Source organism: Bos grunniens, chromosome 18 (genome assembly GCF_055505025.1).
Source record: "Bos grunniens cultivar Pamir isolate PY7600 chromosome 18, Bosgru_T2T1.0, whole genome shotgun sequence".
Lineage (NCBI taxonomy): Eukaryota > Metazoa > Chordata > Mammalia > Artiodactyla > Bovidae > Bos > Bos grunniens.
Genome location: NC_141182.1, coordinates 61710954 through 61781691, shown reverse-complemented (window position 1 = coordinate 61781691; position 70738 = coordinate 61710954). Strand labels below are relative to the sequence as shown.

Sequence of the window (70738 nt, the reverse complement as noted above, 5' to 3'; positions counted from 1 at the left end):
CTCAGGTGTTTTCTGCGATGTCCTGCAGAACTAGGGTAGCTGAGCACTCACTCATCACTCCCCTTTTCTGTGTGGGGATGTTTCCTTGTGTGGGGGAGGGGAAAGATTCTCTCACCTCCAACTTTGCTTTGACCAGAATTGTTTTTATTTTTTTTGGAGTGCCAGAACCTCTCTGCAGGAAAGCTGACCTTCTGCAAGTGCTTTCACACATGAGAATCTGCCCGTGTCAGAACCCATGTCTCCTGCCTTGGCAGGCAGATTTACCACTGAGCCACCAAAGAAGCCCCGAATGAAATATTTTTTGACCTCTAGCTATTCTGGGGATTTTTCAGAAAGCTCCTAAAACATCTCAAGGAATGATAGCTACCTCATTACAATTAGGCATACTGGCACATATAATTACATGGGTACCATCAGCAGGTCCCCTGGAAGAGTGCAGGGCAACCCACTCCAGTATCCTTGCCAGGAGAATCCCATGGACAGAGGAGACTATCAGGCTATAGTCTGTTGGGTCTCAAAGAGTCAGACACGACTGAAGTGCCTAAGCACACATGCATTCTCAAATAAGGATGATAAACCTTCTTAGGTTATATTGGAAGGATAAGTGTTATTAATATGTGTTCTAAAAATTATATGAAATTCCTAAAAATCTGATATGTCCTGGTAGATTATCAATCACAATTCAGGATATTATCTTAAAAATCTGGATGTTACAAAAATAACCAAAATTCTCTTTTCTTTTTTCTTACTTTGATTGTTATTTAATTTTCCATCAACTGAGCCAAGAACCTCAACTCTGAAATTCCCATCTTACATAGGTTACACAGGTTATGTAAGGACTCATCCTGTGTCTTATTTCTCCACTTCTTTGCCAAGCTTTTAGACAGTTAGAAGGAAGGTTAGGTGACGTTTCCAGGTTCACATGGCCAGTAGAGTGGGTAGGCATGGCGTGGGGGGAGAGGAATCTGTGACTTCCGGAGGGTGTCCATGTTGTATCCTTATCCCTGGAAAGACAGCAGACCCTCAGTCATCTCCCAAACCCCTTCCTCACCTTCTTGCCCTGCTCCCAACCACTCACTGACTTCCTGCGATCTGTGGGAACCACCTACTTAAATAACACATTCATGGAATAACACACTAATGATTTGCTCTTTCTCCTTCTTCTGCCAGCTGTTTTTCCCCCTCATCAATCTACACCAAGAATAATCATTTAAAAAATCTTTCTTTCTGTGAGATGCCTACCTACATCAATCACTTCATGATTTTCATATGAAAGTGAGATCAGACCAAGGGAAGAGGTTCTCATCTCACAGAACCCTTCACCACCTTCTCACCCCTCTCTTCTCTCTCCTCTTCCCAATTTCTCTCTGCATTTTTTCTCTCCTGTGAAATTATCTAGCCAGCACCAGCTAAGAATTGTTGTTGTTTAGTCTCTAAATCTGGAGAAGGCAATGGCACCCCACTCCAGTACTCTTGCCTGGAAAATCCCATGGACGGAGGAGCCTGGTAGGCTGCAGTACATGGGGTCGCACAGGGTCGGACATGACTGAGCGACTTCACTTTCACTTTTCACTTTTCACTTTCATGCACTGGAGAAGGAAATGGCAACCCACTCCAGTGTTCCTGTCTGGAAAATCCCAGGGACAGGGAAGCCTGATGTGCTGTCGTCTATGGGGCCACACAGAGTTGGACATGACTGAAGCAACTTAGCAGCAGCAGCAGCAGCAGCAGCAACAGCAGTCTCTAAGTCATGTCTGTCTCTTTTTTCAATCCCCTGGACTGTATCCCCCCAGGCTCCTCTGTCCATGGGATTTTCCAGGCAAGAACACTGGAAACAGTTGCTATCTCCTCCTCCAGGCGATCTTCCCAATCGAGGGACTGAACATGTCTCCTGCATTGGCAGGATTCTTTACCATGGGGCCACCAGGGAAGACCAGTCATAGATTAGACATGACCTTAAAGTCTCATTTTCTGTTCCAAGTCGTTTAATAAAATATCATTTTTCCCAAACAAATACTGTGGTCTCCCTTTGATAATTACTGGTAAATAAAAAGTTCCCCATCTTGGGTCATGGAAAATATTACATGTACATACGATTCTTTCATTAAATATCTCATCAAATATAACTGAGCACTTATTGTATTCCAGACACTGTTTTAGCCACTGGGAAGCAAATGGTGGTCAAAAGTGTGAAGAGGCGAATGCATGTCCCTTCTTTCAAATCTGTATGTTGAATTCCTGATCCCCAGGACTTCAGAATGTGACTGTATTTTGTTTGGGGGCCTTAAAGAGGTAATTAAGATAAATGAGGTCATGAGGATGGGCCCTAACGAAGTTTGACTAATCCCAAATGTCAAGAGGTTATTATGATGTGGAGACCATACAGAGATACCAAGAGGTGACAGATTTAGCAAATAGTATTACAGGACATCTAGATGCATTGATTTTAGATCAACAATGAACCTTGGCACCTATACTTTAATACATATATATCTTTTGTGCTTAATAACTATACATCTTTCAATATATACATACACATGTACAAGCAGATATCATTTTATTGTGCTTTGCAGATGCTGCAGTTTCTGCAAACTGAGGTTTTGTGGCAACTCTGGGTTGTCAGATGACAGCTAGCATTTTTCAGCAATAAAGTACTTTTAAGTTAAAGTATGTACATTTTTTAGAGAGAATATATAGCACACTGAATAGACTACAGTGTAGTGTAAACATAAGTTTATATGCAGTCAGTTCAGTTCAGTCACTCAGTTGTGTCCAACTCTTTGCCATCCCATGAACTGCAGCAAGCCAGGCCTCCTTGTCCATCACCAACTCCCGGAGTCCACCCAAACCAAGGTCCATTGAGTCGGTTAAATAAAAAAATTTGTGTGATTCTCTTTATTGCCAGTTCTCTTCACTATAGTAGTCTGGAATCAAACCAGGAATATCTCAGAGGCATGCCTGCAGGGTCCTGTTGTGGTTGTTCAGTTGCTAAGTCATGTACAAGTCTTTGTGACCACGTGGAATGCAGCACACCAGGCTCCTCTATCCTCCACTATCTCCTGGAGGTGTCCATTGAGTCAGTGATGCTATCTAAACATCTCATTGCCTGTTCCCTCTTCTCCTCCTGCCCTCAGCTTTCCCAGAATCAGGGTCTTTTCCATTGAATCAGCTCTGCACATCATGTGGCCAAAGTATTGGAGCTTCAACTTCAGCATCAATCCTTCCAATGGATATTCAGGGTTGATTTCCTTTAGAGTTTTCTGGTTTGATCGCCTTGCAGTACAAAGGACTCTCGAGAGTCTTACCCAGCACCACAGTTTTCAAAAGCATCAATTCTGCAGTGTTCAGCCTTCTTTATGGCCGAACTCTCACATCCATACACGACTACTGGAAAAACTGCAGCTTTGACTAGACAAACCTTTGTCGACAAAGTAATCTCTCTGCTTTTTAATATGCTGTCTAGGTCTGTCATAGGTTTCTTTTCAAGGATCAAGTGTTTTTTAATTTCATGGCTACAGTCATTGTCTGCAGTGATTTTGGAGTCAAAGGAAAGAAAATCTGTCACTGCTTCCACTTTTTCCTCTTCTATTTGCCAGGAAGTAACAGGACCAGATGCTATGATCTTAGTATTTTTGAATACTAAGTGTTAAGCCAGGCTTTTCGCTCTCCTCTTTCATCTTTATCAAGAGGCTCTTTATTTCCTCTTCACTTTCTGTCATTAGGATGGTATCATCTGAGGTTGTTGATACTTCTCCTGGCAATCTTGATTCCAGCTTGTGATTCATCCAGCCCAGCATTTTGCATCATGTACTCTGCATATAATTTAAATAAGAGGGGAACAATATATAGCCTTATCATACTCCCTTGCCAGTTGTGAACCAGTCCACCATTCCATGTCTGATTCTAACTGTTGCTTTTTGACCTGCATACAGGTTTCTCAGGAGACAGGTAAGATGGTCTGGTATTCCCATCTCTTTAAGGATATTCCACAGTTAGTTGTGGTCCACACAGTCAAAGGGTTTGGCATAGTTAATGAAGCAGAAGTTGATGTTTTTCTGGAATTGCCTCGCTTTCTTTGTGATCCAACAATTGTAGGCAATTTGATCTCTAGTTCATCTACCTTTTCTAAACCTAGCTTGAATCTGGAAGTTGTCAGTTCATGTACTGCTGAAGTCTAGCTTAGGATTTTGAGCATTTTCTTGCTAGGCTGTGAAATGAGCACAGTTGTTTGGTAGTTTGAACATTCTTTGGCATTACCTTTCTTGGGATTGGAATGAAAACTGACCTTTTACTTCAAACTTATTGATGACTGAATATTTAAGGTGTAACTCTTACACAATACATGATTACCTATGTTTCCTCCTCAAGTGGCCAGCTCTGTGCTCAGGCTGGAGATGGGAACAAGGAGTTGTTTCTCAGGTGCCAGGTTAACATTGTCTTTCTCCCACTGTTATGTTGTTGTACTTTCTTTGTGAAAATCGGTATTGCTGCAAACTTCAGAAGCATGTGTTTTTCTGTATGTACATCATGCTTTGAAAAGCTTACTTAAAAATTAGAAAACATTAAAGTCACTTTGTCCACTGGCAATAAAGACAGGGCTGTAGATGCATACACCTTCACACTCCATAGAGGCTGAAAGTGTTCATGTAGCAGAAGACACCTCCTATGTATATAGGGATTCTACACAGCATCTATGACTTGTGGTTAAGATGACTCAGGACTAGGGGTGTTTTTGTCAAGAGTCTGGGAGGTGGAAGCTGGTGGTTGTTGCTCATCGTTCTCCTCCAGGCTGTGTCGGATCCCGTATCCAAAGTATATGAGAAATCCTAGTAAGGAAATGAGAAAATGAGAAGGATAAGCAGGCACTCTTCCTGGTTACAAACATCCAATAGGTCTCCTATGGTGGTCAAGAAGTTTAGGGGAGCTCAGTTTGGGATCTGTCACTCAAGGGGTCTCTTTATGCCAGAAAGCCACTTACCGATCACATTCCAGATGCCAAATATGGCCCTGGTCCCAGAAGTTATCTGCATCATCAAGTAAATGTTCACAAGGATGCTCACCAGTGGGAGGACAGGCAGAGCAGGGACCTGTGGGGCAGAGTCAGTTCATCCCTGAACACACCCCAGATGCCTGAATGAGAGTCTCTACCCCAAGTGGGCAAGAAGACCAGCCTTCAGTCTGTGTATTCAGTGCCTACTCAGACCATGTATGTAAAGTACTGAGGGGGATCAGGAAGAGTCTGTTGGTTTTAGCAGTTCCCCTCACTCCCTGGATGTTTAGACCATGAAGCATGTTCACTCCAGGTGGACAGTTTGGGCACATAAGGTCACTTACCTTAAAATAAAGAGGAATGGGGTTCTGGGGCTGCCTCCAGATGATGACCATGACTCCAATGGTGAGCAGCAGCAGCAGCACAGCCACTGGTGTGTACTTGGAGTCTCCAGAAAACCCCTGACTGGACCACTGGACCAGGATCAGGCTCAAGATTATCATCAGGAGAACTACAGGGGTCAAGGTGGAGGAGAACAGGTTCAACTTCAGAAGCTGAAGATGTCAAGACCTTGGGCCACCCCTCTCCCCAGGCTGCCCACCTCAGCAAGGGCCCTCATATCACCAGGACTCCTCAGTTGACAAAATACACACTCCAACACCATACTGTCAATTTCAGCAAACGACCAAAGAGAAATCCCACTGCTCACCGAGTAGTGAGGCACATCCATAGACAATCTGGCCAGATTTCCTAGTGGGGATGGTGCTGATAGGGAACCACAGACTCTTTAGAATGTTTGAGTTTCTTGCTTCAGGTTCAGAGTCCAGCGGATGTTCATCAGGGACAGGCATCTCAATTTCCTCCTCTGTGTTCTCATTCTTGCTTAAATTCTGGTCTGGCTGGTACCTGAATTAGAGGTTTTAAGGCAATATTAGCAGCAGCCCCTACTCATCCAACATCACACAGCCTATTTCACATGTGTCCTGTCTTAAGCAGAGCAGGACTTTTAGAAGATAGCATGAAGGCAGAAGACGTTTACCTCCCAACTAATCTCCAAGACTCCCTACCGAGGTGTAGTGGGGTCTCACCTGAGGACAAGAATAGAAAATGCCACCAGGGAGTAGATGAGCAGGGTCCCGACTGACACGAGATCCACAAGATCTGTGAATCTGAAGAGTAACGCCATGATCCCTAGAATGAGGGCGCAAACAAGGTGGAGAAGGGAGTGAGAAACAGCTAAAAATATGTAAGTTAAAGCATGGGTTTCAAAAAATGTTTTTTAACCTGCAAGATTTGCAGCAGACATCATGGCCAGGACATGGATGCCTGTGCAGACGTGGATCCGGGTAAGCACCCGGAAAAGGAGCCCGTCCTCTGCCATTGTGTAGATCAAAGTAGGCATTTTGAACACGGCAGTATGGAGTCTGGAAGAGAAGATGGAAGCATGTAAGGATGTGGAGAAGGACAGAGCAGGGCTTCTGCTCTCTTGTCGGCTTGGGGTAAGGTGTCTCTCTGTCTTCTTTACCAATCCTAAGGGTTTGGAGATCTGAGCATTGACAGTAGACAGGGAGGAAACCATGGCACTGACCTGAATATAAGAGCACAGAGGGTACCAACTGTCATGATGTATGTGGCGGGGAGCCACAAACTATGGAGAATGGCTTGTGGCAAAGGGTTGTGAGGCTGAATCAGGTAGTAGGGCACCATGAGGGTGAGTGCCACTGAGACACCAGAGTAAGCCAAAAAGCAGATAAAGATGGTGATCAAGATGCTCCAGGGGATGGAACGATGAGGATTTATAGCTTCTGCCCCTGCAGAAAGGGAAGAAGTGTTGAGTCAGGAAAACACACTGGGAAAAATCCCCTTCCTTATTGTACTCCTCATTCAGGTTTCCTCAAAGCCAGAGGCAGCCAGTCTGTTCCCAAACCTCAGATGGGACACACAGTGACCATGTTACCTTTAGTGGCAAGAACATCAGCACCAAAAAAATAGTAGAAACATGTAGCTGTTCCCTGGAGAATCCCTTCAAAGCCGAAAGGTGCAAACCCTCCAGAACCCAAAGGGCCCAAGCTACGGTGAGAGAAGGAAAGAGAAAGAAAGTGGGTGAGGTGTGTTCTTCCATCTCTTGAGCTTCTCCCTTCATACCTCAAGTCCTGGGCTCCAGGACTTGCTTCATCTGGACCCAACAGCCCAGATATCTTTAGTCCACACCATACCAGCTCTGCATGCCCGTCAACCGTATATTATGGCCAATATTACCGTCCTAACCATAGATGTCTCTGGATCCAGATGTGTTCAGTTTGTAGTCCTGTTCTGTGAGCTTCCAGTTATGCAGATCTCCCTTAATGAAGCCAGTGATGGTAATGAAAATGAGAACCAAAATGTTTATTCCTATGGATATTTTTGTAACCAGGATTGACTCACGAGCTCCCAGAAGCCGTAGTCCTGTGGGAAAGATGTAATATGAAACACTCAAATTATTGATACATTTATAGATATACTAGTCATAGAAACACCCTTTTTCAACAACACAAAAGATGACTCTTCACTTGGACATCACCAAAAGTTCAATACTGAAATCAGATTTATTATATTTTTTGTAGCTGAAGGTGGAGAGGCTCTATACAGTCAGTAAAAGAAAGACCTGGAGCTGATTGTAGCTCAGATCATCAGTTCCTTATTGCAAAATTCAGGCTTAAATTGAAGAAAGTAGGGAAAACTACCAGACCATTCAGGTATGACCTAAATAAAATCCATTATAATTAAACAGTGGAGGTGACAAATAGATTCAAGGAATTAGATCTGGTAGGCAGACTGCCTGAAGAACTAGGGCCAGAGATTCCTAACACTGTACATGAGGCAGTGACCAAAACCATCCCCAAGGAAAAGAAATGCAGAAAGGCAAAATGGGTGTCTGAGGAGGCTTTACAAATAGGTGAGGGAAGATGAGAAGTGAAAGACAAAGGAGAAAGGGAAAGATATAACCAACTGGATGCAGAATTCCAGAGAATAGCAGGGAGAGACAAGAAAGCCATCTTAAATGAACAATGCAAAGAAATAGAGGAAAACAGCAGAGTGGGAAAGACTAGAGATCTCTTCAAGAAAACCTGGGATATTAAGGGAACATTTCATGGAAGGATGGGGATGATAAAGGACAGAAATGGTAAGGGACTAACAGAAGCAGAAGAGATTTAGAAGAGGTGGCACGAATACCCAGAACTATACAAAAAAAAATGTCTCAGTGGTCTGGATAACCAAGATGGTGTGGTCATTCACCTAGAACCAGACATCCTGGAGTGTGAAGTCAAGTGGGTCTTAGGAAGCAATAGTACAAACAAAGCTAGTGAAGGTGATGGAATTCCAGCTGAGCGATTTCAAATCCTAAAAGATGATGCTGTGAAAGTGCTGTAGTTGATACGTGAGCAAACTTGGGAAACTCAACAGTAGCTTCAGGACTTCTAGATCAGTTTTCATTCTAATCCCAAAGAAGGGCAATGCCAAAGAATGCTCAAACTACTGTACAATTGCACTCATTTCACATGCTTCAAGGTTATGCTCAAAATCCTTCAAAGCTATGCTTCAGCAATATGGGAATCAAGAACTTTCAGATGTACAACAGAGTTAAGAAAATGCAAAGGATCAGAGATCAAATTGCCAACATTCATTGGATCACAGGGAACGCGGGGGGAAATACCAATGAATCATATACTTCTGCTTCATTTGACTACACTAAAGATTTTGGCTGTGTGGATCACACAAACTGTGAAAATTCTTAAAGAGATAGGAATTCCAGACCACTTTACCTGTATCCTGAGAAATCTATGCAGGTCAAGAAGAAACACCTAGAACTGGACATAGAATAATGGACTGGTTCCAAATTGGGAAAGGACTATATCAAGGCTGTATATTGTCACCCTGCTTATTTAACTTACATGCAGAGTACATCATGCAAAATGCCAAGCTGGATGAAGCACAAGCTGGAATCAAGATTGCCAGGAAAAATAGCAACAATCTCAGATATGTAGATGATACCACCCTAATGGCAGAAAATGAACATGAACTAAAGAGCTTCTTCTTCTTTTTTTTTTTTTTTGTATCTAGTCATCAAGCAAAGACTTTATTGCTATGACACTAGAGGGATGGAGAAAACCCATAATCAGGTTACAACTGAAATCACAGCTTAAAGAGCTTTGTGATGAAAGTGAAATAGGAGAGTGAAAAAGCTGGCTTAAAACTCAACATTAATAAAGCTAAGACCATAGCATCTGGTCCCATCACTTCCTGGCAAATAGAAGAGGAAAAAGTGGCAGCAGTGACAGATTTTCTTTTCTTGGGCTCCGAAATCACTGCAGACAGTGACTGCTATGCTAAGTCACTTAAGTCGTGTCCGACTCTGTGTGACCCCATAGATGGCAGCCCACCAGGCTCCCCTGTCCCTGGGATTCTCCAGGCAAGAACACTGGAGTGGGCTGCCATTTCCTTCTCCAATGCATGAAAGTGAAAAGTGAAAGTGAAGTTGCTCAGTCGTGTCCAACTCTTAGCGACCCCATGGATTGCAGCCTAACAGGCTCCTCCGACCATGGGATTTTCCAAGCAAGAGTACTGGAGTGGGGTGCCATTGCCTTCTCCGGCAGACAGTGACTGCAGCCATGAAATTAAAAGATATTTGCTTCTTGGAAGGAAAGCTATGGCAAACATAGACAGCATATTAAAAAGCAGGGCCATCACTTTGCCTACAAAGGTCCATATAGTCAAAGCTATGGTTTTTCCAATAGTCATGTACAGATGTGAGAGTTGGACCATAAGAAGGCTGAGCACCAAAGAACTGATGCTTTTGAACTGTGGTGTTGGAGAAGACTCTTGAGAGTCCCTTTGACAGCAAGGGGAACAAACGAATCAATCCTAAAGGAAATCAACCCTGAATATTCATTGGAAGGACTGATGCTGAAGCTCCAAAATTTTGGCCACCTGATGGGCAGAACTGACTCATTGGAAAAGATTCTGATGCTGGGTAAGATTGAGGGCAGAAGGAGAAGAGGGTGACAGTGAATGAAATGTTGGATAGTATCACTGACTCAATGGACATAAATTTGAGCAAACTCCAGAAGATAGTGGAGGACAGAGGAGCTTGGCATACATAATCCATGGGGTTGCAAAGAGTTGGATATGACTTAGTGACTGAACAACAACAGGAAGCAGAGAAATAGTTGCTCAGGGCTGGCAGTTGGTGGTGGTGGACAAACAGACAGTGACTGCTTAGTGGGCACAGAGGTGTTGAACGTGTTTGGAACTAGATGGAGGTGATGGTTGCCCAACATTACAGATGTGCCTAACGCTACTGAATTGTACACTTTAAGATGTTAATTATTGTGGCAATCTTCTCAGAATACATGTCTAACAAAGCAAGATGTACACCTTAATCTTACACAATGTTGTATGTCAGTTATTTATGACTGAAGCTGGGAAGAGGTACAAAGTGGTTAATTTTATGCTATGTGAACTTCCTGTCAATTAAAAAAAAAAAAATCTTTGGCCTCAGTACAAAGGAAGACTTGTTGGTCTAAGTAAATGATTCTCAGCTTGGGGTAATTTTATTCCCCAAGGGACGTTGGCACTGTCTGGAGACACCCTGATTGCCACAGTTGGGGGTGGGTGGATGTCACTGGTATCTAGTGAGCAAAGGCCAAGATGACACTCAACACTCAATAATGATTAAGAAAAGAAATTAAAATTCACAGGACAGTCCCTTCACACCAAAGAATGATAAGCCCAAATTGTCAGTAGTGCCAAGGGTGGAAAACAATGGTCTATGTCTTAGCTTCTATTTCAAGACCATTCTTTCTATTTCTAATCCCCCACCATTCTGCCACACCAAGCCTTTCCTACACCAGCTCCCATTCCACACCCTGCTCTTTCCATCCTGTTGTTGAGCCCTGTCTCACCTGTCATCAGCAGTACCAGGCCCAGGGCAAAAAAGTCTGCATATGTGGCCAGGGAGTAAGGCAGCTGCAGAGAGAAAGTTTCCTGTAATGCCTGAGAGATGTGATTTCCAATCAGGCTGTCAAAGATGTAACTCGAGGCCCTGGCCAAGGCGGCAGTGCCTGCAGAGGCAGAAGAGGAGCGTTCATTGACAAACAAAAATTGATGTGCCATAGTATCTAAAAACACAGATAAAATACCTGTATATACAAAAAGCCTATATATACAAATACCTGCTACAAAATACAAAATATCAAAGAATTTTTTTCATGAGTTGGGGAGAGTAGACCCAAATGATTCACCAAAATGTCAGGTGTTTTAATATGTTAGGAGGAGATCAATGTTATACAAGAAAAGAAAACACATAAGTGGGAATGGGAGGGCTGGTATAGGCATGAAATTTGAAATAAAGTGGTAAAGGAAAATCCCAGGAAGGCAACAACTGAGCAAAGACTTCACTATGATGAGGGGATCAACCTGTGGGACATGCCTCCCTCTCACCCATTCCCTACAGTTCCTTTTTCTCCTGGGTTCATGGTCCATCATTTAAGGACACAGGATAGAACCGAGTTGAATGTAGTTGTGGGGTCTTCCTGACACTATTATCAACTTCCCTTCACGAGGCCAAGAATAAAGTGCTCATGAATGACTGAGAACCCAATCCTCCAACATAGTTTCCCAGGCTTAAGCCCCACACCATTTGCTGGCCCATCGTCTCACCCGTAACTAAGAGAAGTATGGAGTTCCAACCAATGATGAAGGCATAGACTTGACCCATTGTGACATAGCTGTAGAAATATGTAGAACCAGAGCGTGGTACCCAGGCCCCAAATTCAGCATAGCAGAGCCCAGATAATACAGAAAACATGGCAGCCACCAAGAACGAGATGATGGTTGCTGGTCCAGCTATGAACTTGGCCAGTGCACCAGCCAGAATGTATATGCCAACTATCAACATCCTGCCCACACCCACGTTCACCAGGTTTAGGGTGTTCAGATGAGCCACGGGTCTCTCAGACTCATCTATGGGTTCCAGTAGCTGCTTGCGGGTGAGCTTTTGACCAAATTGATGAACAAACTGAAGCAACATCCTAGACGTAGTTGAGGAGGCTACAGTCTGCTGAGGAAAGAAGACATAAAGCCGTTAAGAATGTCCATCCGCCCTTGGCACTGGGGTCCAGTTCTATGGAGTAAGGAAGTGATGGAGCAGGTGGTAAAAGGACACACTGGGCAAGCTCTCCATCTCTGAGATTTGGTTTCTACAATCATAGAGAAGACTTCTAATTTGTCTCAAAGTTACTGGAAAGTTTGCTTGAAAAGAAGTGAGACGGAGTGTATTATGTCTCCCCAAATGTGCCCCTTTGACCAGTAAATTGTTTTGAGCTAAAGTTAATTAAGACCCATTAGATTCAGGAGAAGCTCTTTACCTCTCCCTCAATTGTTCAAAACAATGTAGATTCGGAGACCTATGCCTGGAAGAGAGCTATTACCACAGAGAACTTTTTAATCTCAGAAAGACTTACCTGCTTGGAGTGGGCAAACATTTGTTCACCAGGCACTTGCTCTTCTCATCCTTCTGTGCATGGTCTTCCTCCCATTTGAAGGCCCAGATCCCCACCCCTTTCTCCTTAACTCAGGGGGTCATATAAGCTTCAATTTTCTGACAGTCTTTGAGCCTCAAAAAATTTTATGGGGCTCCTGTACATATTAAACTAACTGTGTCCAACTGTCTTATGTCAATTGAATTGTTATCTCAGCTGAAGAATCTAGAAAGCCAAGTCTTCTGCCCCTATAGAAGCAAAAGTTTCCATCACGGAGCCTGGCACATCATAGGTGCTTAGTTGGCATTAGTTGGATAGGTGAGAATGGTGATTTTTGAATCGAAATCAACCAGCCAAGCTTGTCTGATTTTGCTGAAACTACATTTCATCTTTTTTCTCCTTTCCCCTGCACAATAGAACAAATTATCATTATTCCCTCCCCTCTTTGATAGGGGTGAAGTGAGTCTTTTAGGGGCTTGCTGAGCAGAGCGCTCAAACTCTGCACTTTTTTTCACCAAGGACCCTGAAACCTGGACACTTTCTGTTTCATTGTTTGCAGAGTGACATGGAATAGTAACTGTCCTGGGGAAGAATAAGATGATATTTGAGGGGAGGCACAGAAGGACTGATGCTGAGGCTGAAACTCCAATACTTTGGCCACCTCATGTGAAGATTGACTCATTGGAAAAGACTCTGATGCTGGGAGGGATTGGGGGAAGGAGGAGAAGGGGATGGCGGAGGATGAGATGGCTGGATGGCATCACTGACTCGATGGACCTGAGTTTGAGTGAACTCTGGGAGTTGGTGATGGACAGGGAGGCCTGGCATGCTGCGAATCATGGGGTCACAAAGAATCGGACACGACTGTGCTACTGAACTGAACTGAACAGACTCTAGCCCAGCTGAGTCAAAGCATCAAACTACAGTGGTCTCCCAAGTGCCTGGAGGGAGGGGGGACTAGTGTTCATTGTGAATCAGAAATGACAGGACTGTGTTTCCTGTTGCTTTGGGACATGAAATGTGTTCTGCCTACACAGCTCTGCAGGGCTAGGCTGATCTTGTGACCACCAGTTACTGTGAGGGGGGCTTCCACCCCTCATACTCCAAAGTCCAAATTTAACATTTTGATTAAGAGCAAGCATTCAAAGAGCCAGGAAACTATGGATAGAATCTTGGTTCTACAAACACTGTGGCACTCTTGAACAAGTCATATCCTTCTCTGGACTGTTTTGATCTTGCTCAAATGCTGCTGCTGAACCTTTCTGCACTGTGAGGAGCAATGTAACATGGGACAGCAGCTATGGATGCAGTATGGTGCTTCCTCAAAAATGAAAAATACATTTACCACATGACCCAGTCATGCCACATTGGGTATATGCCCCAACGAATTGACAATAGGGTTCAAAGACATATTTGTACACCTGTGTTCCTTAGCAGCATTATTCACAGTAGCTGAAAGTTGGAAGCAACCCAGATGTCCATCAATGAAGGAATGGATTAACACAATGTGGCTGTACATACAGTGGAATATTATTCAGCCTTAAACAGATAGGAATTTTTTTTTCACATATATTTTTAAAATTTATTTTTAATTGGAGGATGATTGCTTTGCACTGTTGTGTTTGTTTCTGCCATACATCAACATGAATCAGCCATAGGTATGCATATGTCCCCTCCCTCCCATCCCCCTACTCCATCCCACCCCTCTAGGTTGTCACAGAGCACCAGGTTGAGCTCCCTGCATTACATAGCAAATTCCTACTGGTGATCTCTTTTACATATGGTAGTATATATGTTTCAATGCTACTCTCTCAATTCATCCCACCTTATCCCTCCCACTCTGTGTCCAAAAGTCTGTTCTCCAAAAGAGACAGGAAATTCTGATGCATGCTATAGTGTGGAGGAACACTGAGGACATTATGGTCAGTGACATAATCCAGTCACAAAAAAACATGCTATGATTCCATGTCCATGAAGTACTGAGAGGAGTCAACTTCTTAGAGACAAAGTAGAATGGTGGTTTGTCAGGGGCTCGAATGAAGGGTGAAACTGGGAGTTACTGTTAAATGGAGACACGGTTTTAGTTTTCTTCTTAGGAAAGAAGAGAAAAAAGAGGTGAAAAGAGTTCTTAAGGTTGGTTGTACGACAATATAAATATACCTAACATCACTGAACTGTAGACTTAAAAATGGTTAAGATGGCAAATTTTAAGCTATATATAATTTACCACCATATTTAAAATTTACTGCCCATAAGAAGAAATAGAGCCAAATCACAGTTTCTGGGTTAGCAAATCAATGGTGAGTTAATATAAATCAGCACACAGCCCTCCTCTGAGGACACCAAAATCCATGGATGCTCAAGATCCTTACAGTCACTGGGGCATCCACAGAGGAGGAACCTGCAGAATCCGAGGGTCGACACTACAGAGGAGACTGGCATCAGTGGTCCTCACAGCATAAACCCTGATCCAAGGGGAACTTTGATGTTGTTTGAGCGCCAGTCAAAAAAAAAATGAGTCAGAATCTCCATGGTCTGATCCAACCCCCTGCACCACCAATTCCCACATAAACCTGACAACTCCCACTCCTGTTTTCATCTGGAAAATGAGTCTCTCCACCCTCAGTCAGGAGCCGGGCTGACCCCCTCCACTCTGGGATTGCAGAGGTCTCTTTGGGAGGATGTGAATTCAGCACCCAGTCTCCTACAGAAGAGGGTGACCCAAGACTTACTGGATCCTTGGGGCAGAGCCTGGAGCACTGGATCAGTCAGGGAGGCTGAGGTTAAGTCATACAGGACTGGAGCTGAGACATCTCTAAGGATCAAAGCAGAGAGCCTTGAGCACAGAAGACTGCCCTTACCCTCTGCATTGGTAGGGTGGAGATGAGGCTGGGTGGGCGGGGTACATCTGCCATGTCGCTATCAGCCTTGACCCTTCTGTGGTTACTCTCAGGGAGTGGTTCTGAGAGGGTTTTTTTTTCCTTCTTTTTTTTTAAATTTTATGTTATTACTCATAACATGAAATTGACCATTTTAACCATCTTTAAGTGTCCAAGAGGACTTCCCTGGTGGCTCAGATGGTAAAATGTTTTCCTACAATGGGGGAGACCCAGGTTCAGTTTCTGGGTTGGAAAAATCCCCTGGAGAAGAAAATGGCAACCTACTCCAGTACTCTTCCCTGGATGGAGGAGCCTGGTAGGCTACAGTCCATGGGGTCGCAAAGAGTTGGACATAACTGAACGACTTCACTTTCATTTTCAAGTGTCCATTTCAGTAGAAATAAGTACGTTTCCTTTGCTTTCTAAATAAAACTGAGCTGTAACACTGAGCTGTAACACGGAGCTGTAATACTGATCTGCCGGAAGAAATTACATGGTGCTGTAACGCTGGTCTGTCTGAGGAAATTTACACGGGGCTGTAACACTGGTCTGTCAGTTGTTTCAAATTTTTGTCCACGACGAGACAGAACTGAGGAAATTACAAACTCCCCCGACATTACCATCTGAGCCATCAGGGAAGCCCATACTTCTTATACCAAGAGAATCTTAGATTAAATTATAAGACAATTAGATACACTATATTTAGATCAACAATGAGCCTTAACACATATTATAATACATATATCATATGTACATATTTTATGCATATTAATTATAAACATACACATTTAAATATATATACATATATACACATGTACAAGCATATGTTATTTTATTGTGCTTCACAGATGTTGCACTTTTTTCCAGTTGAAGATTCATGGCAATCCTTGGTTATCAGATAATTCACATTTTTTAGCAATAAAGTTCTTTTAAATTAAAGTATATACATTTATTTATGACAGAATGCTATAGAGCACACTGAATACATTGCAGTGTAGTGTGAACATAAGTTTTACATGCACTGGGAGACCAAAAAATTGCATGTCTCTCCTTAGTGCCAATTCTCTTTACTGTGGTGGTCTGAAATCAAACCAGTAATATCTCTGAGGCCTGCCTGTAGGGTCGTATCATTTAATTATTACAGAAAGTGCACAATTTTTTTCCCCTGGAGAATGGCCCACATTCTGGGTTTGGCTGATTGTGTTTTCAGTTGAAATTGGAAGCTATCCCTCATGTCTGATATGATCTGGTATTTGATCTGGAGATTGATTATATTCTGATACAACTTTTCATCAAGACTATGGGTGGTGTTCTGTTTTGCCATTACAGCACAGTGGGAAGCACATTATATCTGGTTGTTCCACAGTAAGGGAAGAACAAGAGTCAGATGATGTCAACCTCTTCCATCAAAGTTTCACCTGACAGTTTCAGCCTCCATTGTTTCCCAAACTGATAATTTCAGTAGAACTTGCAAGATAGTGATTTTTTTCCAGTTCTGTTAGTCCTCCTCCATCTACTTTTTAATTCACCTAATAATTTTGCTATACATTTTCTTGACCACCATACCCCCTTCACTCAACTGCAGTTGTTCATTCTCACAAACAATACTTCATTATTACCAACATCTTCAGTGTCCATAATCTCCATTTCAATCATTCTGTTCTGCATCAATAACTTTTTAAAAAATTTATTTACTTTAATTGGAGGCTAATTACTTTACAATATTGTAGTGGTTTTTGCCATACATTGACATGAATCAGCCATGGGTGTATATGTGTTCCCCATCCTGAACCCCCCTCCCACCTCCCTCCCCATCCCATCCCTCTGGATCATCCCAGTGCACCATCCCTGAGCACCCTGTGTCATGCAATAACTTTTAAATCTTGTCTCTGCAATTTAACTTTGTTTTAGTTCCACTCAACTCTAACCATTTATCAATCAACCATTACTTCCCATCTTATTGCCCTTCCTCTAGCAATGCAGGAGAAGACAATGGCAACCCACTCCAGTACTCTTGCCTTGCAAATCCCATGGACGGAGCAGCCAGGTAGGCTGCAGCCCATGAGGTCGCTAGGAGTCGGACACGACTGAGTGACTTCACTTTCACTTTTCACTTTCATGCATTGGAGAAGGAAATGGCAACCCACTCCAGTGTTCTTGCCTGGAGAATCCCAGGGATGGGGGAGCCTGGTGGGCTGCGGTCTCTGGGGTCGCACAGTCAGATACAACTGAAGCGACTTAGCAGCAGCAGCAGCAAGGGTCTTTGACAGAAAAGTAATCATTTATACCTTCTTACATGATATCTCAATAAAGTTGGAAAAAAGAATTAAAATGATCATTTCTCTTTACCATTATGAATGATCCACTTCATCTGTTATTATTTCTCTTTTTCTCAAAATCTATTTTGATATTACCATATCTCCCCTAGCTTTCTTGTGTTACTGTTTGCACAATTTATCTGTTTCCTTCCTTTTATGTCCAACATTGCTATGTCCTAATATTTAAAGTGCAACTCTCAACACAATATACAGTTACCTGTATTTTCTTCCAGAAGTGGCAAATTCCTGGCACAAGAACTTGTTTCTCATGTGCCAGGTTAATATTTTATTTCTTCCTCTGGTTGCTGGTAATATTTTTGTACTTTGTGAAAATTCACCTTGGTGCACACTTATGAAGCATGTGCTTTTCTGTATGTATATCATGCTTTGAAAAGTTTACTTAAGAATTTTACAACATAAAAGTCATTTTGTCTGCTGGCAATAAATTCAGGCTTTCAATGCCTATCACCTTTAAATTCCATAGAGACTCACAGTGTCCCTTGAACCAGCAGATCCTCCAGTGCCTGGAAGGATTTCACACAGCATTTACTTCCTCTGGTTAAGATGACTCAGTACCAGGGATGTTTTCATCAAGAGTCTGGAAAGTGGAGGCTGGTGGCTGTTGCCCATTGTTCTCCAGGCTGTGTTGGATTCCATATCCAAAGTATATGGCAAAGCCTAGGGGGGAAATGAGACAGTGAGAAGGGAAAGTAGGCTCTCTCCTCACTTACAAATGCCCAATGTGGGGCGAGGGATAGTAGGAAGAGGACTGGGTTCAGTCACTCAACAGTGCTCTTTAGGGCACTTCCCTGGTGGTTCCATGGTTAAGAATCTGCCCACCAATACAGAAGCTTCGAGTCCAATTCCTGGCCTGGGAACTAAGATCCCACCTGCCTTGGAGCAACTAAGCTTGCACTGAGACCACATGCCAAAACTCAGCAGTTACCTGTGACTACGGAGCCCACATGCTCTGGAGTCTGTGCGTCACAACTAGAGAGAAGCCCATCGGCCACAACGAAGAGCCTTCGAGCTGCAACTAAGACCCAATGTGACCAAATAAATAAATATTAACAAAGAACCCTCTTTTTAGTAGAAAACCACTCACCAATCACATTCCAGATGCCAAGTTGGACCCAGATCCCAGAGGTCATCTGCATCATCAAGTAAACATTCACAAAGATGCTCACCAGTGGGAGGACAGGCAGAATAGGGACCTGTGGACCAAGTCAGTTCATCCCTGAGCACACCCCAGACGTCTGAAAGGGAAACCCTACTGGGGTGGGAAGACTCCAGTCCAATTGCATCTGAGTGTTCGGTGTCTACTTAGGTTGGGTGTATAAAGGACTAAGTGTGGATCAGGGAAAGATCCATTGGTTTTAGCAACTCCCTTTCTTCCCTGGTCCAGCAAAGGATATTTAGACCTAAAGCACACAGATCTCCTTCACTCAAGGTGGACACTTTGGGCACATAAGATTACCTACCCTGAATGTAAGAGGAGAGGGGTTCTGGGGCTGCCTCCAGATGATGACCGTGACCCCAATGATGAGCAGCAGCAGCAGCACAGCCACTGTTGTGTACATGGGGTCTCCAGAGAACACATATCTGGACCCCTGAGCCAGTATTATAGTCAGGATCATCAGCAGGAGAACTGCAAGGGTCAAGGAGGAGGAGAACAGGCTGGACTCCAGAAGACCAAGATGTCAGGACCTTGGGCCACACCCCTCCCCAGGCTGCCCATATCAGGAAGGGCCATCATATCTCCAAGACACCTCAACAGCCAAAGACACAGGCTCTCACTCTATCTTGCCAATTTCAGAATATGATCAAAGAGAAATTCCACTGCTCACCAAGCAGTAAGGCACATCCGTAGACAATTTGGCCAGATTTCCGGGTGGGGTTGGTGCTAATAGGGTCACACAGACTCTTTAGAATCCTTGAGATTCCTGCTTCAGGTACAGATTCCAAAGGACTTGCTTCATGTTCAGAAATCTCAATTTCATTTTCTGTTTTCTCCTTCTTGCTTAAATTCTGGTCTGGTTGGTACCTGAATTAGAGGTATTAAAGCTATATTATTAGATTGGAACAAAAGTAATTGTGGTTTTTACATTGTTGAAATTTACCATTTGATATTAGAATACATTCTAAATAAATGTGGCTATATTATACAACATTTTAATGTGCATTATGTTTTTTTTTATTTGCTGTTTATTTTATATTTATTTTAGACTATGGCATTGATGTTAGACAAAAAGCAAATTTGAGTGATTTTTCTATTTGGGTTCAAAATAGGTCATAAAGCAGCAGAGACAACTTGCAACATTAACAATACATTTGGCCCAGGAACTGCTATTGAATGTACAGTGCAGTGGTGGTTCAAGAAATTTTGCAAAGGAGATAAGAGACCTGAAGAAGAGGAGCACAGTGGCTGGCCATTGGAAATTGACAACGACCAATTGAGAGCCCCTTGGACTGCAAGGAGATCCAACCAGTCCATCCTAAAGGAAATCAGTCTTGGGTGTTCATTGGAAGGACTGATGTTGAAGCTGAAAGTCCAATACTTTGACCACCTGATGCAAAGAGCTGACTCATTTGAAAAGACCCTGATGCTGGGAAAGATTGAGGGCAGGAGGAGTAGGGGATGACAGAGGATGAGATAGTTGGATGGCATCACCGACTCGATGGACATGGGTTTGGGTGAACTCCGGGAGTTGGTGATGGACAGGGAGGCCTGATGTGCTGCAGTTCATGCAGTCGGTAAGAGTCGGTGACAACTGAGCGACTGAACTGAACTGAATTGAGCTGAGAGCCATCATCAAAGCTGATCCTCTTCCAACTACATGAGAAGTTTCTGAAGAACTCAACACTGACTCTTCTATAGTCATTCAGCATTTGAAGAAAATTGGAAAGTTGAAAAAGCTTGATAAGTGGGTGCCTCATGAGCTGACTGAAAAGTTTTTTTTTAATTGTCATTTTGAAGTTTCACCTTCTCTATCTATGCAACAACAACAATGAACCATTTCTTGATCGGATTGTGACATGTGATGAAAAGTGGATTTTATACGACAACTGGTGATGACCACCTCAGTGGTTGGACTGAGAAGAAGTTCTAAAGCACTTGCATCAAAAGAAAGATCATGGTCACTGTTTGGTGGTCTGATGCTGGTCTGATCCACTACAGCTTTCTGAATCCTGGTGAAACCATTATATCTGAGAAGTGTGCTCAGCAAATCAATGAGATGCACTGAAATCTACAATGCCTGCAGCCGGCATTGGTTAACAGAAAGGGCCCAATTCTTCTCCATGACAATTTTAAATTCCATTTAAAATTCATGGTCCAAAACTGTAATTACATTTGCACCAACCTAAAAACATCAGCCCATAGTCTCCCAACATAGGTGTCCCCATCAACCTTTTTCCTGCCTTAAGCCTAGTGGGGCACTTAGAAAGTGACATGGATATAGAAGACGATCACCTCCCCTATCAATCCCTACCAGGTCAAGACCCCCAGTCAAGGTGTAGCCGAGTCTCACCTGAGGACGAGAACAGAAATCACCACGAAGGAGTAAGCAAGCAGGGTCCCAATTGCCATGAGGTCCACAAGGTTACTGAATTCTAAGAATAATGCTGTGACCCCTAGGATGAGGGTACAAACAAGGTGTGGGGAGAGAATGAGAAACCACTGGAAACATACAAATTAAGGACATTGATCAAAGAAGGAATGAGTTTTGTTCACTCACCTGCAAGAGTTCCAGAAGCCAAGATGGCCATGATGGGAGTGCGTGTGCGAGGATGGATCTGGGCAAGTCCTTGGAAAAGGAGCCTGTCATCTGCCATTGCATACGTCACTCGAGACATGGAGAACATGGTACCTAGGAGGCTGGAAGAGAAGATGGAAGCATAGGTGAGAACATGAGAAGTAGGACAGGCCGAAGGTTCTCCTCCCTAGTCTACATGAAGTGGAGTAAGATGTCTCTTCATCTTATCTCTCAAATAACAAGAGAGATAACCCATGAACAAGATGTTCATGGGTTACCTGAACATCTGATGGTAAATGGAGAGAAAACTTTGACACTCACCTGGATGAAAGAGCACAGAAGGTGCCAACAACCACGACATATCTGGCAGGGCCCCACCCAATATGGAGAAAAGCCTGCGGCAAGGGACTCTCAGGATGAATCTTGTAGTAGGGCACCATGAGGGTGAGTGCCGCTGAGACACCAAAATACGCCAAAAAGCAGATCAAGAGTGAGACCACGATGCTGAAGGGGATGGACCGCTGGGGGTCCTGGGCTTCTCCCCCTGCAAGATGGGAGGAAATACTGGGTCAGTAAACATGCCAGGGTGAAAGCACAAAATCAAATTCCCTCCTCCATGTTCAAAAGCAGGCTAACCTTCTCCCAATCCCTATGCCTGAGGATGGCCCAACCTGTGCCCAAACCCCTGATGGGAAGCACAATGACCATGTTACCTGTAGTGGCAATGGCATCAAACCCAACAAACCCGAAGAAGCATGTTGCCGCTCCCTGGAAAATCCCATCAAAACCAAAAGGTGCAAACCCTCCAGAACCTGGAGGGCCCAAGCTATGATGAGAGAAGGAATGAGGAAGAACATGGGTGAGGTGAGTTCATCCATCCCTAATGGACTCCTCCCTTCACACCACAAGTCCTGGCCCTAGGACCCCCATCACTTAGACCTATCAGCCCAGATCTCTTTAGTCCCCACCTTATTCTCAGCTCCATACCATCTGACATGCATTACTGTGGACAAGGGTACCCTCCTAACCTAGAGGAGTCATTGGATCCAGCTGCAGCCAATGTGTAGTCCTGTTCCGTGAGCTGCCAGTTGTGCAGGTCTCCCTTAATGAAGCCAGAGAGGACGACGAAGCTGAGAACCAAAATGTTAATGCCCGTGAACCATTTGTTAACCAGTGCTGACTCACGGGCTCCCAGAACCAGTATTCCTGTGGGAGAGATGGAATACGAGACATTCAAGATAACCAAATCCATAGACACAGAAAGCAGACTAGTGGTTGCTGGGGGTTGAAGGTTGTGGAGGGTGGGAGTGGACAGATGGATAGGTGAGTGATCAGTGGGTACAGGGTTTCCTTTAAGGGTGATGCACCTGTTTGGAACTAAATGGAGGTGATGGTTGTACAACATTGTGAATGTACTAAGTGCCACTGAATTATACACTTTAAGATGGTTAATTTCTTATTGTGGCCAGTGTCACACACAACGATCAAATCACCATAGTGTCCACCTTAAACTCATACAATGTTGTCTGTCAGTTATGTCTCAATAAAGCTGGGAACAATTGGTTAATTTGAGGCTAGATGAATGTCCTCTCAATTAAAAAAAAAAAAAGAAGTTTGATCTTGGTACAGAGGAAGAAAGTTGTCATTTGAAATCAATGATTCTGAGCTGGGGAAATTTTATCTCCCAAGGGAATTTTGGGGATGTCTAGAGACATCCCAGTTGTCACGATTTTGGATATGAGCTTCACAACTGTCTCATAAATAAAGGACACTCCATCATCAGACAATGATTTAAAAAAAAAAACAAAAACTACAAGGCACAAGACAGTCCCTCAGACTAAAGAATGTTCCTCCCGAGAATGTCAGTAGTGCTAAGGGTGGGAAACTACAGTCTATGTCTTGCTTTCCTGTCTGTCATATCACAAATCCTTTCCAGTACTAATTCCCTCACCATTCTGCCATCCCAAGTCTTTCCCAGCCAAGGTCCCCTCCCGCTCTCCTCTCTTTCCATCCTGTCTTTGACCCCATCTCACCCATCATCACCAGCACCACACCCAGGGCAAGAAAGTCAGGATACTTGGCCAGGAAAGAGGGCACGTGCAGTGGGAAAGTTCCTCTTAACGCCTGAGACATGTGGTTCCCAATCAGGCTGTCGAAGGTGGAGCTCCAGGCTCTGGCAACACTTGCAATGGCTGCAGGTGCAGAAGAAGAAAGATTCATGAACAAGCTTTAACTGAACCCCTACCATGTGCCATGGGATGTATGTCATGGAGGGGAGCAGACAAAGTAATTAATCTCAAAGAGTTTCATTTCACGGGATAGGGAGAGAAGGTACAGCTGATTCACAAAACAGGTCATCCTCTCAGAGGGTTAGGAGGAGATTGGTGTTTTGCAAGAAAAGATAACAGGAAATTGGGGCCAGCAGGGCTGGAAGGTAAGAATTGAAATTTTAAGCTGATGTGTAAAGAAAACTTCCATGAAGCCAATAGCTGAGCAAAGGCTTCAATACAATGAAGGGATGAGCCTGTGGGTCATGCGTCCCTCTCACCCACTCACTCCCTACAGTTCCCTTTACTCTGGGTTCCTAGTCCATCATTGAAGGAAAGAATAGACCCGGGCACAATGCAACTGTGCCTTTTTCCTGCCATTATTACCCACTTTGCCCACAAAGTGGATAATGAAGTTCTCGTGAATGAGCTGAAGACCCTAATTCCCCCTCCTTGTTTCCTCATCTCAACTCCCACACCTTTCCCCTCCCCATCATCTCACTGATGGCGTAGGACAGTAAGAGGTTCCAGCCAGTGACGAAGGCACACAGTTCTCCCACGGTGACATAGCTGTAGAGATATGCAGAACCGGACCCAGGGGCTCGGGCCCCAAACTCTGCATAGCAGAGCCCGGACAGCACAGAAGACAGGGCAGCCACCAGGAAGGAGATGACGATCGCTGGTCCAGCTTTGTTCCTGGTCACTTCTCCAGGCAGGATGTACACGCCAGCTCCCAGGGTGATGCCCACACCCAAGGCCACCAGGTCGAGGGTGTTCAGACAACGGAACATGCGGCCCTCAGACCCCTCCCTGGGCTTGAGCGGCCGCCTACGGACCAGCTTCTGACCGCATTGATGGAAGTCCTGACATCGCATCCTAGATGGAGTTGTGGATCTGTGATCTGCTGAGAAAACAAGACGCCAAACCATCAAGAATGTCCATCCAGCACTGGGGCCTGGCACACAGTACCTGCTTAATTGTTATGACTTGGGTGGGTAAGAATCATGAGAGTTTTTTCCTTTCTTTCTTTTTGTTTGCCAGGCTCATGGCTTGCAGGATCTTAGTTCCCTGACCAGGGATTGAACCTGGGTCATGGTAGTGAAAGCCTGGAATTCTAATCAAAAGGCCACCAGGGAACACCCTGGAAGGTTTTTTAAATTTTTATTTTAATTGAGGTATAGTTAACATACAATATTTTTAAATTTCAGATGCAACACATAGGGATTCATAATTTTAAAGGTCTTATGCCATTTATTGGAGAAGGCAATGGCCACCCACTCCAGTACTCTTGCTTGGAAAATCCCATGGATGGAGGAGCCTGGTGGGCTGCAGTCCATGGGGTCACAAAGAGTCGGACACGACTGAGCAACTTCACTTTCACTTTTCCCTTTCATGCATTGGAGAAGGAAATGGCAACCCACTCCAGTGTTCTTGCCTGGAGAATCCCAGGGATGGTGGAGCCTGGTGGGCTGCCGTCTATGGGGTTGCACAGAGTCGGACACGACGGAAGCGACTTAGCAGCAGCAGCATGCCATTTATAGTCATTATAAAATATTGGGAAAGATTGAAGGCGAAAGGATAAGGAGGTGGCAGAGGATGAGATGGTTAGATAATATCACCAACTCAATGAACATGAATTTACGCAAATTCTGGGAGATAGTGGAGGACAGGGGAGCCTGGTGTGCTGCAGTCCTTGGAGCTGCAAAGAGTCAGACACGAGTTATTGACTGAATAACAACAATATAAAACCTTGGCTGTATGGCACTGAATGTTCATAGTCACAGTGTTTATAATACCCAAGGCATGGAAGCAACCTAAGTATCCATCAACAGATGAATGGATGAATAAAATGTGATAGGCATATATGAATATGTATGTATGCGGACACATCTATATATATGTATGTGAGGTGATTATACTAAGTGAAGTCAGAGAAAGACTAATATTATACGATATCACTTCTATGTGGAATTTGAAAAATAATATGAATGAACTTGTTTGCAGAACAGAAACATAAGAAAAAAGCTTGTGGTTACCAAAGGGGAAAGGTAGGGGGGAGGGATAAATTAGGAGATTGGGGTTAACATGCATACACTTATATATGTATAAAATATATAATCAACAAGGACCTGCTGTATAGCATAGGGAACTCTACTCAATACTCTATGATAACCTAGACGGGAAAAGAATCTGATGAGGAATGGATATATGTATCATTGAATCACTTTCTGTACACCTGAAACTAACACAACATTGTAAATCAGCTGAATTCTGATATAAAAATAATAAAAGAAAGAGAAGTGTCCAGGAAACATGAAATATTTGAGAGCAATTGAATAAAAGCACATATTTATTCAGAGGGGAAAGAAGCAAAAATAAGTGACAGGACTCTGTATCCCCTCCTTTGGGGCATGGAATGTCTCATCACTACCCGGCTCTGCAGGGCGAGGCTGACCAAGTGACCATGAGTTACTATCTGCAGGCTTCCGTCTGTGATATTCCAAAGTCCAAGTTTAGCGTTTTGGATTGAGAGTGTAACTGAGCAGGACCCTGTGAGGTTTTCCCAAAGTAGACCCCTATCCATGTCCTCCACCTGCCTTTTATCTGTAGAAAAACCTCAAAGAATAAATTTAATCAGAGAAGTGAGAAAATGCAGAATGAAAACAGTCAGGCAAGACAAAATAATAATACTTTAGCTGCTAAAGTCAAAGTTCTTCCTCAAGGATTACAATAATACTCTGAGTCATGTCCTTTGAGGTGTTTTGCAGATACTAAAACCCTCCCCAGGTGGAAGATGTTGGCTGTATGCTACCCACAAGCACAGAGACCCCAGACTGTTTGGAAGCAGAAGGTTGATGATGCTGACTTCCAATTTCCTCACCACCAACCAATCAGAAGAGTGTCCATGAGCTGATCACAGCCAGCTCCTTGAACACTCTGACCCCTCACTACCTGGGCCAGGGCAAGACACACAGTACTGAGGGCACTAGACCACTGTGGCTCCCTTTGCCCAGCAAAGCAGTAAACTCTTCTCTTTTCTACTTCACCCAGAACTCTGTCTCCAAGCATCTATTGGGCGTCAGTGAAGAGAGGCCGAGTTTTGGCTACAAGAACAAGCATTCAAACAGCCAGAAAACTCTGATGAGAATCTTGGCTTCACCATCATCTCTGTGTCTTTGGAGAAGTCATTTACTTCTCTGGACCTCTGTTTCCTCTTGTTCAAATATGATGAATATAAAACAATTTTAGTTTTATAAGATGAGAAGAGTCCTGATGGCTGATTGCATGATAATGTAAATATAGTTAACATTACTGAACTGTACACTTAGAAACGGTTAAGATGGCAAATTTTATAACATATGTAATTTACCACCATATTTTTAAATTACTGCCAATAATAAAAGAGCCAGCTTCACATCGGGTTAACAAACCCAATGGTGACTTAATTTAATATAAATCACCATATAGCCCTCCTCTCAGATACCAAAATCCATGGATGCTCAAGTCCCTTACAGCCACCTGGGCATCCATAGAGGAGAAACCTGCAGATACAGTGATCAACACTACACAGGGGACTGACATCAGTGGTCCACACACCATAAACCCTATACAAGGGGAATCCTTGATATTGTTTGAGCACCAGTCAGAAAAGTGAGTCTTAGTTCATTTAAACTGAGGTGGATGAAACTAGAGCCTGTTATACAGAGTGAAGTAAGTCAGGAAGAGAAAACAAATGTCACATATTAACACACATATATATGGAATCTAGAAAAATGGTACTAATGAATGTATTTGCAGGGCAGAAATAGAGGCACAGACATAGAGAACAGACTTGTGGACACAGCAGAGGAAGGAGAGAGTGGAACGGGTTGAGAGAGTAGTGTAGACATATATACACCACCATATGTAAGACAGGTAGCCAGTGCGAACCTGCTATACAGCACAGGGGGCTCAACCTGGTGCTCTGTGATGACCTAGAGGGGTGGGAGGGAGGTTCAAGAGGGAGGGGATATAGTATACTCATGATTGATTCATGTTGTTAGATGGCAGAAACTGACACAACATAGTAAAGAAATTATCCTCTAGTTAAAAATAAATTAAAAAAAAAAAAGTCTTAGAATCTCTAGGAACTGATTAAATTCCAACCAATTCTCACACAAACACAACAGCTCTCAGCTTTCATCTAGAAAATGCGTCTCCCCACCCTCAGTCAGGAGCCAGGCTGACCCCCTGCAATCTGGGGTTGCAGAGGTCTCTTTAGGAAGATGGGAACTCAGCGCCCAGTCTCCTACAGGAGAGGGTGACCCGAGACTTACTGGATCCTTGGAGCAGAGTCTGGAGCACTGGGTCAGTCTGGGAGGCTGAGTTTAAGCCATGCAGGGCTGGAGCTGAGATATCTCCAAGAACAGAAGCGGGGAGTCCTGAGCACAGAAGACAGTCCTCACCCCTGGGATGTGGGGTGCGGATGGGGTTGAGTGGGTGGGGAAGAGTGTTGCTATCAGCTCTTGACACTTATGTGGTTACCCTCAGGAGGTGGTTCTGAGAGTATTTTTGTTTGTTTGTTTTTTGTTTTTTTAATTGTGGTTAAGTACCCATAGCGTATTATTTACTATTTTAATTATTTTAAGAGTACAGTTCAGTCATGTTAAGTACATTCACACTTTGTATAACCAAACTCCAGAGCTTTTTTCGTCTGGCAAAACTGAAACTCCATTTCCATTAAACAATTCCCCCTTTCTCCTCTCCCAGTTCCTGGCAATCACCATTCCTCTTTCTGCCTCTATGAATCTGACCACTATAGGTACTTCATTTAAGTGGAATCATTCAATATCTGTTCTTTCCTGTCAGGCTTATTTTATTTAGTACAATGTCTACTAGATTTCTGCATATTTATACTATTTTAAAAAAATAACTGATTTCTTTTTGGGGTTGTTAGGTCTTCGCTCTGCACGTGGGCTTTCTCTAGTTGCCGTGAGTGGATCTACGCTCTAGTTGCAGTCATGGACGTTTCAATTCAGCGGCTTCTCTTGTTGTGGTGCATGGGCTTCAGTGGTTGCAGCTCGTGGCCTGAGATTGCCCCACAGCATGAGGAATTTTCCTGGACCAGGGATGAGACCTGTGTCCCCTGCACTGGCAAGAGGATTCTTATCCATTGTGCCACTAGGGAAGTTCTTGTGTGTTTATGTGTGTTAGTCACTCAGTCATGTCCGTCTCTTTGAAACCCCATAGTCTGTCCATGGGATTCTCCGGGTAAGAATACTGGAGTGGGTTGCCATTCCCTTCTCCAGGGAGATCTTCCATACCCAGTGATCAAACCCAGGTCTCCTGCATTGGCAGGTGGATTCTTTACCATCTGAGCTAAATGCTGAATAACACTCCATTATGGGTACCTGTGGGGAGCGAGCTCCGCCCTGGCAAAGGTCTTGAGGAAGGAGGCTTGGCATATGCAAAGGCGGGATCAAGCCTCAGGAGTCTCCCTGGAAATTCTGGAGCATCTACCCCCAAAACTAGAGTGTGCCTACTTTCTGCTTTCACCTACACCTCTGACTTTACGGGGGGCTGTCCCCCACTACCTCTCTGAAAAAAGAGTTAGCTTACAGCTCCAGTTAATAATTCCTGGGTGTGACAGTGTTTAACCTACAAACTGCTTTGGAAATCCTCTAGCCTGCCTGAATAGGTTTTTCTGGCCACATGTGATTGTTCAGAGCCTCCCAACTGTGAGAGGCAGGAGATGTTCTAGACTGTCTAAACACAGATTCTTTTGAGTAGTTAAAAGATTGATTAGAAATTGTATTGGTGGAGGGATTTTCACTTGTTGGGCCAATGTTTGCTGCTAAGTTTCCATATCCCTTATCTGCTGTGTCCCTGGCAGTGTATTGATTAATATAATTGGTGTAAGTAGTAGCTTTAATGTTTGTAACCTGGGACCCTTGAGTTAATTCTTTTTCTTCTTATAGCTCACCACACCTTTGCTCTGTAGGAATGCAACTTTATCTAATGCTTTTTGGAGGCTGGCGCCTGACTTTAGAATAATCACCTTTAGAGAAAAAGGCCTCCGGGCCAGAAGATGATGCAAATCACCTAAACTTTTGCATATGATAAGTTTGCAGGAAGAAAACCTGGCTTACTGCATGACTCTACCCCTTCCCCCATTATCCTCTATGCATAATTTAAGGTATAAAAACTACTTTGGAAAATAAAGTGTGGGCCTAGGTCACCGAAACTTGGTCTCACCACGTCGTTCTTTCTCTTACCTTCTGGCTGAATTGTTCAGCCTCTTTTCTCCACTGAATTTCCTCACTGAGCTATCCTTATTTCAGCCTCTTTTCTCCACTGAATTTCCTCAATGAGCTATCCTCATTCTATTACTCTTTATATCCTTAATTAAAGTTTAATTAAGCAGTTGTTTCCTGATCCTCGCTGACGCCGTCCCCGCTTCGAATACCCTGGATCAGCCGGGGCTGGTCCCCGGCAGGTACCTACCACATTGGCTCATCCATTTAATAGTCAATGGACACTTGGGTTACTTTCACGTTTTAGCTATCGTGAATAATGCTGTTATGAACATGAGTGTAAAAATATCTCTTCCAGAGTATGCTTTCAACTCTTCTGGGTATAGGTTCAGAGGTGGAATTGCTGGATCACATGGTTTTAAGATGTTTTTCTGCTTGTGATGGAGAAGATGTTCACATATTGAGGAATGGAGAAGTCATTTTGGCTTATCCATGGTTCAGCCTGACCTGTGTGTGAATTAAGACTGCCTTTCCAACCCTCACAGCTCATCTGCTTTAACCATTGAGGTAAAGAGCATCTGTTTTGAAGATAAGGATGAATAACTCCCTTCTCATGGCCTCCATGTTAACACTCCCTGTGAGATAAAGTTCCCTTACCAGACACCAGGGAACTGCTGTCTCACTCTCTGTACTAAGTCTGTCTCTTTTGAAACCTTGAAGGAATACACCCTGTCATGTTGATGTATGTGCTTTGTTTGGATGAGGTATAAGACTGTGCTGGAAACCATGCTTCAACAGAGCATGTGCCTGTTTTTATGTGCCTGTTGGCCATCTGTATTTCCTCCCTGAAAAAAGGTCTAATCATTTCTTCTGGCCAGAAGAAATGTTGATCTGTAAGAGCATTTTATGTACATGGGATTTTTTTTTTGTTGATCTGGAAAAGGTCAGTTTTCATTCCAATCCCAAAGAAAGGCAATGTCAAACAATGCTCAAACTACTGCACAATTGCACTCATCTCACAAGCTAGCAAAGTAATACTCAAAATTCTCCAAGCCAGGCTTCAGCAATATGTGAACCATGACCTTCCAGATGTTCAAGCTGGTTTTAGAAAAGGCAGAGGAACCAGAGATCAAATTGCCAACATCTGCTGGATCATCAAAAAAGCAAGAGAGTTCCAGAAAAACATCTATTTCTGCTTTATTGACTATGCCAAAGCCTTTGACTGTGTGGATCACAATAAACTGTGGAAAATTCTGAAAGAGATGGGAATACCAAACCACCTGATCTGCCTCTTGAGAAACCTGTATGCATATCAGGAAGCAACAGTTAGAACTGGATATGGAACAACAGACTGGTTCCAAATAGGAAAAGGAGTACGTCAAGGTTGTATATTGTCACCCTGCTTATTTAACTTATATGCAAAGAACATCATGAGAAATGCTGTGCTGGAAGAAGCACAAGCTGGAATCAAGATTGCTTGGAGAAATATCAATAACCTCAGATATGCAGATGACACCACCCTTATGGCAGAAAGTGAAGAGGAGCTAAAAGGCCTCTTGATGAAAGTGAAAGTGGAGAGTGAAAAAGTTGGCTTAAAGCTCAACATTCAGAAAACTAAGATCATGGCATCTGATCCCATCACTTCATGGGAAATAGATGGGGAAACAGTGGAAACAGTGTCAGACTTTGTTTTGGGGGGGCTCCAAAATCACTGCAGATGGTGATTGCAGCCATGAAATTAAAAGACGCTTACTCCTTGGAAGGAAAGTTATGACCAACCTAGATAGCATATTCAAAAGCAGAGACATTACTTTGCCAACAAAGGTTCGTCTAGTCAAGGCTATGGTTTTTCCTGTGGTCATGTATGGATGTGAGAGTTGGATTGTGAAGAAGGCTGAGCGCCGAAGAATTGATGCTTTTGAACTGTGGTGTTGGAGAAGACTCTTGAGAGTCCCTTGGACTGCAAGGAGATCCAATCAGTCCATTCTGAAGGAGATCAGCCCTGGGTGTTCTTTGGAAGGAATGGTGCTAAAGCTGAAACTCCAGTACTTTGGCTACCTTGCCAGAGTATAACTCCAGCAACCAGGGATTCAACCTGAAGAGATGGACGGTGTCGGCCAATGAAACAGCCTCTCAGTTTTCTATGGACTGCCTGTTTATTCCAAGTTTAAGATTCTCTTTTATACGTTTACAAAAGCATTAGGCCAGAGGTTTGACATTTTCAGTTCCCCCTCTCCCAGATTTATTATCTCCATAAATCACTGTTGCTCTTCAAACAGAGTTCCTGCTTCAGTGATTCTCTCGGAATCAGCCTTATCATCTATTATCTACCTCCTCTAATGTGTCCTATAGTTAACTTGTGATTACATTGTAACTCATGCTACATTCCTCAGTTTACTACTTATCTTCCTAAATCCTGTTTGCCCCTAACGTCCTGAACTCACTATCTCTTAAAAAGGCTTCTAGCTATAGTGTCTCTAAAAATTCCTAACTTCTATAAGCTATAGTAAAATATGCTAACTTTACAATATTCCTTAAATCTTTAACTTCTAACTATTTTAATTATTTCTAAGCCCTAAATTCAGTAAACTCCTTTGCCATAAACTTTCTCCTCACAAATAGGCTTCAGATATCAATCCCTCCCATGGCCTCAAGCTACGGCCTATGTGCTCATCCTGGAACACTCTTTTGTAAAAGTCCTTGAACAAATGTCAATGATTAACTTTATGAATTATTTTCTGAGCAATGCTTCAGAAGGCTTTGTGCCTTCTCATGCTCCTCTCAAGACCAATAAGCACCTTAATATTCCTTTTCAGTCAACTCAGCCGAGGAGAGGAAAAGACAAGTCAGAATTACAAGGCCTAACTCCTTCATCCTGGGATCTGTGCCTGCGGAATGAGGAAGGGGGCTGGGGACCGTGCCTTCATTTTGTCAGTAATGCCTAACGCGTCTCCCAACACCACCTCATTCAAAGAGTTGACTCATTGGAAAAGACTCTGATGCTGAGAGGGATTGCGGAAAGGAGGAGAAGGGGATGACAGAGGATTAGATAGCAGGATGGTATCACTGACTCGAGGGACGTGAGTTTGAGTGAACTCCAGGAGTTGGTGATGGACAGGGAGGCCTGGCGTGCTGCAATTCATGCGGTCGCAAAGAGTCGGAACGACTGAGCAACTGAACTGAACTGAATAGAGAAGCTTTTTAATGTTGATCTGTAAGATCAACATTTTCTTTTGATCTGTTGATCTGTAAGTAAGAGCTTTTTATGTACATGGGATTCTTTCATTATGTGTTGTGTTGCATGCGTGCTCAGTTGTGTCTGACTCTTTGCCACCCTATGGACTGCAGCATGCCAGACTTCCCTGTCCTTCACGATCTCCTGGAGCTTGCTAAAACTCATGTCCATCGAGTCAGTGATGCCATCCAACCATCTCATCCTCTGTCATCCCCTTCTCCTCCTGTCTTCAATCTTTCCCAGCATCAGGGTCTTTTCCAAGGATTCAGTTCTTCGCATCAAGTGGCCAGAGTATTGGAGTTTCAGCTTCAGCATCAGTCCTTCCAATGAGTATTCAGTACTAATTTCCTTAAGGATGAACTGGTTTGATCTCCTTGCAGTTCAAAGGACTCTCAAGAATCTTCTCCAGCACCACAATTTGAAAGCATCAATTCTTCGGTGCTCAGCCTTCTTTAATGGTCCAACTCTCACATTCGTACATGATTTACTGGAAAGACCATAGCTCATAGATTAGACCTAGCTTTAAACTCTCATTTTCCTTTTCAATTAGTTTCACAAATATTTTTTTCCCAAACGAATATCATGCATTCCCCTTGATAACAACTTCTAAATAAAATTTTCTCTTTTTGGGGGCACATAAAATATTATATGTACATGTGATTCTTTTATCATATATCTCATCAAATATAGTTGAACACTTTCTGTATTCCAGACACTATTTTGGCTGCTGGGAAGAAAACAGTATCAAAAGTGTGATGGGCTGAATCCATATCCCTGCTCTCAAATTCACATGTTGAAGTCCTAATCCCCAGGAACCACAGAATGTGACTGTATTAGTCATTGGGCCTGAAAGACGTCATTAAACTTAAACGAGGTCACTAGAGTGGATCCTAACTCAGTATGACTGATGTCTTCATAAGAAGAGGATTAGAATGCAGGGAGTATACACAGAAACCAAGAGGTAAGAGATTTAGCAAATACAAATACAAGACACCTACATGTAGTGAATTTCATAGAAACAGAGAACAATAAAAAATATATATTTAATACATATATCCTAGATGCTGCTAAGTCGCTTCAGTCGTGTCCGACTCTGCGACCCCATAGATGGCAGCCCACGAGGCTCCTGTCCCTGGGATTCTCCAGGCAAGAACACTGGAGTGGGTTGCCATTTCCTTCTCCAGTGCATGAAAGGGAAAAGTGAAAGTGAAGTCGCTCAGTCGTGCCCGACTCTTAGCGACCTCATGGACTGCAGCCTACCAGGCTCCTCTGTCCATGGGATTTTCCAGGCAAGAGTACTGGAGTGGGTCGCCAGTGCCTTCTCCATATCCTAGACAGATACATATTTTATGCATGTTGATTTTACATATATACATATCTTACTATGTACAGACACAATCACAAGTACAGACATAACTTTTATCTTACTATGTACAGATACAATCACAAGTACAGACATAACTTTTTTGTGTGTGTGCTTTCCAGATAATGGTTCTTTTTTTTTTTCTTTCTTTCTTTTTGACAAATTGAAGATTTGTGGCCACTGAAGTTAATGTTTACCACATTTAAAAAAATATTTTAGGTATTTAATGTACATAATAAGGTATGTACATTATTTTTTTACAGAATGCTGTTGCACGCTGAGTAAAGTGTAGTATGACATAACTTTTACATGCACAGGGAAACTAAAAAATTTGTATATGACTCCGTTTATTGCCAGTTCTTTTTATTGGGTTGTCTGGACTCAACCAGAGATATTTCCAAAGTATGCCTGTGTGGGTGATAGTATTTGATTAATGAATGAATCTCCAGTTTGGGTCATATCACTTATTTTATTTTGTTTGTTGTGCTGTGCAGCTTGTGGGATCTTAGTTCACCCATAATGGACAGAACCCACAATCCTTGCAGTGGAAGCATGGAGCCCTAATGACCAGACCACCAGGGAATCCCCCATACCATTCAATAGTTATGAAAATGCACCATTTTCTTTCCTGGAGAATAATCCACATTCCCATTTCAGTTAATGGTGCTTTCCGTTGAAATGTGAATCTATCCCTCCTGTCCACTATGAGCTGGTGGTTGATCTGGAGGCTTGACTACATTGTGATTCAACTTTTCATCGAGTCTTGCCTATCACAGCACATGGAGTAGCACAGGATATCCGGTTGTCCCGGAAGTAAGGGAAGGATGATAATCAGGTGAGGTCAACCTCTTCCATCAAAGTTTTACCAACAGTTTCAGTCTCTGTTACTTGGATCCTACGCCTTTAATTTCATCACGGCTCTCAATTTGGTGACTTTCCTACTTCTGTTCAACCTCCTCCATCTATTTTAAAACTATACTTACTATTTTTCTTATTTGGCTGCTCCAGGTCTCAGCTGTGGCACCTGGGGTCCTTCATTGTGGCGTGAAGACTCTCCCTGCAGCAGGCAGGCTTCTCTCTAGCTGGGGTGGGCAGGCTCAGTCACCCCCTGGCATACGGGATCTTAGTTCCCTGACCAGGAACCAAACTCATGTCTTCTGTATTGGAGGGTGGATTCTTAACCACTGGACCACTGGGGAAGTCCCCTGTTCCATCTAGTTTTAATTCATCTCATAACTTGCTACTCAGTTTCTTTTTTAAAATTATTATTTTATTTATTTATTATTGGCTGTTCTGGGTCTTTGTCGCTGCGTGGGCTTTTCTGTAGTTGTGATGAGCAGGGGCTCCTCTCTAGTTGTGGTGCACAGGCTCCTCATTGCAGTGGTTTCTTCTGCTGCAGAACATGGGCTCCAGGGAATGCAGGCTTCAGGAGTTATGGCTCCCAGGTTCTAGAGCACAGGCTCAGTAGTTGTGGCACAGGCTTAGTTGCCCCATGGCAAGTGGGATGTTCATGGACCAGGGATCGAATCTGTGTCTCCTGCATTGACAGGTAGTTCTTAACTGCTGGACCACTGGCGAAGTCCCATCTTCCATCTAGTTTTATATCATCTCATGAGTTTTCTACTCCATTTCTTAAAAAAAAATAATTTTATTTGTTTATTTATGACTGTTCTGAGCCTTTTCTGTAGCTGCAGTGCACAGGCTTCTCATTGTGGTGGTTTTTCTTCTTTCAGAACTCAGGTTCTAGGGCATGCGGGCTTCACTAGTCGCAACTCATGGGCAATAGAGCACAGGCTCAGTAGTTGTAGCCCAGGGGCTTAGTTGCTCCATGGCATGTGGGATCTTGCCAGATCGGGGATCAAACCTGTGTCTCCTGCATTGGCAGGCAGATTCTTTACCATTGAGCTACCAGGGAAGCCTGCTACTCAGTTTCCTGACTTTCATCCCTCCTTCACTCTATTTCAGTTGCTCAGTCCCACAACCAATCCTCTACTTCATTATAACCACTGTCTTCATTGTTCATAATCTCCATTTCAAGCATTCTGTCCTGCAACAGCTTAAACTTGTCTTTTCAGTTTCACTTCCTATTTTTCAGTTCCACCCAACATTTATCAACAAACCCTTGACCCACCTCTGTCAGTGCAGATTTTTTCCCCAGTTAAGAATTTTCCTAATTAACTCTACTGTGCAGCTTTAAGAGTCTGAGACAGAAAAGTCAAGAAAAATGATTATTTTTCATTATTGACACTATATCTCAATAACGCCAGAGGAAATGCATGAATGAGCATATCCCTTTGTCATCATGAAAGGATTCACTTTATCTGTTATCACTCTCTTTTCCTTAAGGTCAGCTTTTTCTGATATTTATGCAGCTATGCTAGCTTTCTCGTGTTACTGTTTGCACAATGTATCTATTCTTTTCGTTTTACTTCCAATATATTTGTGTCCTAATATTTCAAGTGCAATACGGGACACATATACTGTTACCTGAATTTCCTTCCCATATGGGAGTCCCTGGTGTTTTTACTGGAAAGAGGCAGGTGGGGGAGCTTCTTGCATGCAGGTGAGTGTTTTATTTCTTCTTCTAATTGCTGCTTACATTGTAGTTTTTTGTGAAAATTCATCTTGCTGCACTTGACAAAATTTTAAAAAGTTTATTTAAAATTATGCAATGTTACAGTCACTGTGTCCACGAACAATAAAATACAGGGCTCTAAGTGCATCCACCTTCACAGTCCAAAGAGGCTCATGGTGCCCCTTGAAACAGAAGATCCTCCAGTGCATGGAGGGAGTCCATACAGCATCTACTTCCTGTGGTTAAGATGGCTCAGCATCAGGGATGTTTTTGTCAAGTCTGGGAGGTGGAGGCTGGTGGCTGTTGATGATTTTTCCCTGCCAGGCTGTGTCGGATCCCATATCCAAAGTATATGAGAAATCCTAGTAGAGAAATGAGACAATGAGAAGGGAAAGTACGGCTTTTTCTCACTTACAAATGCAAAATGGGCTCCTATCATGGCATCTGACACAGTTTAGGGGAGAGGTGGTAGGAACAGGATTGGGTTCAGTCACCCAAGAGGCCTCTTTATCCCAGAAAGCCACTTACCAATGGCATTCCAGATGCCAAATTGGGTCCAAGTCCTCGGGGTCATCAGCATCATTAGGTAAATGTTCACAAAGATGCTCACCAGTGGGAGGACAGGCAGAGCAGGGACCTGTGGGCAGTCAGTTAATTTCTGAACACACCCTAGACGTCTGAAAGGGAAACCCTACCCTACATGGGTGGGAAGACTCCAGTCCTTTTCAGGCTGTGCATTCAGTGCCTATGGAGATTGTGTATGTAAAGCACTGAGTGTGGGTCAGGGAATGGTCTGTTTGTTTTAGCAACTTATATTGTTTGGGCCAGCAAAGGATATTTAGACTTCAAAGCCTGCAGACTTCATTCATTCAAGGTGAACAGTTTAGGCACATAAAGTCACCTACCTTGAAGTACTCAGGAGCTGGGTCCTTGGGCTGCCTCCAGATGATGACCGTGACCCCAGTGATGAGCAGCAGCAGCAGCACAGCCACTGTTGTGAGCCCAGGGTCTCCAGAGAACACCTGGCTGGGCCACTGGGCCAGGATCACACTCAGGATGGTCAGCAGGAGAACTGCAAGGGTCAAGGTGGAGGAGAACAGGCTGGACTCAAGAAGCCAAAGACGTCAGGACCTTGGGTCATCCCACCACCCCCAGGCTGCCCACCTCCCAAAGGGCCATTGTATCTCCAAGACTCCTCAACTGACAAGACGCACACTCCCACCACCTCCTGTCACTCTCAGAATATGACCAAAGAGAAATTCCACTGCTCACCAAGCAGGGAGGTACATCCATAGACAATCTGGCCAGATTTCAGAGTGGGGATGGTGCTGGTAGGGAACCACAGAGTCTTCAGAATCCTTGAGGTTCTTGCTTCAGGTACAGGTTCTGAAGGACTTGCTTCAGGTTTTGAAATATCAATTTCCTCCTTCTTGCTTAAAGTCTGTTCTGGTTGGTACCTGAATTAGAGATATTAAGGCAGTGTTAATAGCAGCCCCTACTCATCCAACATTAGGCAGCCTGTTCCACCTCTCTCTTGCCTTAAGCATAGAAGGACATTTAGAAGGTGGCATGAAGACAGGTTTAGAAGAAGACATTTATAAGGTGTTTTCAATGTTGGAGGTCTGGGTTTGATTCCTGGGTTGGGAAGATCCCTGGAGAAGGGAAAGGCTCCCCACTCCAGTATTCTGGTCTGGAGAATTCCATGGGCTGTATAGTCCATGGGGTCGCAAAAAGTCAGACATGACTGAGTGACTTTCATTCACTTCAATTTATGAAGGCAGAAGATGATGACTTCCCCATCAGTCCCCACGAGTCCAAGACCCCAGTCAAGATGCAGTGGAGTCTCACCTGAGGACAAGCACAGAGAAAGACACCAGGGAGTAAACAAGCAGATTCACAATTGACATGAGGTCCACAAGGTCACTGAACTTGAAGAGCAATGCCAAGAGCCCTAGAATGAAGGCAAAACAAGATGGTGGAGAGAGGGAGAAACTGGAGGAAATACTCAAGCTAAGGAAGTTGATCAAAGAAGGAGTGGGTTTTGTTATCCACCTGCAATATTTCCAGAAGACATGATGGCCACGATGGGGGTTCTTGTATGAGCAAAGACACTGGCAAGTCCCCGGAAAAGGAGTCCATCACTTGCCATATCCCTGATCACCTGGGGTATGGGGAAGAAGATGCTCTGGAGCCTGGAAGGAAAAATAGGAACATGAGGACAGACTGGGGCATCTGCTCCCTGGTCTACAGGTGTAAGGTGTCTTTATCTCTTGTCTCTCAATCTCAAAGTGCTGGCAACCTGAGCATCTGACCGTAGATGGGGAGAAAACCATGATACTGACCTGGATGTAAGAGCACAGAGGGTGGTAACAGCCACAACATATCTGGCAATGTCCCAGCCAATGTAGAGAAAAGCCTGTGGCAAGGGGCTTTCAGGGTGAATCAGGTAGTAGGGCACCATGAGGGTGAGCGCGGCTGAGACTCCAGAGTATGCCAGAAAGCAGATGAAGATCGTGATCAAGATGCTCCAGGGGATGGAACGACGAGGGTTTAGGGCTTCTTCCTCTGCAACAGTGATGGAGGTACCATGTCAGGAAAGCATACTGGGATGAAAGCACAAAATCCCTCTCCTTCTTGTACCATGAAAATAAGCCTAACCTTCTACCCACCCCTGTGCCCAAGGGGCAGCCCAATCTGTCCCAAACCCCTGATGGGACACACAATGACCATGTTACCTTTAGTGACAATGGCATCAAAACCAACAAGTGCATAGAAACATATCGCTGCTCCACGGAGAATTCCATCAAGGCCAAATGGCACAAATCCTCCAAAACCCAGAGGACCCAAGCTATGGTGAGAGAAGGAATGAGGAAGAACATGGGTGAGGTGTGTTCAACCATTTCTACTGGAATCCTCAGTTAATACCACAAGTCCTGGGCTCCAGACTCCCAACATTTGGATCCATCAGCCCTAGTCTCTTAGTCCCAACTTTGCACCCTTCAGCCCATGCATTACTAAGGTCAAGGGCACCACCCTAACCTAGAAATGCCACCCGATCCAGGTGTGATGGATGTGTGGTCCTGTTCTGTGAGCTTCCAGTTGTGCAGGTCTCCCTTGAAGAAGCCAGAGAGGATGATGAAGATGAGAACCAAGACGTTGATGCCTGTGAACACTCTGGTAACCAGAAGTGACTCACGAGCTCCCAGAACAAGTGCCCCTGTGGGGAAAATGGAATATGAGATGTCCAACATAACAAAATCCGTAGAGACAGGAAACAGACCGGTGTTTACCAGGGGCTGGGGGTTGTGGGATTGGGACACATGGATGGACAGTGACTGCTCAGTGGGTGCAGGGTTTCCTTTGTTGTGATGGACATGTTTGGAACTACATGGAGGCAATGATTGTACAACGTTTTGAATGTGCTTAGATCCACGGTATTGTATACTTTCAGAAGGTTAATTTTTTTTATTGTGGCAACCATCTCACAATATATACACCTAACACCTTAAACTTATACAATGTTGCATGTCAATTACATCTCAATAAAACTGAAGAAAGATACTAAAATGGTTAATTTTATGCTATGTGAATTATTTCCCAATTAAAAACACATCTTTGGTCTCAATACAGAGGAAGAAACACATCAAAGTGAATGATTCTCAATGGGGGTTGATTTTGTGCCTAGAGATGTTTGCCAATGTCTGGAGACATTCTGATTATCATTGTCACTACTTGGGAGGTAGGCATAGTATCTAGATAGGCATGGTATTTAGTGAGGAAAGTTCAGGAATGCTACATATCTGTCAATGATAAAATTAAGAAAATATGACAATGCGAAGAGCCTACTCATTGGAAAAGATTCTGATGCTAGGAAAGATTGAGGGCAAAAGGAGAAGAGGGCAACAGAGGATGAGATGGTTGGATGGCATCACTGACTCAATGGACATGAGTTTGAGTAAACTTCGGGAGATAGTGAAGGACAGGGAAGCCTGTAGTCCATGGCATCATAAAGAGTTGGACCTGACTTAGAAACTGAAAAAAAAAAAAAACAAAAACCAATAATGGACAGGACAGCCCCCAATACTGAAGGCTGTTCCAGTCTAGAAGGTCAGTAGTGCCAAGAGTGGGAAACAACAGTCTATGTCTTGCCTTCCTGTCTCTCATACCCCAGACCCTTCTTGGTGGATGGATTATGCATATGTGCTCAGTTGCTCAGTTGTGTCCAACCCTTTGTAACCCCATGGACTGCAGCCCAGCAGGCTCCTCTGTCCATGGATTTTCCCAGCAAGAATACTGGAGTGGGTTGCCATTTCCTCCTCCAGGGGATCCTCCTGACCCAGGGGTTGAAACTATGTCTCCTACATTGGCAAGTAGGTTTTTTACCACTGAGCCACCAGGGAAGCCATATCCCAGACCTTTATTCCAAGTCCTAATCTAGCATATTAAAAAGCAGAGACATTACTTTGCCAACAAAGGTCCGTTTAGTCAAGGCTATGGTTTTTCCAGTGGTCATGTATGGATGTGAGAGTTGGACTGTGAATAAAGCTGAACGCTGAAGAATTGATGCTTTTGAACTGTGGTGTTGGAGAAGACTCTTGAGAGTCCCTTGGACTGCAGGGACATCCAACCAGTCCATTCTAAAGGAGATCAGTCCTGGGTGTTCATTGGAAGGACTGATGCTGAAGCTGAAACTCCAATACTTTGGCCACCTCATGCGAAGAGTTGACTCATTGGAAAAGACTAGGAGGGATTGGGGGCAGGAGGAGAAGGGGATGACAGAGGATAAGATGGCTGGATGGCATCACCGACTCAATGGACATGGTTTTGGGTGGACTCCGGGAGTTGGTGATGGACAGGGAGGCCTGGCGTGCAGCGATTCATGGGGTCGCAAAGAGTCAGACATGACTGAGTGGCTGAACTGAACTGAATCCCCCACGATTCTGCCACCCCAAGCCTTTCAGCTCCTCCACCACACCCCTCTCTTCCCATCCTAATTCTGACCCCTGTCTCACCTGTGAGCAGCAGCACCACAGCCAGGGCAATAAAGTCTGGGTACCGGGCCAGGTAGTCAGGCATGTACTGAGAGAAGGCTCTCTGTAATGCCTGAGAGATGTGGTTCCCGATCAGGCCATCAAAGGTGTAGCTCCAGGCCTTGGACACACTTGCAGTGGCTGCAGCAGGAGAAGAAACATTCAGTGACAAACATGAATTAAATCCTCTATGCACCATGGGATGTATTTAGGGAGGAAAATTGCAAAATGTCAAATGTCAAACAATTTCTTTTTATGAAGTGGGGAGGGTAGCCCAGATGATTCACAAAATAGGTCAGTTATTAAGTATTTTAGTGGGAGATCAATGTTATGCAAGAAAACAGGGAAGAGGGAACAAGAGGTCTGGGAGATAAGGATTAAAATTTTAAATCCAGTGCTAATGGAAATTCCATGAAGGCAAAAGCAGAGCAGAGACTTCAGTATGGTGAGGGGATGAGCCTGTGGGCCATGCCTCCCTCTCACCCACTCCCCACGGTTCCCTTTCCTCTGGGTTCTTGGTCCATCATTTAAGGAAACTAGGGGAGAGCTGAGTAGGACGAAGCTGTGGAGTTTTCCTGACACTATTACTCTCCTCGTCTCACAAAGTGGATGACAAAATGCTCATGAATGACTGAAGACCAAATCCCACTCCTAGTTTTCCAGTCTTCAACCCCACACCCTCTTCATCCATCATCTCACCGAAGACATAGGACAGTATGAGGTTCCAGCCAGCGATGAAAGCCCACAGTTCTCCCAAGCTGATGTAGCTATAACGATATGCAGAACTGGTCCACTTTATCCGTGTCCCAAACTCGGCATAGCAGAGCCCAGACAACACAGAAGACAGGGCGGCCACCAAGAAGGAGACAATGATCGCTGGTCCAGCGACGAACAGGGCCACCTCTCCAACCACAATGTACACACCAACCCCCAGGGTGCTGCCCACACCCAAGACCACCAGGTGGAAGATGTTCAGATGACGAGACAAAAAAATCACAGGCTCTTTCCTGGGCTTCAGTGGCTGCCTGCGGATCAGCTTCTGACCACACTGACGGGGATCCTGACACCGCATCCTAGGTGGAGTTGAGGAGCTGTGATCTGCTGAGAAAGGTAGACACCAAGCCATGAAGAATGCCCATTGGCCCTTGGCCCCGGGAGTCCAATTCCATGGAGCAATGGAGTGAGGGGGGCAGATGGTGAAAGGACATTTGGGGTAAGTTGTCCATTTCTGAGCGTTGGTTTCGTCAAACATAAAGAAGCCTTTTAACATGTTTCAAAGTTACTGGAAGGGACTTCCCTGGTGGCACAGTGTTTAAGAAGCTACCTGCCAACACAGGGGACATGGGTCCAATCCCTGGCCCAGGAAGATTCCACATGCCGAGGGGCAACTAAACCAGTGCTCCATGACTACTGAGCCTGTGCTCTGGACCCTGCGAGCCTCAACTACTGAGCCTCTGTGCCTTGAGCCCATCCTCTGCAACAGGAGAAGTCACTGCAATGAGAAGCCTGCGCACCAAAACTAGAGAGTAGTTCTGCTTGCCACAATTGGAGAAAGCCTACATGCAGCAACAAGGGTGCCACACAGTCATTAATTTTTAATTACTTTTTAACAGTTAGTGGAAAGGTGGAGTGGATTGCATCTCCCCCAAATTGTGCCCCTTTGGAATATGGATAGTTTTGAGCTGAAGGCAATGAAGACCCAGCAGACCCAAACTCCTTGCCACTCCCCTTAACTGCTCAACAACATAGTTTAGGGGCCTATGCCTAGAGGAGAGCTATTACCAGAGATACATTTTTATCTCAGAAAGACTTGCCTGCATGGAATAGCAAACATTTGTTCACCAAGTGTTGGCTCTTCCCATCTTTCCTGTGGGTTCTCTTCCTCTTGTTTGAAGCCCTGGGTTCCTGCCTATACTTCTTCCTTCACTCAGTGAAGTTTATAAGCCTCCACTGCCTGACTGTCTTTGTGCCTTAGAGTTTTTATTGGGTTCCAATACATAGCAAATTAAACTTGTTCATCTGACTTATGTCAACTTGATTATTACACTTGGCAAAGAGCCTGGAAAGAAAAGGTTTCTGCCCCACAGAAGCAAAAGCCACAAACACAGAACTTGGCTCAGTAGATGCTTACTTGGTATGAGTTGAATGGATGAAGATAGTGATTTTTGTATTGAATTCAACCAGCTCTCCTGGTTCAAATCGACCTACAGTACTACTTACTAGCTCATGGGCTCCCCTGATAGCTCAGCTGATAAAGAATCTGCCTAAAATGCAGGAGATCCCAGTTCAACTTCTGGGTCAGGAAGATCTCCTGGCAGAGGGATAGGCTACCCACTCCAGTATTCTTGGTCTTCTCTAGTGGCTCAGACAGTAAAGAATCTGCCTGCAATGCGGGAGACCTGGGTTTAATCCCTGGGTTGGGAAGATCCCCTGGAGGATGTAATGGCAACCCACTCCAATATTCTGGCCTGAAGAATCCCCATGGACAGAGTAGCCTGGCAGACTCCAGTGCATGGGGTTGCAAAGAGCTGGACACGACTGAGTGACTAAGCATACACACACACACATTAGCTCGTCTGATTTAATATAACTCACCACAGTCTTCCCAAGGAAACTGCAAATGTTCAAGTCCCAGATGAAGGACCAGAAAATACGGAGATCCCACAGTGTAGAGGAGACTGAATCCAGAGGTCCACATATCATAAACTCTACGTAAGTGTAATGTTTATTGTTTGAACACCACTCAACAAACACATCTAGAGACTCCAGACACTAATGCAATCTCCCCCACATCACCTCTTCACACACACACACACAGACACACAAACTGAGTTCTCATTTCCTTCTGCTTTCATCTAGAAAATGGGTCTCTCCACCCTCAGGCTGAAGCCAGGCTGACTCCCCTGCACTCTAAGGTTGCAGAGGTCTCTTTGGGAGGATGTGAACTCAGCGCCCAGTCTCCTACAGAAGAGGGTGACCTGAGACTTACTGGATCCTTGGAGCAGAGCCTGGAGCACTGGGTCAGTCAGGGAGGCTGAGGGTAAGTCATGCAGGGCTGGAGCTGAGACATTTCCAAGAACCGAAGTGGGGAGTCCTGAGCACAGAAGACAGTCCTCACCTCTGTGTTGTTGGGGTGGGGATGGGGCCGGGCGGGCGGGGAGCAGTGTTGCTATCAGCTCTTGACACTTATGTGGTTACCCTCAGGAGGAGGTTCTGAGAGGTCTTTTTTTACTGTGGCAAAATACCTATAACATAAAATTGACCGTTTTAACCATTTTTACGTGTCTAGTCGTGTTAAATATATTTGCATTTTGTGTCGTGTTAAGTACATTCGCATTTGGTGCAACCAAACTCCAGGGCTGTTTTCATCTCGCAAAAGTTCAACTCTGTTCCCATTCAACAACAATTCCCCCTTTCTCCTTTCCCAATTCCTGGCAATTACCCTCCTCCTCTCTGTGTCTATGAATAGACACTCCAGATACTTCATTTAAGTTGAATCAGAATATTTGTCATTTCCTGTCAGGTTAATTTAGCTTAGTAAAATGTCCACCAAGTTCTTTCATGTTGTAGCATGCGTTGGAATTCCCTCCCTTTTTAATGATAAATAACACTCCATTATTTGTACCTACCACATTGTCTTATTCATATGTTGGTCAGTGGGCACTTGGGTTGCTTTCATGTTTTGGTTTTGTGAATAATGCTGCTATGAAAATGAGTGTTCAAATATCTCTTCTAGAGTGTGCTTTCAATTCTTTTGGTATTGCCTTGGAAGTAGAGTGAGCTTCCCTGGTGCTCAGACAGTAAAGAATCTGCCTGCAATGTGGGAATACCCAGGTTCGTTCCTTGGGTCAGGAAGATTCCCCAGAGAAGGGAATGGCTACCTTCTCTAGTATTCTTGCCTGGAGAATTCCAGGGACAGAGGAGCCTGGTGGGCTATAGTCCATGGGATTGCAAAGAGTCAGACACGAGTGAGTGACTAACACTTTCTCTTTCAGAAGAAGAATGGCTGGATCATATAGATTTTTGTCTGCTTGTGATGGAGAAATATTCACATACTGAGGTATGAAGTCCTTTTTTTCTTATGGTTCATCTTGAACTGTGTGTGAGCTAAGACAGCCTGTCCAGCTCTCACAGCTCATCTGCTTTAACCATTGCGGTAAAGAGAGTCTGTTTGGAAGATAAGAATGAGTAACTCCCTTTTCATGGCATCCATGTTAACACTCCCTCCAAGATAAGGTTCCCTTCCCAGACACCAGGGTCCTGCTGTCTCGCTGTCTATGTACTAATTCTGTCTCTCTTGAAATCTTGAAGGAATTCACCCTGTCATGTTGATGAGTGAGTTTTGTTTGGATGAGGTGTAAAAGGATGCTGGAAACCATGCTTCAGCAGAGCAATTCCTCAGAGCTCTCTGAGAGGCTGCCTTCCCAACTATAGCCCTCAGTTTGGTTCAAATTAAGTTTTTTTTTCTATCCCTATGGTAGGTTCTTTATTGATTGCTCCTGTGGACACAGATTCTTTTGATCATTAAGAACCCCGAAAAGGAGGGGCTGTAAAACCAGGGACCCAACTCTCAATCCTCCTCCCTCCCAGTTTTATTTACACGACTTGGCCTTGCAAAATCTGCTTGTGACCTGAGACACTCAATTGTGGGGAATCCTTAAGCCCAGCTCAGCACCAATTAAGAGTTGTTGTTACATGCATTCACGAAGTCGTATCCAACTCTTTGCAACTCCATGGACTGCAGCATGCCAGGCATCCCTGTCCTTCACTGTCTCCTGGAGTTTGCTCAAAATCCTGTCCATTGAGTTGGTGATGCTGCCTAACCATTTCATCCTCTGCCACCCCTTCCTACTCCTGCCCTCAATCTTTCCCAGCATCAGGGTCTTTTCCATTGAGTCAGTTCTTCGCATCAGGTGGCCAAAGTATTGTAGCTTCAGCTTCAGCATCAGCCCTTCCAATGAATATTCCAATGAATGATTTTCTTTAGGATTGACTGGCTTGAATTTCTTGCTGTTCAAGGGTCTCTCAAGAGTCTTCTCCAGCAACACAGTTCAAAATCACCAAAGTTTAATTCTTTGGTGCTCAGCCTTCTCTATGGTCCAGGTCTCACATTCACACACAACTACCAGAAAAACCAAAGCTCATAGATTAGACATAGCTTATTTTCCATTTCAGTTAGTTTCACAAAATATTTTTTTTCAAGTGAATACTATTCATTCCCCTTGATATCATCTGAAAAATAAAATTTTCTCTGTTTTGGGGCACATAAAATATTACATGTACATGTGATTCTTTTATTATATATCTCATCAAATATAATTGAACATTTTCTGCATTTCAGACAGTGTTTCAGCTGCTGGGGAGAAAATGGTGGTCAAAAGTGTTGTGAGTTGAATGCATTTCCTTTTTCTCAAATTCCTCTGTTGAAACCCTAACCCCCAGGACCACAGAATGTGACTGTATTTGGTGAGAGGGCCTTAAAGAGGTAACTAAATTTAAATGAGGTCATTAGAGTTGGCCCTAACCCAATATGACTGATATCTTCATAAGAAGAGGTGATTAGAACACAGCATACAAAGAGACAAAGAGGAGGAGAGATTTAGCAAATAAACATACAAGACACCTAAATGCAATGAATTTCATAGAAACCGTGAACATTTAAAAATATATTTTAATACATATATCTTATATAGATACATATTTTATGCATTTAATTATACGTATCTTACTATGTGCAGATATATTCACATGTACACACATGCTTCACTTTTTACAAATACTGCATGTTCTACAAATTGATTTGTGACCACTGTATTATCAGTTGATATTTACCATATTTTAGAAAAAATATTTTTAAAAATCAAGGTATGTACTTTTTAACAAAATGCTATTGCACACTGAGTAGAGTATAGCATAACATAACTTTTTTAAACATGACTTTTATATGCATGGGGAAACTAAAAAAATTGTGTATGATTTCTTTTATTGCCAGTTTTTTTTATTGGGTCATCTGGACCCAACAAGCAATATTCCCAGTGTATACCTGTATGGGTGATCATATTTGATTAATGAATGAATCTCCAATTTGGGTCACATCACTTATTTAATTGGTTGCACTGTGCAGCTTGTGGGATCTTAGTTCCCCCATTTGGGACAGAACCCGCACATCCTGCAGGTGAAAAATGGAGCCCTAATGACTAGACCACCAGGGAATCCCCCATACCATTTAATAGTTATGAAAATGCACCATTTTCCTTCCTGGAGAATTACCCACATTCTGGTTTTGGCTGATTGCATTTTCAGTTGAAATGTGAATCTACCCTTTATATCTGCTGTGAGCTGAGAGCTGCTCTAGAGGCTTGATTATATTCTGATGCAGTTTGTCATCAAGGCTGTGTTCCCAGAAGTGTTCTGTACCGCTTATCACAGCTCACCGGCTAGCATGATTCCCGGGTGTCCCACATCAGTGAGGGAAGACTGACAACCAGATGATGTCAACCTCTTCCATCGAAGTTTCACCTGACAGTTTCAGTCCTCATTAATTTCTAAGCCAGTAATTTCATTAGAACTCGCAAGATAGTGGTATCTCTAATTCTGTTAATCTCTCTTCACTTATTCTTTAATCCATCTGATAATTTTGCTGTTTAGTTTCTTGACTTCCATCCCCCTTTTACTCTACTTCAGTTGTTCATTCCTACCAACAACCTCTATATCATTATCACTGACATCATTAAAGTCCATGACCTCAGTTTCAAGCATTCTGTTCTGCAGCAACCACTTCTCATCTTGTTTCTCCAGGTTCATTTTCCAGCTTTTACTTTCACCCAACTGTAAGCATTCATCAACCAGTTATTCCTCCCCATCCCGTTCCCCTTCCTCTAGCAATGCAGGTGTCCTGGTTGTTTTTTCAATTAAGAACTTTTTCTCATAAACTCTGTGGTGCAACTCTAACGTTCTACCACAGAAGAGTAAAGAGAAATGATCATTTGGACGATGTTACACTACCTCTCAATAAGCTGGGGGAAGAGATTAAAATGAGCATTTCCCTTTATCATTACTCAAGATCCATTTCACCTGTTATTCTCTTTTTCCTAAACTCTACTTGGTTCTGTAATAAGATAGCTGCCCTAGCATTCTTGTGTTACTGTTTGTACAATGTGTTTGTTCCCTTCCTTTTACTTTCAACCTATTTATGTCCTAATGTTTAAAGTATAACCCTGGACAGAAAATATACTTACCTACATTTCCTTCCCAGGTCACAATCTCTGTGTTTTCAGTGGAAATAGACATAAGAAGGTGCTTCTTATACACCCATTAACATTTTAGTATTTTCTCCGGTTGATGGTTATTTTGTTGTACTTTCTTTGTGGAAATTCACCTTGAGGCTCACTTATGAAGCATGTGCTTTTCTGAATATATATTTTGCTTTGAAAAGTTTACTTCAAAATTATTCAACAGTAAAGTCATTTTATCTGCTGGCAATAAGCACATGGTTGTAAATGCATTTCAACTTCAGGCTCCATAGAGACTCAAAATGTCACTTGAACTGGAAGATACTTCTGAGTCTGGAGGGATGCCACACAGCATCTATGTCCTGTGGTTAAGAAGATTCATCACCAGGGATATTTCCATCAAGCATTTGGGAATTGGAGGCTGGCAGCTGTTGATCATTGTTCTCCCCCAGGCTGTGTCGGATCCCATATCCAAAGTATACAACAGATCCTAGCAGGGAGATGAGACAGTGAGAAGGGAAAGTAGGTGCTTTCTTCACTTATGAAAGCCCAGCAGGTGTCCTACGCCTTCTGTTGCGCCTGACAGTTTAGGGGAGAGGTAGTAGGAAGACACTTGGGTTCAGTCACTCAAGGGGCCTCAGTTTCCAAGAAACTCACTCACCAATCCCCATCCAGAAGCCAAACTGGACCCAGGTCCTAGTGTTCATCTGCATCATCAAGTAAACGTTGACAAAGATGCTCACCAGTGGGAGGATGGGCCAACAAAGGACCTGTGGACAAAGTTAATTCATCCCTGAACACACCCCAGACGTCTGAAAGGGAGACCCTACTCCACGTGGGCAGGAAGAGTCCAGTTCAACGCAGGCTGTGTGTTCAGTGCCTACTGAGATTGTGTGTGTAAAGCGCTGAGTGTATATCAGGAAAGGGTCCATTGGTTTTAGCAACTTCCCTTCTGGGAGCAACTCCTGATCCAGCCTACAGCATTTAGATGTCAGAGCAGGCAGCCTTCATTCCTCACCCTGGAGAGCTTGGACACATAAGGTCACTCACCTTGTAGTGAAGAGGAGAGGGGTTCTGGGGCTGCCTCCAGATGATGGCTGTGATGCCAGTGATGGGCAGCAGCAGCACAGCCACTGTTGTGTACACTGAGAGTCCAGAGAATACACGGCTGGTCAACAGGGTCAGGATCAGGCTCAGGACCATCAGCAGGAGAACTGCAAGGGTCAAGGTGGAGGAGAACAGGCTGGACCCAGAAGATAAAGACATCAGGACCTTGGGTCACACCCATCTCAAAACTGCCAACCTCAGGAAGGGCCATTATCTCTCCAAGATTCCTCCTCAACTGCCCAAAACACACTGCCCTCCCCATACTGTCAAATTTAGAATACAGCCAAGAGAAATCCCACTGCTCACCAAGCAGAAAGGCACATCCATAGACAATCCGCCCAGATTTCCGAGTGGGGATGGTGCTGGAAGGGAACCACAGAGTCTTCAGAATCCTTGAATTTTCTGCTTCAGGTACAGATTGTAAAGGTCTTGCTTCCAACTGAGAAATATCTATTTCCTCTTCTGCTGTCTCATTCTGGCTTAAATTCTGTTCTGGTTGATACCTGAATTAGAAATATTAAGGCAGTGTTAATAGTATCCCCTACTCATCCAACATCACCCGGATGATTCCATCTCTTTCCCAAATTAACGATTGTTGGTCATTTTGAAGGCAGTGTGAAGGCAGAAGAGGATCATCTTCACATCAATCCCCACCAGTCAAAGACTTCCAGTCAGCATGTTGTGGGGTCTCACCTGAGGACAAGCACAGAAAAGGCCACCAAGGAGTAAGCGAGCAGGGTCCCAATTGACATGAGGTCCGCAAGATCAGTGAGCTCAAAGAGTAGTGCCATGACCGCTAAAATCAGGGCACAAACAAGGAGGGGGGAGAGAGTGAGATAGTGGAAATATGCAAGTTAAGAAAACTGGTCAAAGAAGTTTTGTTTATTCACCTGCAAGACTTCCAGAAGCTAAGATGGTCCACATGGCGGTTCGTGTGTGGGCATGGATTTGGGCAAGTCTCCTGAAAAGGAGTCCATCCTCTGCCATTGTGTAGATCACACGAAGCATAGGGAACATGGTGCCCAGGAGGCTGGGAGAGAAAGTGGGCACGTGGGAGGAAGGGGAGAAGCATGAGAGACTGGGGTTTCTGCTCCCTAGTCTACATGGGGTAAGCTGTCTTTCCCTTTTGTTTCTCAATCTGAAGCTACAATATCTGATAATCTGATAGAGGATGGAGAAAAAGCTTTGACACTGACCTGGATGAAAGAGCACAGATGGTGATAGCAGCCAGGACATATCTTAGAGGGCCCCACCCAACACTGAGGAAAGCCTGTGGCAGGAAGCTCTCAGGATGAATCTGGTAGTAGGGCACCATGAGGGTGAGTGCTGCTGAGCCACCAACATACACCAAAAAGCAGATGAAGATTGTGATCACGATGCTAATGGGGATGGAATGCTGAGGATTTCTGGCTTCTACTCCTGCGAGATGAGTGGAGCATTAGGTCAGTAAACACACTGGAATGAAAGCACAAAATCCAATTACCTTGCACCTCCAAATGCAGTCTAAACTTCTTCCAACCCCTATGCCCAAGGGCAGCCCAACCTGCCCAGACCCTTGATAAGAAACACAGTGACTACAGTTACCTGTAGTAGCAATGACATCAAAGCCATCAAAGGCATAGACACATGTTGCTATTCCATGGAGAATCCCTTCAATGCCAAAAGGTGTAAACCCTCCAGCACCCAGAGGACCCAAGCTGTGATGAGAGAATGAATGAGGAAGAACATGGGTGAGGTGAGTTCAGCCATCCCTACTTGTATCCTCAGTTAATATCACAACTCCTGGACTCCATGACTCCATCATCGGATTCATCAGCCCTGATATCTGTGGTCCCCACCACGTTCCCAGCTGTGCACATCACACACATAGACATTATTCAGCCAAGAGTACTCTCCTAACCTAGAGGTGTCAGTGGATTCAGATGTGTTCAACGTGTAGTCCTGTTCTGTGAGCTTCCAGTTGTGCAGGTCTCCCTTAATGAAGCCAGAGACGATGATGAAGACGAGAATAGAAAGGTTCAAGCCTGCGAACACTTTGTTAAGCATGACTGATTCATGAAGTCCCAGAACCAGCAGTCCTGTGGAAAGATGGAATATGAAGCATCCAAAATAACTAAATCTGTAGCATACAAAGAAAACTAGTGGTTGTCATAGGCTGGGGTTTATGGGTGGGTGAGAGGCAGACAGTGACTGCTCAGTGGGTACAGGGTTTCCTTCCGTAGTGATGAAGATGTTTGGAGCTGCATGGAGGAGACGGTTGCACAACACTGTGAATGTACTAAGTGTCACTGTATGGTACGCTTTCAGATGGCTAATTTCTTACTGTGGCGATCATCTCACAATAAACACATTGACCAACATCACTTTATACATCTTAAAATTATGTAATATTGTATCTCAATTAAGACAAGCTATGACAAACCTAGACAGCACCTTAAAAAGCAGAGACATCACTTTGCCAACAAAGGTCTATATAGTCAAAGTTGAGGTTTTTCCAGTAGTTATGTATAAAAGTACGAGTTGAACCATAAAGAAGCCTAAGCACCAAAGAATTGATGCTTTCAAACTGTGCTGCTGGAGAAGACTCTTGAGAGCTCCCTGGACAGCAATGAGATCAAGCCAGTCAGTCCTAAAGGAAATCAACCCTGAATATTCATTGGAAGGACTGATGTTGAAGCTGAAGCTCCAATAGTTTGGCCACCTGATATAAAGAACCAACTCACTGGAAAAGATGCTAATGCTGGGAAAGACTGAAGGCAGGAGGAGAAGGGGATGACAGAGAATAAGATGGTTGGATGGCATCATCAACTCAATGGACATGAGTTTCAGCAAACTCGGGGAGATAGTGAAGGACAGGGAAGCCTGGTGTACTGCAGTTCATGGGGTCACAAAGAGTTGGATGCGACTTAGCGACAGAACAACAATAACAATCTCAATTATATCGCAAAAAATCTGGGGGGATATGGTAAAATGGTTAATTTTATTTTGTGTGAATTTCCACTCAAATAAACAAATATCTTCAGTCTCAGTACAGGGAAGAAACTTGTAGGCCTAAAGCAAATGATTATCAGGTGGGGATGATTTTGTCTCTGAAGAGACTCTTGGCAATATCTTGAGGCATTCTGATTGTCATAATTTGGCTGGTGGGCATTGCTGTTATCTAGTAAGTAAAGACTGAGGGTGCTAATCAACAGTTGACAATGATTGAAAAAAAATTCACAATGAATAAGACAGCTCCCTGACATCGAAGAACGATTCCACCCAGAATGTCAGTAGTGCCAAGGGTGAAAAACAATGGTTTGTATCTTGGCTTCTTGTCTGTCTTATCTCAGACAGTTCATTCCGGTCCTACCTGATGTGAAGAGCTAACTCATTTGAAAAGACCCTGATGCTGGGAAAGATTGAGGGCAGGAGGAGAAGGGGATGACAGAGGATGAGATGGTTGGATGGCATCACTGACTCAATGGACATAGTTTGGGTGAACTCCAGGAGTTGGTGATGGACAGGGAGGCCTGCTGTGCTGCGCTTCATGGCGTTGCAAAGAGTCAGACATGACTGAGTGACTGAACTGAATTATCCCACCATTCTGGAACTCCAAGCTTTCTTTACCCCAACTCCCCCTCCACATCCCACTCTTCCCATTCTATCTCTGAGCCCTGTCTCACCTGTGAGCAGCAGCACCAGGACCAGGGCAAAAAAGTCTGGATGCCTGGCCAGGAAGTAGGGCATATATGGAGAGAAAGTTCCCTGGAACGCCTGAGAGATGTGGTTCCCAATGAGACTGTCAAAGGCGATGCTCCAGGCCCTGGCCTCACTGGCGGTGCCTGCAGCAGCAAGAGAACACTCACTGACAAAGAGAAGCTGAATCTCTATCATGTACCACAGGATGTTCTGGGGGAAAAAAACAGACAAAATACCTAATCTTACAAAGTTCCCTTTTATGGAGTGCAGAGGGTACACCCTTTGCAAGCAGCACTAATGGTGAAGAACTTGCCTGCCAATGCAGGAGACATAAGAGATGCAGGTTCAATTCCTGGGTTGGGGAGATCGTCAGTGGTAGGAAATGGCAACCCACTCCAGTGTTCTTGCCTGGAGAATCCCATGGACAGAGGAGCCTGGTGGGCTACAGTCCATGGGATCGCAAAGAGTTGGATGTTCCTCAAGCAACTTTGCACTCAGAGTAGACCCAGATGATTCACAAAACAGGTCAACTATTTAATATGTTAGGAGAAGATTAATATGAGGCCAGAAACTATAACAGGGAAGTGGGACCTAGAGGACCAGGAGATGAGGGTGACAATTTAAGTCGAATTGTAAACAAAAATCCCAAAAAGGAAACAGCAGAGCAGAGACTTCAATATGGTGAGGGGAAGGGCCTGGGGGACATGCCTCCTTATCACCCACTCCTTTCAGTTCCTTTTCCTGCTCAGTTCTTGGTTCAGTCATTTAAGGAGAGCAGAGCTGCCCTAACTAGAATACAGTTATAAGGGTTTCCTGCCACAGTTATCCACGTCCCCCCACAAGGTGCATTAATGAAGTTCTCATGAATCAGTGATGACTCCAATACCTGCTCTGAATTTCCTGATCTTAAGCCCCACACCTTCCCCCACCCCACTGTCTCACCAATGACAAAGGACAGGATGAGGTTCCATCCAATGACGAAGGCACACAGTTCTCCCACAGTGACGTAGCTGTAGAGATACGCAGAACCAGAGCGTGGTACCCGGGCCACCAACTCCGCGTAGCACAGCCCGGACAAAAGAGTTGATAGGCCGGCCAGCAAGAAGCAGATGATGATCGCTGGTCCTGCTTCATACACAGCCACTTCTCCAACCACGATGTACACGCCAGCTCCTAGGGTACCGCTCACACCCAGAGCTGTCAGGTCTCTGGTGTTCAGACAGTGGGCCCTGCCCTTCTCAGACTCCTCCCTGGGCTCCAGCCGCCGCCTACGGATCAGCTTCTGACCAAACTGGTGAACATCCTGACACAACATCCTAGAGAATCGAGGAGGCTCAGATCTGCTGAGAAAACAACACAGCAAGCTGTCAAGAATGTCCACCTACCCTTGGCCCTGGGAGTCCAGTTCCATGGAGTGACAGAGTGATGGGAACAGGTGGTAAGAGGACATATTGAGCAAGTTCTCTATCTCTGAGATGTGGTTCCTTAAACCTAAGTTAATCTTTCAAGATGTTTCAAAGTTACGGAAAGAGTTGCTTGAACAGAAGCGAGGGGGAGCACTTCTCTTAATGAAGTGTGATTTTATTCCTCCTATCTTCTTTACTGAAAATACACATCCTACTTTCCTGTTATACGCTAAAATGCTTCCGTTATTATTTCTAGTAGATTTACCTATATATTTCAAATAGAATCCTCAACTCTTAATACCTAGAAAAGCTAAAACATAATTATTTCTAAAGTGTTCATTCAAAAACTTTTATCCGATGCCAAGCCAATTTTCTTGCTAACAAATGTTGTAACATAAATTTAGTGACTTTCAGGCAACCCAGTTACAGTAAAAGTATTATGCTTAATATTGATGACTCTGAAGATATTTTATTCTAAGTTTGTTTTTATATTAACAAACTTAAACTGACTTTAAGGTCAGATATCAGTTTAACACTGAATATTTCCCAGAGTGTGTGAACCTGCATTTAGCTTCATTCTTGTATTTAAAATTATTTGCTTTCTTTTCTTTAAGCCAATTTAATAGCGGTCCTTTACAAATCAGCAACACTATCCAAAAGCAAAGACACATACTGAGACGTACATAAATCCAGACAGAGACCTCACGGTTTCATTTTCTAAACTTAGCCATGAATCAGCTATTACAATAGGAAACTCACTAGTTTGTAAATAACTATAACAGTAAAATACAGTTACTCGTTAAAATAAATATATTTATGTAAAATTTTTATAAAGTTTTTAAATAAGTACTAAGTAAGATTCTTCCATGTTTTATCCTCAGTCTCAGAAATTAGACAAGGCTTGGATAAGTGTTCCTAAGAGCCCTGGTGTCAAGGCATAGGCAGAGAAAATCATGTTCTCCTAGCAAGAGTTGTCCTTTAAGGGTCAGAATTCTAAAAAATAAAAAGTATTTTAAAAGTGAATTTTCTCTAATTACACATGCAAAAAGAACCAGTATTTTTTCTTCAACAGAATTTTTAATCTTAACAAATTTTCTCCAGAGTCCAGAGAATATTGTGGCCACACAATGTTAGAATAACATATCTTCTTTCTTTTCTGTAGTCATAGTTTCCATAGGTTAATTTTAGACCAGAGAGTTCTCAAATTGGCCCTGATAACAGGGGGAAAGTGGCTGATAAAATGTTGTACCAGCAAAGACTATTTCTCTGGAAAGAAGGGGGTCTTCTTTTAATCCAAAGAATCTGAAGCAGTAAGGGAACTTGCAGGAGTTGGGGAAGCTTGGTTCCCCTCCGAGAGCTGGGAAAAATTAGAAGGGGATCATTTAGAATAAATAGGACACTTAATCTCAGTTTATTTTCCCATCCATGGCAATAAAGATTTAATTGTAAGATACTATAATATTATAAGATAGTATAATATTATAATCCAGAGACCCAATATTTTAGGCCATTTTCCATCCCTCAACTTAAATAAAGACCAGCGATCATTAAAGCAAATCTAAGTTTTCTCTTTCTTGGCCCATCTGGCTTAAAAAGGACAATGTCCCAGGTTGAACAACCTGCAACCAAGAACAGCACTCCTAGAAATGAAGTCCAGCCTCCCAGAAACATGACTCGGGGGCCCCTGGGAGACCCAGACTGCCCTCTGAATTTCCTTCGAATCCTGTGTGTGATGGAATTTTGAGAGTCCTCTACTCTCCCATTGCTCACTGACCAGAAGTCTGTAGTTGACCCAGTCCCTCCCATGAGGGGTTCCCAGTGCGGGGGTGGAGTGGGGGTGGGGTGGGGGGTGTTGAGGGAACATTTGAACCAGTGCCAGAGTCACCGGGGTGCCCCTCGAGCGTCCGCTATAGCGGTGAGGTCTGCGTGAACGTGGCCGGCCCAGTATGCTGTGCCCCTTGCAGTGCATGGCTGTCACAGCCTGGAGTGGCAGAGAACTGCTGGAGGAACTGGAGTTGGCTACAAGGCAGAAGGCCACGGTGGTCAGGACCTGAGAGCCAAGTGGTGAGAACAGTCTCACAGCGGATTTGTGGACACGGAGTACAGCGGGAGATAAAACAGCAAAAATAGCCCCAGGTCTACCACCCCGTTTGTTTGGCATCTAAGGTAAAACTGAAGGGGACATAAGGCTTAGGTGAAAAAGAAACCTTGCTTCTCAAGTAAATTAGTAAATTCTAATTAGTAAAATCAAGTCAATTCTTTACTTCTCAAGTAAAGAAAATCACAGGACAAGAAGAATTTGCCTGCTGGTGGGTTGCTTGGGGAGAAAGACATGGAAGACTGATTGTGGGGCCTGCGGGTTGTAATTTTTCTACTCCTGGGAAGTAAAAGTGCAGTGTGTAGCAGGGAGCGATTTGTTGGAGGCAGTGGTAGGTGCCAAGCTAAGATCCCCGCTGCCTTGCTCTCAGTGTTGAAGAGGATGGGCACAGGGCATGCTGGGAGTTGTAGTTCCTGCAGAGCCAGCAAAAGACAGAGAAAGGAGTGAGAAGAACATGACTTGGGCTCCTTCACTGAGCTGACCTGTAGCCCTGCGGATCTTGGAAGGAGAACAAAGCAGAGAGTGAGAGCAAGCAAGTTCTCATGGGAGAGAGAGAAAGACTCAGAGGTCTCCAGCCAGCAGCCTGGGGAGACCTGCAGTTTACCTTGAAATCCTGGGTCTCAGCATCAGACATTCTCAGATAGAGTCAGGCGTGAGCGGTGGCTTAGTTCTCTGCCCAGGAATTGGACCCAGGTGGCCTGGGGGAAAACCAGGAACCCTAGCCGCTTGTCCACCAGGGGCCAGAGGCTAGAGATAAGATTCCCCTGGCTCTCGTCCCCATAGATATATTCATTTCTCAAGAAGTCAAAAGCTGTGAAAAAAAACAAACAAACAAAGAAAAAGTGTACGAAGTAGATTAAAGACACAGCCCAACAAGCCAGAGGGCACAGAGAAACTGCTTGTTCAGTTCAGACCAAAGTGAGGCAGAATTACACACCTGGAGAGAAGAGATGTGGGCCTTCCCCTGAGGAGGAGGAGCCCCATAAGATGGCAGTTAAGTCATTCACACAGGGCACTTCTTCCAGATTTGTTCACCTTTGGCCAATTGTTTGGTTTCTTTTTCCACACCTGCCCCGCCCTAGGATCCTCCCCAAAACACATGTGCAACTTCTTTCCAGGACGGATTCTAGTCCAGAGCCCTGTGAGGGGGTCCTTGACATCACCTATTATGGGATGGTGCCCCCTTCTTTTTGACCTCCAAGGAGCCTTTCTGGGGATGTGCAGAGTCTCCCAGTCCCAAGGGTAGGAAATATGTGACCTCTTGATCTTTTAATCAAATAGAGTTTAGCCCTGCCCTGATTGTTATCTTAGGTGTCCACAGGAGACAAAGTCCAGCTACTTACTCTGTTCTTGTCATTTCCATCTTGAAGTTGCCAACAGGAGGCTGGTTGTAAATGTCTAGCCAAGTGCCCACCTGCCTCCTTCCTCAGGAAATGTAAACAGGAGTCTAATTGTGAATGCCCAGCCTGGAGCTTACCTAGATCCTGCTTCAGTGCAGTATGGGGCTCCTGGGCGTTATTTCTGTCCCCTGTTTCTTGTAGGCAGACTCCAGTCTCCACGACCTTCCCTGAGTTCCAAAGTGCAGTTTCAAGCAGTTGCTAATCACGGAGCTTCCGAGAAACCACCTGAGACAAAATTAAAGGGGCCAAAGCAATTTCCTTGTCTAACAATGTTCTACGTACAAGAAGAGACCTTGAAAAAGTAAGGTTGCAGTTACTAGCTGCCAGCAGACATTGTTCTGTGAATGGATGTGGCATCCTAGTCTGATGCAACTCAGAAAACTCATTTTTGGCAATGCAAGGACTTGTCTGAGATCACAGCCAGCGTCACCTAGCTATTTCCTCAGATGTCTGCACTGCAGCGACTTCATTTTGACTTTTAACTGTAGTTTTCTCCCCAATAGCCAAAGCAGGTGCCACCATTAGTGATGTCAGTGTTTGTCTACGTATGCGAAGATGGAAGAATCAGGGCTCATAAGATCTTCTCCTGACTTGTGGACACAGTGGAGGAAGGAGAGGGTGGGACAAATTGATAGAGTAGCACTGAAATATATGCGCTGTGTGTGCTAAGTCACTTCAGTCGTGTCCAACTCTTTGTGACCCCGTGGACTGCAGCCCTCCAGGCTCCTCTGTCCTTGGGATGCTTCAGGCAAGAATACTGGAGTGGGTTGTCATTCTCTTCTCCAGGGGATCTTCCTGACCCAGAGATGGAACCTGGGTCTCCTGCATTGCAGGCAGATCCTTTACCATCTGAGCCACCAGGGAAGCCCCCAATCATATACATTACCACATGCAAAATAGACAGTTAATGGGAAGTTGCTGCGTAACACAGGGAGCTCAATCCGGCACTCTGTGACAACCTAGAGGGGTGGGATGGGGGGTGGGTGAGAGGGAGGTTCAAGAGGGAGGGGACACATGTATACCTATGGCTGGTTCACGTTATTGTACGGCAGAAACCAACAGAACATTGTAAAGAAACAATCTTCTGATTGAAAATAAATTTTAAAAAGTCTTCTGAAAGTGTCTAACTCCCTGACGGCCTGTTCTGCCAGTTTTCCCAGTGCACAGACTGCTTCATTCCTTATCTCCGCCCTAAACTCCTCTCAGCGGGTGTTGAAAGTCAGCAGCTGCAGCAGCTCCTGATTTAATCCTTGTAGAGGTAGATGGCAAGTGCCAGTTTCCAGTCGGCAGGGCTCCTGTATGGTCATAAATTCAACAACGGTTTGGGAGGCAATTCATGACCATTATGGTCCAGGAAAATAGGTCCAGGAAAATACTCTCTCTTGTTGCTTCTCCCAACATTTAGAGTTACATGGTTACCGGCACTGATCTCATATGAAACTACACATCATCATTTTATCAGAGGCCCGTAGTGGAAGAAACAACAATTTTGTGAAACAGGAGAAACACAAATAACAAAGCTGGCAGAATTCGTAAGATCATAAGTGAGAATTAAGCCAAGAACTTCCATTAGATGTGGCCCAGGTAGATTTCAGGTCGTCTGACTCAGTCCATTCTGTATCAGTCCTTATCTCTCAGAGAAATTATTTATTGGCACCGTCCATAAGGCACCAGCCCTCCCATTGTTCTCCGAGCTGTGTCGGATCCCGTATTGAAAATGTGGAGTGTTCTGATGAGCCATGGGACTGTCAAACTTCTCTATGGGCTCCAGCGGCCGCCCGTGACCAGCTTCTGAACAAACTGGTGAACATACGGATGCAGCATCCTAGACACAGCTGAGGAGGGTACGATCTGCTGAGAAAGCGAGACACAAAGTCCTCAGGAATGTCATCCTAAACAACACAGTCCTACCGTGGAGACCAGGAAACTCTACTCAGTATCCTGCGATAAACCATAGGAAAAGAATATGAAAAAGAAGGACTTCCCTGGTGGGCCAGGAGCTAAGACTCTATGCTCCAAATCAAGGGGCCCAGGTCCCATCCTGGGTCAGAGAACTAGATTCCATACACCACACCTAAGCGTTGGCTCAGACAAATAAATATTTTTTAAAATATGAAAACTGTATACAGAACTGAATCACTTTGCTGTACAGCTGAAATTAACACAACATTAGACATCAACTTTACTTCAATAAAAGAAAAAAAAAAAAGAATATCCATCCGCCCTTGGCCTTGGGAGTCCAATTCCATGAAGCAATGGAACGAGGGGAAGAGGGTGATATAAGGACACATTGGGCGAGTTGTCTGTCTCTGAACTTTGGTTTCTTCACACATAAACAACACTTTTAACATATTTCAAAGTTACTGGGAGACTTACTTGAAGAGATGTGAGGAGGAGAAGAACACATCTCCCCAAAATGTCCTACTTTGGATATGGGTTGTTTTGAGCTGAAGGCGATTCAGACCCAGCAGACTCAGGAGAAGTTCTCTGTCTCTCCTTTAACTGCTCAAAATAATTATATTAGGGGACCTATGCCAGGAAGAGAGCTATTACCAGAGAACAGCTTTTAATCTCAAAAGGACTTGCCTGTCTGGAGGAGCAAGCAGCTGTTCCCTGACCTCCTGTAAGTTGTTTTCCTCCCCGTTGAGGCCTCAGATCCCTACCTCCTTATCCTTAGCTCAGGGGAGCGTCTGAGCCTCAATTGCCAAACTGTCTCTGAGCCTAGGGGCTTCCCTGGTGGCAGTCAGTAAAGAACCCGCCTGCAATGCAGGAGACCGGTGTTTGATACCTGGGTGAGGAAGATCCCCTCAGTATTCTTGCCTGGAGAATCCCATGGACACAGGAACCTCGAGAGTTAGAGTCCACAGGGTCGCAAAGAGTCGGACACTACTGCAGCAAGTTAGCATGCAGGCCCTGATCCTAGTTGCAGCGTGCAGACTGTTTGTGGCAGGCTCCCTGTGGGCTTCCCTTCAGTGGTGGCCTGCGGGCTCCAGGCCCTGTGGGCTCAGGAGCTGCGGGCATGTAGGACCTTAGTTCCCAGACCAAGGATCTTGAACCTGCCTCCCCTGCATTGGCAGGCAGATTCTTTAGCACTGAGCTGCCTGGGAAGCTCTCTGTGTATTTTACCACCATTTAAAAAAAAATTACTGCCCATGATAAATAATAAAACTTGGGCATAGCAAACCCAGAAGTGACTGAATGTAAGTCATCATGCGTTTATTCTTTACACATACCTAAATCTGGGTGTTCAAGTCCCTTACAGTTACCCCAATATCTGCAGAAAAGGAAGAACCCATAGATTCGAAGGGCCCAGAGTAAAAAGAGATTGAAATCATAAAACCTATTCTAGGGCATGATCACCAACCCTACATCACAAACCTTATATAAGGGTGATCTCTAATATTATATGAACAACAGTAAAAATTGTCTTAGAGCCTCAAGGCACTGATCCAATCTCGCCCCACCCTTCCTTACACACACACACATACACACACACACACACACACACACACACACAGCGCAGACACCAGCTCCTGCTTTCATCTGTAAAACGGGTTTCTCCACCCTCAGGCTGGAGCTACTATGACCCCTTGCACTCTGGGGTTGCAGAGGTCTCCTTGGGACGATGCGAACTCAGCGCCCAGTCTCCCACAGAAGAGGGTGACCCGAGACTTACTGGATCCTTGGAGCAGAGCCTGGAGCACTGGGTCAGTCAGGGAGGCTGGAGCTGGGACATCTCCAAGAACCCAAGCCGGGAGTCCTGAGCGCAGAAGACGGTCCTCACCCCTGGGTTGTTGGGGTGGGGGTGGGCTGGGAAACACCTGCAGTGTTGTTATCAGCCCTTGACTTTTCTGCGGTTACCCCCAGGGGGTGGTTCGGAGATGGTGTTTATTATAGTAAATTACACATAATGTATAATTTAGCATTTTAACCATTTTAAGTGTCCAATTCAGAAGTGTTAAGAACATTCACATTTTGGGCAACCAAACTCCAGAACTTTTTTTCATCTTGCAAAACCAAAACTGTACACATTCAACAAAAATTCCCCCTTTCTCCTCCACAGTTGTTGGCAATCACCACTCTACTTCCTGTCTCTATCGCTCTGACCACTGTAGGTACTTCAGGGGAGTCATTCAATATATTTCATTTTCTATCAGGCTTGTTTCACCTAGTAAAATGTCCACAGGTTCATCCATGTTGTAGCTTATTGGAAACAGATTATATTCTTTTTGTGATGGCGTGTTTCTTTAACGTTTCATGCTTTTTTTGTAGTTTTCCATTGGCGCTCTCTCATTTGAAGTAGCAGACATCTTCAATCTTTGATGGTTACCTTCAGCTGGGGTATTCTTTTAACCATGGCGGTGTACCTACTCCACTTTTCTTGCTCCGTCTTGTGGGAGAACTCTTAGCTTTTCTGTCTCTCTGTTCTGACAACCCACCAGGCTGCCTCCTGGAAAGCTGTGTCTGGATTTCCAGAAGGTGGCGCTAGGGCTCCAGTTTGCGGGCGCCCTCGCCCAGAGCTGGGGCGGGGTGGTGGGGGTGGAGGGGGCCGGTTTTCTGAGCCCGCTCCTTGTCTCCCCCGGCTCCCCTGGGGGCTGCAGGGGGAGAGTCCCACAAGGAGCCCCTGGAGAGTGGGGGGAAGTGTGGGTCAAGCACTCGGGGCACTGAGGGTGCCTGTGGACGCAGGAGGTAGATTCCTGGCTGTGGTGCTCAAGGAGGCATGTGTTTGGGTTCCCTGTTGAGAGCAATCCCTTTCACGCCCTTTGAAATGTTGATCGGCCTCTTTGCCAGTACCCTTCCTCTCCTTCCTCATGGAGGTCCCCTCTCAGCACTGTGGAGGCTGCTGTAGAGACACAGATGTCGCCAGCAGTGTCCTCAGAACTAGGCTAACTGGACACTCAATGGGCTCTTTCCTTTTCTGTGATGGGAGATCAGCCCCGTGAGATGTTTCCTTGTGTGTGTGTGTTTGGGGGGTTGTGGGGGGGTGGTTCTGCTACTTTTTCTTTGATCCTTTTTTGGAGTGCCAGTCTCTTCCCTAGTGAAGGCTGACCTTCTGCGAATTTTCTCTTTTGTTACTGTTCTCCAGGTTACGCCTCCGCCCCCAGAGGGGTCCAGGCAGGTTCCCTGGCTCTGCAGGTTCTGCAGCCCATAGTGAGGTCTGCCAGCCTGTGACCCAGATCCACAGACAGACAAGACTCCCCCAGGGCTCTTTGGGCACATGGAGCTAAGTCCCACCACACTCATAGAGGTACTTTTCCAACCCAATCCAGAAAATGGGCAGGAGACCTAAACAGACATTTCTCCAAAGAAGACACACAGATGGCCAACAAACACATGAAAAAAAAGATGCTCAACATCGCTCATTATCAGAGAAATGGAAATCAAAACTACAATGAGGTATCACCTCACACCAATCAGAATGGCCATCATCATAAGTCTGCAAACAATAAATGCTGGAGAGGATGTGGAGAAAAGGGAACCCTCTCGCACTGTTGGTGGGAATGTAAACTGATACAGCCACGACGGAGAAAGCACGGCGGTTCCGTAAAAAACAGAACTACCACATGATCCAGCAATCCCACTACTGAGTGCATACCACGAGAAAAACAGTTCAGAAAGACACAAGTACCCCAATGTTTATTCCAGCACTGTTTGCGGTCGCCAGCACATGGAAGCAACCTAACTGTGATGGGTAGAGAAGATGTGGCACATAGGTACAATGCACTATCACTCAGCCACAAAAAGAAACGAGACTGGGTTATTTGTAGTGATACGGATGGACCTAGAGTCTGTCATACAGAGTGAAGTAAGTGAGGAAGAGAAAGACAAATATCATATATTAATGTATATGGATGGAATCAAGAAAAGATGAGCCTGTGTGCAGGGCAGGAACAGAGACACAGGGCGAGAGAACAGACATATGAGCCCAGGTGGGGGAAGGGGAGGGTGAGACGAACTGAGAGAGTAGCACTGACATATGTACACTAGTGTGTGTAAGGCTGATGGCTAGTGGGAAGCTGCTGTCTAGCTCAGGGAGCTTGGCTCAGTGCTCTGTGATGACCTGGAGGGTGGGATGGGGGGAGGGGGGAGTTCAAGGCGGAGGGGACATATGTATACATGTAGCTGGTTCACTTCTTTGTATGGCAGAAAAACCACCCCAACTTTTTCAAAAGGTGCTTTTCTTCCTGAATGGATGTCTATTTGTTCTTTGGTTATTGAAATATAGTTGGTTTATATTAGTTTCAGGTGTATGGCATAGTGATTCAATATTCTTACAGTTACTGTCATTTGTATAATACAAGTAAATGTACCAAAGGAGAAACAGACTCACAGATCCAGAAAACAAATTAGTGGTTACCAGTGGTGCGAGGGAAGGTTGTTTTTGTTCAGTCGCTAAGTCGCGTCTGACTCTTTGCGACCCCATGGACTGCAGCACTATCTCTGTCCTCCACTATTTCCTGGAGTTTGCTCCCAATTCGTGTCTATTGAGTTGGTGATGCTATCTAACCATCTCATCCTCTGTCACTCCCTTCTCCTTTTGCCCTCAATCTCTCCCAGCATCAAAGTCTTTCCAATGAGTCGGTTCTTCGCATCAGGTGGCCAAAGAGAGGAAAGGAGGCAGGATCAAATTAGGGATACGGGATTCAGAGATACAAACTATTATACCATGTATACAATAGATAAGCAGCAAGGATAGGTCGTAGAGTACATGGAATTGTCACCCTTATCGTGTAATAACTTTTGACGGAGTGTAATTGGTGAAACTACGCACCTGAAACTATTATTAATATAATACTGTAAAACAAGTCTACTTCAATTAAAAAGAAATACTGATATAACCAACAGTTCACAATTACTTATTTAGTTTTCACTAGTAATTAGAATTGCTATGGGGTTTTACGAATGGCTCACTGCGTAAGGAGTCTGCCTGCAATGCAGGAGACACAAGAGATGGGGGTTTGATCCCTGAGTTGAGAATGATCCTCTGGGTAAGGAAATGGCAACCCACTCCAGTATTCTTGCCTGGGAAATCCCATGGACAGAGGAGCCTGGTGGGCTACCGTCCATGGAGTTGCAAAGAGTCAAACATGACTGAGCAACTAAGCACAAATGTTAAGAAGTCTGATTAATATGTGTCATTAAAACTACTGAAATTAATAAGGAAAACATATTTGTGTTCAAGGAAATTTTTTTAAAGTTATAAGGATGAATGTGTATTTTGTTAAAGGGAAAGGAAGTAATTTTGTCCTAAAGTGACATTAAAATGGGGGAGGGGAGAAGCAGAACACTGAAAATCTGAGTGTAATAAAGGAAGTTATAGAAAATTTGTGGAGGATTTCCCTGGTGGTCCAGGGGTTCACAGCAGGGGGGCCTGGCTTATACATCCCTGGTCTGGGAACTAAGATTCTGCAAGTTGCAGACAGGGTAAAAAAAAAAAAAAAAGAAGTTGTGCTATCTTTGAAAATCTTCCCAAATCAAATTCCTTTACCACACACACACACATACACACACACAAATTATTTGGCCATGGTAAATCTTAGTTGCATTATGATGTGGGATCTAATTTCCTGACCAGGGATCAAACTTGAACCCTGTGCTTTGAGAGCATTGGATCACCAGGGAAGTCAGTCCCAAATAATACTATAAGTGAAATATTTTTTTGACCTCTAGCTAATTTGGGGATTTTTCAGTGAGCCCCCACAACATCTCAGAGAAATATATTGAACCCATTATAATTAGGAAAATTGGCAAGTATCATTACATAGCTATCACAGTCAAGTAAGTGATGATGAACCTTCTAAGGTGATATTGGAAGGATAAATGTTATCGATCTTTTTTTTCTAAAAAACTATATGAAATTGTAAAAAGCCTAATATGTCTCAGCATATTGTTATCAGTCATAATTCTAATTATTATCTTGAAATATTAAATGTCATGGAAATAGCCAAAACTCTCCTTTTTCTTACCTCAATTGCCATTTAATTTTCTATCAACAGAGCCAAACACCTCACCTCTGGAATTCCCATCTTACATAGGTTATGTAAGGACTCATCCTGTGTTTTATCTCTCTACTTCTTTGCCAAGCATAGCTTTGACTAGATGGACCTTTGTTGGCAAAGTAATGTCTCTGTTTTTTAATACACTGTCTAGGTTTGTCATAGCCTTTCTTCCAAGGAGCAAGCATCTTTTAATTTCATGGCTGCGGTCACAGTCCACAGTGATTTGATATATCCTAGCTGGAGAAGGCAGTGGCACACCACTCCAGTACTCTTGCCTGGAAAACCCCATGGACGGAGGAGCCTGGTGGGCTACAGTCCATGGGGTCACTAAGAGTCGGACACGACCGAGCAACTTCACTTTTCACTTTCATGAATTGGAGAAGGAAATGGCAACCCACTCCAGTGTTCTTGCCTGGAGAATCCCAGGGACAGGGGAGCCTGGTGGGCTGCTGTCTATGAGGTCGAAGAGTCGGACACGACTGAAGCGACTTAGCAGCAGCAGCAGCAGCAGTAAATTGTTATCAGTCATAAGTTATCTTAAAATTTAATGTATTAACTTAAAATTCTGTGTTATGGAAATAACCAAAATTCTCTTTTCTTTTTTCTTACCATGGTTGTTATTTAATTTTCCATCAACAGAGACAAACACCTCAGCTCTGACATTCCAATCTTACATAGATTATGTAAGGAGTCATCCTGTGTCTTATTTCTCCACTTCTTTGCTAAGCTTTTAGAGGGTTAGAGGGAAGGTTAGGTGACTTTTCCAGGCTCATGTGGGCAGTAAAGTGAGGAGGTATGGGGTGTGGGAGAGGAATATGTAAAGTCTGGAGGGTGTCCACGTTGTACCCCTGTCCCTGGAAAGACAGCAGACCCTCAGTCATCTCCCAAACCCCTTCCTCATCTTGTTGCCCTGCTCACAACCACTCACTGACTCCCTGCCCTGTGGGAACCACCCATTTTATGAATCAGTTCAGTTCAATTCAGTTCAGTCACTCAGTCGTGTCCGACTCTTTGCGACCCCATGAATCGCAGCACACCAGGCCTCCCTGTCCATCACCAACTCCCGGAGTTTACTCAAACTCATGTCCATCAAGTCGGTGATGCCATCCAGCCATCTCATCCTCTCTCGTCCCCTTCTCCTCCTGCCCCCAATCCTGCCCAGCATCAGGGTCTTTTCCAATGAGTCACCTCTTCGCCTGAGGTGGCCAAAGTATTGGAGTTTCAGCTTCAGCATCAGTCCTTCCAATGAACACCCAGGACTGATCTCCTTTAGAATAGACTGGTTGGATCTCCTTGCATCCAAGGGACTCTCAAGAGTCTTCTCCAACACCACAGTTCAAAAGCATAAATTCACCCAAAGCAATCTATAGATTCAATGCAATCCCTATCAAGCTACCAACGGTATTTTTTACAGAGCGAGAACAAATTCACAATTTGTATGGAAATACAAAAAACCTCGAATAGCCAAAGCAATCTTGAGAAAGAAGAATGGAACTGGAGGAATCAACCTGCCTGACTTCAGGCTCTACTGCAAAGCCACAGTCATCAAGACAGTATGGTACTGGCACAAAGACAGAAATATAGATCAATGGAACAAAATAGAAAGCCCAGAGATAAATCCACGCACATATGGACACCTTACCTTTGACAAAGGAGGCAAGAATATACAATGGAGAAAAGACAATCTCTTTAACAAGTGGTGCTTGGAAAACTGGTCAACTACTTGTAAAAGAATGAAACTAGAACACTTTCTAACACCATACACAAAAATAAACTCAAAATGGATTAAAGATCTAAACATAAGACCAGAAACTATAAAACTCCTAGAAGAGAACATAGGCAAAACACTCTCCGACATACATCAGAGCAAGATCCTCTATGAACCACCTCCCAGAATATTGGAAATAAAAGCAAAAATAAACAAATGGGACCTAATTAAAATTAAAAGCTTCTGCACAACAAAAGAGACTATAAGCAAGGTGAAAAGACAGCCTTCAGAATGGGAGAAAATAATAGCAAATGAAGCAACTGACAAACAACTAATCTCAAAAATATACAAGCAATTCCTACAGCTCAATTCCAGAAAAATAAACGACCCAATAAAAAAATGGGCCAAAGAACTAAATAGACATTTCTCCGAAGAAGACATACTGATGGCTAACAAACACATGAAAAGATGCTCAACATCACTCATTATCAGAGAAATGCAAATCAAAACCACAATGAGGTACCATTTCACACCAGTGAGAATGGCTGCGATCCAAAAGTCTACAAGCAATAAATGCTGGAGAGGGTGTGGAGAAAAGGGAACCCTCTTACACTGTTGGTGGGAATGCAAACTAGTACAGCCACTGTGGAGAACAGTGTGCAGATTCCTTAAAACACTGGAAATAGAACTGCCATATGACCCAGCAATCCCACTGCTGGGCATACACACTGAGGAAACCAGAAGTGAAAAGAACACGTGTACCCCAATGTTCATCGCAGCACTGTTTATAATAGCCAGGACATGGAAACAACCTAGATGTCCATCAGCAGACGAATGGATGAGAAAGCTGTGGTACATATACACAATGGAGTATTACTCAGCCATTAAAAAGAATACATTTGAATCAGTTCTAATGAGGTGGATGAAACTGGAGCCTATTATACAGAGTGAAGTAAGCCAGAAAGAAAAACACCAATACAGTATACTAATGCATATAAATGGAATTTAGAAAGATGGTAATGACAATCCTGTATGGGAGACAGCAAAAGAGATGTATAGAACAGTCTTTTGGACTCTGTGTGTGTGGAGGGGGGGATGATTTGGGAAAACGGCATTAAAACATGTATAATATCATATAAGAAACAAATCGCCAGTCCAGGTTTGATGCAGGATACAGGAAGCTTGGGACTGGTGCACTGGGATAACCCAGAAGGATGGTATAGGGAGGGAGGAGGGAGGGGGGTTCAGGATGGGGAACACGTGTACACCCATGGCAGATGCATGTTGATGTATGGCAAAACCAATACAATATTGTAAAGTAAATAATAATAATAATAATAAAATAATAAAGTAACAACAACAACAGCAAAAAACAAAAGCATCAATTCTTCGGCACTCAGCTTTCTTCACAGTCCAACCCTCACATCCATACATGACCACTGGAAAAACCATAGCCTTGACTAGACGGACCTTTGTTGGCAAAGTAATGTCTCTGCTTTTGAATATGCTATCTATGTCGGTCATAACTTTCCTTCCAAGGAGTAAACGTCTTTTAATTTCATGGCTGCAATCACCATCTGCAGTGATTTTGGAGACCCCCAAAATAAAGTCTGACACTGTTTCCACTGTTTCCCTATCTACTTCCCATGAAGTGATGGGGCCAGATGCCATGATCTTAGTTTTCTGAATGTTGACCTTTAAGCCAACCTTTTCACTCTCCTCTTTCACTTTCATCAAGAGGCTCTTTAGTTCCTCTTCACTTTCTGCCATAAGGGTGGTGTCATCTGCATATCTGAGGTTATTGATATTTCTCCCAGAAATCTTCATTCCAGCTTGTGCTTCTCCCAGCCCAGCATTTCTCATGATGTAATCTGCATATAAGTTAAATAAGCAGGGTAACAATATACAGCCTTGATGTACTCCTTTTCCTATTTGGAACCA

General features: G+C 44.1%; 4 protein-coding genes across 6 annotated transcripts; all 4 read right to left on the bottom strand.

Moving 5' to 3' along the window:
* Positions 1-4704: 4704 nt before the first annotated feature.
* LOC147354568 (cationic amino acid transporter 3-like) lies at positions 4705-12692 on the bottom strand. Of its 2 annotated transcripts, none has more exons than XM_086355152.1 (11): positions 11690-12692; positions 10933-11091; positions 7261-7435; positions 6948-7063; positions 6579-6801; positions 6275-6414; positions 6079-6181; positions 5700-5896; positions 5335-5501; positions 4979-5087; positions 4705-4826 (listed from the first exon to the last, which is right to left on the bottom strand). In XM_086355152.1, exons 1-11 carry the CDS (start codon positions 12057-12059, stop codon positions 4705-4707), a joined length of 1881 nt encoding a protein of 626 aa, XP_086211278.1. In that variant the 5' UTR covers positions 12060-12692. The 2 variants fall into 2 exon arrangements, with proteins under 2 accessions (XP_086211278.1, XP_086211279.1); XM_086355153.1 differs by having other exon boundaries at positions 6948-7066; positions 7264-7435.
* A 5574-nt stretch (positions 12693-18266) lies between these two features.
* LOC147354567 (cationic amino acid transporter 3-like) lies at positions 18267-24612 on the bottom strand. Of its 2 annotated transcripts, none has more exons than XM_086355149.1 (11): positions 24232-24612; positions 23496-23654; positions 22482-22668; positions 22176-22288; positions 21784-22006; positions 21445-21584; positions 21238-21340; positions 19555-19751; positions 19189-19355; positions 18813-18921; positions 18267-18385 (listed from the first exon to the last, which is right to left on the bottom strand). In XM_086355149.1, exons 1-11 carry the CDS (start codon positions 24602-24604, stop codon positions 18267-18269), a joined length of 1890 nt encoding a protein of 629 aa, XP_086211275.1. In that variant the 5' UTR covers positions 24605-24612. The 2 variants fall into 2 exon arrangements, with proteins under 2 accessions (XP_086211275.1, XP_086211276.1); XM_086355150.1 differs by having other exon boundaries at positions 22491-22668.
* A 12516-nt stretch (positions 24613-37128) lies between these two features.
* On the bottom strand, positions 37129-43275 carry LOC147354566 (cationic amino acid transporter 3-like). The gene is given in 12 exon segments (XM_086355148.1): positions 37129-37411; positions 37413-37497; positions 37664-37772; positions 38041-38207; positions 38408-38592; positions 38984-39086; positions 39188-39327; positions 39478-39700; positions 39871-39983; positions 40175-40352; positions 42148-42306; positions 42865-43275. Coding segments are annotated over 12 exon segments (1869 nt in total). The 5' UTR covers positions 43238-43275; the 3' UTR covers positions 37129-37377.
* Positions 43276-47853: 4578 nt separating this feature from the next.
* Positions 47854-63446, bottom strand: LOC147354565 (cationic amino acid transporter 3-like). The gene is made up of 13 exons (XM_086349420.1): positions 63420-63446; positions 57454-57641; positions 55128-55525; positions 54170-54328; positions 52405-52582; positions 52089-52201; positions 51701-51923; positions 51395-51534; positions 51198-51300; positions 50811-51007; positions 50448-50611; positions 50059-50167; positions 47854-49887 (listed from the first exon to the last, which is right to left on the bottom strand). The coding sequence occupies exons 1-13, from the start codon at positions 63444-63446 to the stop codon at positions 49766-49768; spliced, it is 2121 nt and encodes a 706-aa protein (XP_086205546.1). The 3' UTR covers positions 47854-49765.
* Between the last annotated feature and the right edge of the window lie 7292 nt (positions 63447-70738).

What these genes read in the sequence shown, in the direction of transcription:
- LOC147354568 (XM_086355152.1), bottom strand. Translation starts at nt 12,059, where the DNA reads ATGTTGCTTCAGTTTGTTCATCAATTTGGTCAAAAGCTCACCCGCAAG. An exon ending in TGGATGTGCCTCACTACTCG is followed by an intron (nt 5,502 to 5,699) that starts GTGAGCAGTGGG and finishes TGACCCCTGTAG; the next exon opens with TTCTCCTGATGATAATCTTG. An exon ending in TGGCATCTGGAATGTGATCG is followed by an intron (nt 4,827 to 4,978) that starts GTAAGTGGCTTT and finishes TTTCCTTACTAG; the next exon opens with GATTTCTCATATACTTTGGA.
- LOC147354567 (XM_086355149.1), bottom strand. Translation starts at nt 24,604, where the DNA reads ATGCGATGTCAGGACTTCCATCAATGCGGTCAGAAGCTGGTCCGTAGG. An exon ending in GGCTTCTGGAACTCTTGCAG is followed by an intron (nt 21,341 to 21,444) that starts GTGAGTGAACAA and finishes CCCTCATCCTAG; the next exon opens with GGGTCACAGCATTATTCTTA. An exon ending in CCTCTCCTCTTACATTCAGG is followed by an intron (nt 18,922 to 19,188) that starts GTAGGTAATCTT and finishes CTTGGTCCACAG; the next exon opens with GTCCCTATTCTGCCTGTCCT.
- LOC147354565 (XM_086349420.1), bottom strand. Translation starts at nt 63,446, where the DNA reads ATGGTTAAAAGAATACCCCAGCTGAAG. An exon ending in AAAGAATACCCCAGCTGAAG is followed by an intron (nt 57,642 to 63,419) that starts GTAACCATCAAA and finishes CTTGGCTCTCAG; the next exon opens with GTCCTGACCACCGTGGCCTT. An exon ending in TGATGTCATTGCTACTACAG is followed by an intron (nt 51,924 to 52,088) that starts GTAACTGTAGTC and finishes CTCATCTCGCAG; the next exon opens with GAGTAGAAGCCAGAAATCCT.